Genomic DNA, 62,133 nt, shown 5'->3' on the forward strand with positions numbered 1-62,133 from the left:
TTTGCTGTCAAGCTTGTGATTTAGGTGTGTAAGACAAACAGCTTAGTATTTATTAGATTAAGCAAGACACAAAGTCAGTTGCAGTAGACAAGAGAAATCAAAACTATCTGTCAAGAAAACAAGGGCTGTTTATTTGCTCGTTTCCTAAAATTATTTGTTTCCAAAAGAGATTAACAGTACTAGGAGCTTATAATCAGGGGACAAAGACACACACATAAAACACAGTTGCGTGTGTCTGACAAAGAATATACTAAAAATAAAAAATAAAAATCCTTAATACAAGGTAGTCACAAAAAATAATTATTTTTGCTTTGTTAATGTACTTACTAGTTAAATTACAGAGATCATCGATCACTTCCTCAACAGCAAAACTACATTCTAAGTATGGAATCTGGCTTGCTTTCAGCAAAGACTCATAATCAGCTTGGAAAATAAGACTTCGAATCATGAAGAACTTGAAATAATTTCTTTACCTGTTTCTGCAGGCCATTTGACAACATGAAGTGATGGGTTATCTTCAAAGAAAGATCTGCATTTGTCTCCACATGCATTTTTGAGTGTTCCTGGCTGCAATGTAATTATGAGGAACTACAGAAAAAGAATGGTTTTCAACAGCAACAAAGGAATGAGAGGACATCAGACAAATAAGTAGTTTCCTCCCCCATTACCTATCACAATGGGTATCATCAGATGTTCCAGATAAAGAATAGTTATGGACACTTTACTATCTAACAAGTTTTTTCCTGTTCCTAGTTAATAGGACATGAACAAAGAAGTAAATATGGAAAAAAATACCTGTGAATTCATAGGGAGCAGGTGAGATAGGATGAAGAATTAAAATATTATAGGACTTTAGGGGCTAGAAACCAAATATCAATATGGTGAGAAATTGCCATGAAAGATCTTTTTTCCAAAGGAAAGGAGAATTTAGTATGAATCAACCTCTCCTACAGCTACTACAGTACACAAACACAGTGAAGAAATCTGAAGACACAATTTCTGGTTACATCTGAGAGACAGAAATCTACAGTGGGGCAATTCTCCTCAACAATGAAGACTTTTTCCCATATTCACACAGAAATTTCCCCAATACAATGTGCCTCCTGTAATGGTACATCCTTGTGTACTGAAGACTCCTCTTCTGTAGTATCATCACTGTACCAAAACAGAAGATGCAACATATGCTCAAGTGTATCTGTAATCTTATTTTTTCTAGGATTCCATGGTTAAAAGGGAATCTTCTTTACATAATAGATTTTTTTTAAGATAATTTGCACAAGTTACAAGAGATTTGGAGGAAAAAAATCAGTGGATACATTTTAAAAATTCAGAAATCATCTTAAACTTTCAGGATTTATGGCATTCTGCTTTTCAAACTTCTGAGGGAGATATTACAAGAAATGAATACAAAGTTATAAATCATATTAAACAAATAATTCTGTGAACAGCTGAACTAATAATGCCTGATTTCTTATAGATTTGCATGTCATGATTGATTGACTTTAGAGTCTGGGATGGAATCTTTGTCTTCTCCACAGCTGGGTCTTTCTAAGTTGTGGCTTCCATGACTGTGATGCCTGTTAAGATTCATTAACTCATATAACATTCCTTTCCTCTGTTGGGGGCACTTATAGCATCTCTCTCTTCTTTGTTCACCTATTTTTATGAAACTTGCAGAAATCCAATTATTTCTTTGATCTCAGCTCTTCGTACAGTTCACTTAAACCAGCCTGTAAGCTCCAAAGGTATCCATGAGCGGACACCCATTATCCTACAAGTTTTAAAAGAAGTCAATTAAAAATCCCACAGAAATTCTTGTAAAGCTGAAATATGACCATTTTTATAAACTTTGTCCAACTTAGGAATATAAGGATTGCTAAGAGCACATGCATCATTTCAATTCTATTAATAATATCTTTAATTTAAACAGAATACTGAAGATGAAGGGACACTGTGCAGCTATGTTATAGAGAGTACGTGCTGCCACTTCACTTAAATTTATTAAATCAAATAATAACTCAGGTTTTCATGTTAAAAACAAGCACTGTCATCATGTGTTTTTTTACATTAGCTGTTAGGTTTTGTTAGGATGTAATAGTACAATATCCCCTTTTCAATTTTGTTGCATTTCTGATGCTGATTCATTTTCTCAAAATGCAGCAGAGATTGTAAGAAAAGAGAACAAAATCTAAATCCAAAGAAAACTGGTTAACAATTTGACAAAAGACTGTTCTTTTATTATTGCATAGACTGGCTTATTTTTATTTTTGTCATTTTTTTTTTCCTACTAAAAAGGGACCCTAGACTTTGCAAACATTTCTTTGCTACCGAAAAAGAGTTATTGTTATTTTTATTATTCATACTATCCATACTATATTATTCTGCTATATTCAATGCGGGGGGTTACCTCAGTCTTTAATAATACTGATAGACCTTGGACTGCTTGAGCCCTTGAGTCAGACAACCATGAGTGTGGGAATGGTGACTTTCCATTTGTGGACACTGAAATTGTAAGGGACCAGCTGTATCAGCTGAATGTTCACAAGTCCATGACTGATGGGATTCATCCCAGAGTTCTGAAGAAACCGGCAGATGTTACGGCAGGATCACTCTCTATCATTTGCCACAGATCTTGGGAGTCTGGGGAGGTCTCTGCTGACTGAATGCTAGCCAGTGTTATTCCCATCTATAAAAAGGATATGAGGAAAGATGCAGGAAACTACAGACCTGTTGGTCTAATCTCAGTTCCTGGAAAAATTATGGAGATCATCATACTAGGTGATACTGAAAGATATTTAAAGAATAACGCAATCATCAGACACAGTCAATGTGAGTTCACAAAGTCCTGTTTAACCAGTTTGATATCCCTCTATGATAAGATCACCTGCCTAGTGGATGATGGGGAGACAGTGGATATAGTTTTACTGGATTTTGATAAGGCTTTTGATATTGCCCCTCACAGCTTCCTTCTAAACAAGTTGTCCAACTGTGGGATGAGCAGTTTCATGGTGTACTGGGTGAAGAAGAGGTTGAAGGGCAAAGCTCAAAGGGTTGTAGTGAATGAGGCTACATCTCGCTGGTGACTGGTCGCCAGTGCTGTGCCTCAGGGTTCAATTCTGGGGCCAGTTCTGTTCAATATATTTATCAATGATCTGGATGCAGGAACACACCATTAGCAGGTTTGCTGATGACACCAAACTGCGAGGTGCTGTTGGTTCTCTTGAGGAACAGGAGACGTTGCAGGGGGACCTATATTGGAGCTTTGGACAATGACTACTGGGATGAAATTTAACAGGTCAAAATGACAAATTCTGCACTAGGACAGAGTAATGCCAGGCATAAGTACAGATTGGGAAAGGAGTGGCTGTAAAGCAGCCCTGCAGAAAGGGATCTGAGAATGCTGGTGGGCAGCAGCTCAGTGTGAGTCAGCCGTGTGCCCGGGCAGCCAGGAGGGTGTACCACGTCCTGGGGTGCATCAAACACAGTATAACCAGCCAGTCAGAACAGGTGATTATCCCACTGTATACAGTTTTGGTGTGGCCTCACCTTGAGTATTGTGTGCAGTTCTAAGCCCCACAGTTCAGAAGGATGTGGAGGTCCTTGAATGTGTCCAGAGGAGGTCAAAAAAGCTGGAAGGAATGTCCTGCAAGGAGCAGCCAAGGACTTCAGGCTCGTCTAGTTTGGAGAAAAAGCGGCTGAGGGATGATCTCGTTGGTCTCTACAGCTTCCTGAGGAGGAGAAGTGGAGAGGGAGGTGCTGACCTCTTCTCCCTGCGATCCAGTGACAGGACATGGGAATCATTCAAAGCTCCATCGGAGAGGTTTAGACTGGCCATTACGAAGCAATTCTTTACCAAGGGGGTGATCAAACCCTGCAACAGGCTTCCTAGAGAGTTGACCAATGCCTCAAGCCCGTCAGTTGGGGGCTTGAAAAGCATTTGGCCAAAGCTCTTAACAATATGCTTTACCTTTTGGTCAGCCCTGAACTGGTCAGGCATTTGGAGTAGATGAACAATGTAAGTCCCTTCCAAGTGAAATATTCTATGTTACTGATAAAAGTAAAACAACAGGTTTTCATTCTATCAGCATATGTCATGGATTACACTTTAAATAGAAGATGCAGTTTATTTTACAAAAAAAATTTTTTGTTCTTAACTCTGGACAAAAATCTACTTTTAATAATATGCATGCTCTGAAAGAGCTTAAGGAACAATTTTCTCTTCGGGGTAGAGGTTCAGCTTTGGATAAAAAAGAAAAAGAATTGTTGTCATCTAATGGCTGTTTAATAGGTTATTTGAAATGAGTTTGGTTGGGTCAGTCTTTTCTCCAATTTCTATCATCCAATGCAATTAAAAAATAATCAGCATCTGTGTAGGTAGTCCCTGTAAAGAGATCACCAAACTGAATAAATATAAGATATTGCTAAAATAACTGATTCATATTTGAGGCATGTTGGCAGGTGCACTGCTATTACCACAGATGTTATTCATAAAAAAAAAAAAAAATCTTTGATGTCTATTTTATAGCTGCCACATTCTAATTGTATCACCAGGAATGCATTATGGCAACTGACCACAAGCATATCCCTATTCTATGGCAATGGAAAATAAAAAGGATTCGTGTGAAATAAGAATCGTCTATGTTAAAACAATTTGCTCTTCACCTCAAGGTGAAGAGCAATGACAGAAGACAGGAGTGGTAACCAGGAAGTTGGAACCAGTGGCTTACTTAAATTTTGTAACATAATTGTAAATACTTGTTTGGACATATTCTCAAAAATAGAAAAAGTACAAATTCTTTAATTTAAATATAAATTTAAATTAATAACTTAAAATATTTACATTTTTATTTCATGTAGTAATTTTTCACAAACTAGAAAAATATATTTTGAACTATTTAGAAGGAGTAAATGTGTGGGGGGCACACATTGTTATTGTATAACACTCGCATGATAGGTTTGGCTTTCAAACCTGTGACAATTCATATCTCTGCTTATGCCAAATTATTTATGAGTCCCTTTCTCTTCAGAAAAAGTGATATGCAAAAAGTTCAGATTTTTTAATGAATTTTCTGTAGGATTGGGAAAACAGATAGACTTGGGTCATATCTGCTAGAAACTCCATTTAAAATTTTTGTTAGGATGATTTGCTGTCAGATTTATTTATAGTGAAAGATCTATGCTTTCACTGGATACGACATAGATGTATAATGGCTTGCTGCTTCATAGGAACAGTATGCCCAGGTCCTGCAGGATTAAGCTAGTGATGTTTTTTACTAGACAAGTATTAGAATGAACGAATAATTTGAATTTACAGTAGTATACTGGCCTGACTGGGATGGATTTATTTTCTTCACAGTAGCATGAATGGTTCTGTGCTTTGGTTCTGTGACTAGAACAGTATTTATAACACACCAGTGTTTTTACTGCTGAGCAGTGCTTGCACATCCTCCAAGTTTTAATTTTTTCCACTCTGTTCCCCGAGTGAGTAGGCTGGAGGTGGGTAACAAGTTTGGAAGGGACAGAGCTAGGACAGCTTACTCAAACTGACCAAAGGGATGTTCCCTACCGTATGAAATTTGTTGCTCATGCTGTAAAGTGACTTATACTATCACCTATTATTGCAATAAAAGACAGGGTGAGAGAGTTGGGGCCATTTAGCCTGCAGAAGAAAAGGCTCCAGGGAGAGCGTTTTGCAGCCTTGCAATATATAAATGGGGCTTATAAGAAAGACGGACATTTTCACCAAGGCCTGTAGTGAAAAGGGGCAATACTTTCAAAAAAAAAAAAAAAGATTTAGTTGGGTTGTAAGGAAGAATTTTTACAGTGAGGGTTGTGAGACACTGGAACAGGTTGCCCAGAGAACTTGTGGATGTCCCTTCCCTGGCAATGTTCAAGGCTCTGATCAACCTGGTCTAGTGAAAGGTGCCCCTGACTGCGGCAGGGGGGTAGGACTAGATGATCTTTAAAGATCCCTTCCAACCCCAACTGTTCTTTGACATCATGCTTAGCAATAAAACCTTGGGGAAAGGACAAGGAAGGAGGGGATGTTTGTGGTTATGGTGTCTATCGTCTCAAGTAACCATTAGGTGTGCTGCTTTCAGAAGCGGCTACATATCTGCCTGCTGATGAGAAGCAGTGAATAAAGTCCATATTCTGCTTTGCTTGCAAGTGTAGCTTTGCCCTCACTCATTAAAATGCACTTATATCAACCCATGAGCCTTCTTGCTCTTGCTCTTCTGATTCTCTCCCCCACCCCGTTGTCAGTGAGTCACTGGCCACGGTCAACCCCCACAAATAGCAAAGTATGTTGTTAAGTAATTTGATTACAAAATTGGTAATAGTTATAGATAGGAAAAGCAAAACAAAACTCATTATTAATACTAGCCAAAAGATACATCTATCTTGAGGAATTAACTCATGTTTTCTTGCAAAGTATCACCCCACTTAGGCAGAACCTGGGACACATACACCCTTCATTATGTGTCATTTCCCTGTGCAATGAATCATGAAAAAGGTACTGCCTTGAGAAAGAACTTGTGTTAGGATACAGCTTCTCAACATAAAAAACAGTCAATTTGACTCTTGCTCCCCTCAACACCCCTAGTATTTTTTTAATTAATTATAAAGATCACCTTTTTCTTCCTAAATAAAGATGCTGAGTCAGGTCCTTTACACTAATGTTCAGTCTGGTTTGCAATCGTCTTTTACCAACTCTAGAGCAATGGTATATTATTTGTGTGCATGGGACAAGCTTTTAACCCAGGACTGAAAACAAACAAACAAAAAAAGTGCATACACTGATATGCATGGGTAGACAAAAAAAATGCATCTTTTCTATTGGACATGGTTCTCAAGAGATAAGGAAAAAGACTTGTATAGGTGATGAAGTGTGATAATATGAAAGGCTGCAAGACAGTTGCTTAAGAAACAAGCACAACAAAGGAATAAACTACTGCAGGCATCACCAGAGCTGGAATGACATTGTACTGTGTACTATGTTTCCATAGCAACTAGACATAGGAAGATGAATGTCTCATATTCACTGTGCTCTGCAGTACATGTCTATAAATCAAACTTGCATAAAAGAGCATAAGATTTCTTCCACGGGGTGGCTCTGAAAAACAGGTTATTTTCTCATTACTAGATAATTATATGAAAGAAATATGAGACAATTAGGTAATTTTTTGTATGGAAAGTACCAATACATACAAAAGTACTAATATACCTCTAGTGTGTGATTCTATCAATCTAAAGGCCCAGTAGCATAAAAAGCAGATTTTGAAAGCCTTCTTTTCTTCCTTATGATCTGATTTACACTTGCTAGCTTTAAAAACTGAATGAGACTTTTCTGTCCACTTTTGGTTTGTAAGACATTTTTCATCATCTATATGTTCACTCACATTCACATGTGATTGATTTTCAGCTTATTTCTGTCACTGTTTGCATTATCATGCTCTGAGGTTTTAGCATACAAATAAATTATTTTTCAAGAAAACGTTATAGCTGAGACATATATTTTCTCAGCATCTGTAATTAATAGTATTGTATACTTTCAATATGACATTCATACTCACAACAAAAAAGGAAAACAGTACTTGAAAAATTTTTTTTTAAGAATTTGAATCCAACTTTAAAAGATATATCTGTTCTATATCTGTTCATTTATAGACAGCCATTTATCACAAATTATTGTTGCAAAGGGCTTGACACGCTTCATATCCATGTAGCCACATGCAGATCAGCGCTTTAGTATAAGGAAATTCTTGTGTGTGCTACCCCCTACAGAGAACCCCATCATGAAAGAACATACCACCACACCATTGACCTTAGCAGAGACTTCTGCTACTCCTGTGTCAAGAGTGTTGTTTTTAGAGTACAGTGGCATTTTAATCAGGTGCACGATAAGCCCTTGATCATTTTGTTCGATGTGACTGCAATATTAGCTCAGAAACAATAAACGTTACTCTACTGTTCAGGCAAGACTACGGTCAGTTAATACAATCAAATATAAACTGACAGCTCGCCCACATTCTCCAAACTTTAGCAACAGTTGTATGCAGTATATTACTGACATTCATAAGAAAACAACTTCCCAGGAAAAAGAACATCTACATTAAGCAGTATTTTATCAGTATGAGATTAAAATAATTCCCAAAGAATTAAAAAAAACACAAACCCAAACTGACTCTTTACTATACTTAGACTACTTAATGAGGTATCCTATTTCTTTCATAAAGTAGAGCATTTAACACCACCACTCCATCCTAAGCTCTATTACCAAATTTATTAAGTATATCTTTACACATTTATAAAAGTGTATCAAACATTAATGTAAAGCAGAGATATTAGCTGTATGTTTCATGTCCCTGTATTCTAGCAAATTCAGTACAGCCATTGCTAATAACAGGCAACAAACTCTGTACTGAGTTTGCAGGTCTGAGCACTGAGACTTTGTCTGAACTTGTTTGACCTTCCTTGGAGATTTTACTTGCTTTATGTGTAACAGTAGTTCTTTCAAGGACCAGGTGGCTATATCTAATCTGTTCTTAACTTCATACAGGACAAACACAGCTTTATAAAGACAGTAGTAACAAGAATTTCTTCTATGTAAAAGGAAATATTTACAAGTTTAAGGCAATGATGTAGAGAAATATAGACCTGGCCTGACGACAGAGGCCTTCAGATGTAAAGACACGGCATAGAGTAGAGGAGCATAGGCACAGGATATTAAGATACAGGGCAGAAGCTAACACTGGAGGACCAAGACTATAAACAACTCTCTAATGATCAGTTAAAGAAATGCAGACACAGGAGCTAGACAAAAGTGGTTTTACAGATGATGGATATCTGAAGTCTGTAATATGTGCAATATATAGTAAACAGGGATGCAATGTGGGCTTGCAGACCAATGAAGAAAAAACGCGGCATAAAGTGTGTTGGAAAACATATTTAAATGACTTAAAGTAGATGCTAGAGTGAAAGAGAAGAAAACATTAATAGGAATATTATGCTCCGTGAAGAAGTCAGGATAAAGGTAATTGACTCTACCATGCCTGCCTTGAACCTGTCAGCCTCAGGACTGAGAGGGACAGTGGAAGACTGAATAGGGGTAGAAGAACAGAATAAGGGTAGATGTTAGGAGGTGCATAACACATTTAACTGCATTGAGACATTTTGCAGCATAGTATTCTTTATCTTTCTTTGGGTTTTTTGCAATTGTTAAATAATAATACTAATAATACTGCTAATAATTCTTTGATTAGACTGCTGAGATTCTAGTATATAGTTAAAACAAATATTGGCTTTAGGTACCAGGTGGGTCTCCTTTGCAGCATATAATCCATTATTCTTTAGGTTCCTGTTACATTACGTTAAACATTTTAACATTATTTTGATATTAATAATGAGAAATACAAGAATTCCATTTTCGAGCCTCAAATTTGTTAAAATCAGTTCAACATGTAATGCCTCATTATGAGCACTTTGCATGCTTACAAATAAAGTCTACTTTATCCGAAAGCTAAATGATTCTGGTGGGGTCCTTCATTCTTCATATAAAGCAATTCCTTCCCTGTGTTCTGCTAGCTTGAATACACTTGTTTTCAATGTTATGTCTAAGAATATGTTGAGCAAAAAACAATTCCCTGCTCTGTATGGCAAGCAGAGAAGCTAAGTATTATGTATGTGCCTTTAACTTTTTCCCTACTTCCCTTTCCTTCCTTTTCTTTAAGCCTTTGTGACACTAACCACAGACTTAATTTATTCTGCTACATTTTACTTTAAAATTTAAAGTATAAGACAATAATGCATGCAATAAAGCATTCCAAATTAAAGCAATGAGTACCTGACATGGTTTGGAGACAGCATTTCCAGCAAAGCGAAAATTTTATAAATAAACATAAAAAGCCCTTTTCATACAACAGTATCACAGAGCTCTGAAATATACAAATAAGGCTTTTTCTCCCCTTGTCTCAAAATGTCATTATGTTTTACTTTTGGATTTGGAATGCTCTCTTGAGCTGAATCTCCCAGTCTTTGCCACTGACTGTACTATGGGGAACAGTGATCACAGCAGGCAAACTACATTTCTTCCAATAAAATTAAACTGAAGGATGTGTACTTGGCATGCACCCAAAGGACTCCAACTTCTAGTGATCATTCAGTCTATTGATCAGACTAGATTAGTCCAAGTAATCCTCTCAATGAATATAGATACTGGGTCCCCAGTATAAACTTCTTGCTCGACAAGAGCACAATTAATGGGCTCATTAATTGTTAATGCAGACATAGTTTTAAAACTCACATTTTATCAGTCATTGCATCTAAAAATACTAAACATCTTATGTGCATATGTACTGTAAATTATTTTACTTAACATAAAAGAAATACTTTAAAATTACATTCAGTCCCAAAATTTAGTTTTGATCTCTGTGCTAAAAAGAGGGAAGAACAAGTAACACATCTACAAATAAGAAATTATATATGCTCTGTTTATTTCAGCAATCTATTGTAATACAGGTTTTGTGTCACAAATACATGAAGCTTCTGACAAATATCTATGTCCAAAACATTTCCTCTGGCTTTGTTTTTATACAGTTTTAATCCAGTTGCACAGCTCAATTTAGGACAAAATTCTTACCTGTGTCTCCCTACAAAAAGTTCAACATCCACACTTCTAAGCCAGTCTCATCTTGCAAGAGATCTCACCACTACTGCTTTGCAATACTGAGTTTTCTCAAGAGAGCTCTTGAATGCAGATTTCCTGATTACAGGATGAAAATGTAAAAGTAAAAAGCTTTAAGTTTCTTAAGACACAGTACAGGCAACAAATTACTTTCTGTATCTGGTGATATTTATTATTTACAGTTATTATTTTTATAAATACCATCTATACAGCTTATATTAATTATTATATTATTAACACCTATTACTTGTGTTCATAATCTTTATTAATAAAGGCACTGAAACAGCAATAATGGTGCTGAAGCTCGCATCTTCAGCTGCATTACAGAATTTTCAATTAACTGAAAAACATAGAGCAAAAAGACTGCTATCCAGGAATAAGGATCAATTTGTTAATCTTACCTGAAGGCTTCAACTACGATTTTTTTCAGATAACTTAGGAGAAATAGAATTGAAGGCTCTCTTGAAGTCTTTGAAAGTCAAAAATCCCCTATCTTTTAAATCAAGATTAGGAATGGAAAAAAATATAAATTAAGGATATTTTTTTTAATCTACTTAATACAATTATGTTTGCATGTAAGCTGATCAATTCCTAGTTCTCAAATAATTATACACTCTAAGTTACTGCATTAGCAAAATATTTTAGAAAGGCTACAACAGACAGATGAACAGTATAAAACAGTACAAAACAGATCTTTTTAGCCAATGTGAACCCTGTTCAAAACTAATATGCCTACAACTTCTAAAACTCTCTTATTTAAGTTTCAATTTTAAAAGCAGACACTTTGATTTGAAAATTTCAGTTTTGCAAAACTTTGAAAATACTCTAAAATTTGAAAAATTACATTTCAAATCTACCCTTTCCATTGCCAACTTAGTTACTTCTAGCATTGTGATTCAAAATTTTTTTTCATAAAAAAATTTCTCCTTCAGTTTAATCCTGCTGAATGCATCATATCAGAGCATATCCACTGATCAGTCACTTAGGTTATGAATTAACTTCCAGATCCAACTGGAAAATAAAGCATCTCAAACAGGGCTATCGCAAACTGTGTGCAGCAGACAGCAAAACAAACAAAAGCACAGTCCTTGAAACAGTTACTTTGAAGTAACTCACTAAAAATAACACTTCAAAAGCTACTTTTAGTTCACGGTAAAAAGCTGAATGTGTGCTTATCAGATTCCCAACATCTGATCTGCCATATGTTTCACTTTCCTTCTTTTCAAGGACCATAGTCCTTTCTGAGACCAGGAAGAAAAAGGCTAAGGATCAAGTGGAAGTCCATCATCTCAGAGGTTTCCGATGGGAAATCCTCTGCTGTTTAATAGGAAAGTATCACCACATCTACCTCCCAACATGAACAAGAAAAAATCCTTGTTGCTTTGGTTTCCCTTCTTTGGTCTATCAAGAGAAGTAAAAATGATCTATGGTCAAAACCAAGGACAGAAATTGGTAAAACCTGTGACATAAATGAGTGGACAAATATGAGTCACAGAGATGTAATGAGAGGTAGTAACAGCTCATAGGTAGGGTGAATGGCTAGAGATTAACAGCTGGAGGAGCTCCTACTACAACAGGCAGAGCTACAGTCTAGAACGCTGCAGCCACTGACCCTGACTTTATTTATAATATCATCACCACATGTGTTAGTCTAATACTGCTTCCCTTAAGTTTGCAGTATCCAGGACATCATCTTTTTATTTCCTTCAGGTGTTCTATTTTGCTTAATTGTTTCTGAATTAAAATAATATTCCAAATATTTAGGAGAAAAAACCTTATGTTGCATACAGCGACAGCAAGAGCTGTAAACATTTGACTTGTTTCATTACTGTATAACTGTGCAGTCTTCATTGCACTCATGAGATTTAAAAAACTTCTCAAATAATGGACCTAGAAAAATGTAAAACAGAAATAAATTTCCCTCCAAACCCAGCTAGTTTCATTTTTCCACCTTAAAAATATGGTTTACTAATTATGAATTACTTTAATTATATAAATAAAAATTAAAACTGAAATAACAGCCTTCAAAATTAGATCACGATCATGCAAACATTTCAGTATAGTTTAATTTTTCTCACATATTTTCTACACTTGAGTATAATGCTTCTGTTTACTTCTACTTTCTCCTTCTTGTTACCTGCTATCTCATGTTTCTTTGCACTGGAGAAAACATGGACTTTTTTAAGTCAATGGCATTTGTATGCTATGGATAAATATACATGCTGCATAAACAATCTATCTGGCATCATTCCCAAAAGTGAATTCTGAAACAATGCACAACCTCAGCTATAGATTCCTGCAAAATTCATAATAAAATTGAGTGTAAAACTGGATTGGTTATTCCTCCTGTATACTGTATGGAAGTCTTTACTTGTACATTTATTTTATCTTTCTAATTAACTGAAAATGAAAGAAATTGAAACACAAATCTGGTTTGTAAGCTCTTAATTGACCTTTTCCTCTAAAATCAAAGTAAAACATAAAAATTAAGAAACAAAAATCTGACCCTCAAAAGTTCAGGCCTCTCCATAAAATACGCAAGAATCTTGAAATAAAAATTCTGCAGACACATAGCTTTTTGGGAAAAAATTCCCACTTCAGCTCAATATTTAAACACAGATGAATACTCTTTTCTCATAACTTTCTAATATATGCCTTATGATCATGTTAAACAAATTTGTTTTCCTGAGAAGGCAACATGACTGCATCATGCAGGAATTTTTCCTTTATCTAATAACATAACAAAAGCTCTGCACTTCTCTTTCTTTTGATTCATTCATATCCTATTCTTTCTGCAGTGGTTCAAAAGCACAACTCCTTCAGCTCCACCTGCTGTCTCAATTCGAATCTTAAACTCCAAGTGTACAGATTTCCAATGCTTTGCTTATTTCTTCTCGGAAAATCATATATTAAGAACCATTACAGTCTCAGTTTCCAGGATTACACAGTCTTGCTGCTTTCAACTGCTGGGTTCTGTACATGCACCATTTCTATAATAACAGAGGTTGCCCAAACACACTGAACTTATCTGCATGAACAGTTTTCCATTCAATTGGATAACAACAGAAGTGAAATGATAAAAAGCAGTATAAGCTTTCTATCCTTTTATTTCTCCTCTTTCAGAGCAACATAAGAGCCCAGAAAATTATAGTATACAATTCTCCTTCTATAGAATGACTCCTGTAATAGAGTCCCGCCTATTCATTGATCTTGAGAGTTGGCAATTCATGTGCAGCTAGAACAGGATGTTAAGTTATGTCAACAAACAACATGTCATCTTAAAAACTGTTAAAGCCAATTAGGTATTAATCTATCTTCATATCTTAGTTCACTATTTTTGGTTCACATCAAATACCGCATTCATGTGGTATTTCTGTTGAAAAAAAAAACCCTGAGTAAAATCTTTATTTTGTATTTGTTGCCTAAATTAAAGATTTACAAGTAAGGGTGTGGTTTTATGAGCACGGGTTTTGGCATCAACGCTAGAATAAACAGAACCAGCCTCCACAATGCCTTTCCAATATATTGATACAAATACTTGTAGAGCCATGTGGCAAAAGGGAAGAGGAAACATTGATAAAAACAAAACCAGTTTTTTGCCACTTCACTTTTTATATGAATCATTTCTCCAGTAAGACTTGCCACATGACCCCACATACAGAAGTTTAGGGGCAATTGGTAAGGTCAAGGACAACAAAACCCAAGCAGAATTATATAAATGGGAAGCTTGTTTCAGAAAGAGATATTTATTGAACTGTGGTGTAAGACTGCAATATTTTTTCAAGATAATAGTGGATCAGTATAAAAAAAATGATAGAAACTTTCATCACTTGTCAAGTTGAACACTAAAAATTACTAACTACTTTTCTCATTAATCAATATAATCTTGCTTTTAAGAAATGCCACTTTGAGTGGCAAGAATAAGTTTAAGCTAAATGTAACACAGAAGCACTAAAGATACTACCAACCTAAATGAAATCTATTTCATAGCCATGGTCAGCTCACTTATAGAATCACAGTATCATTTAAGTTGGAAAAGATCCTTAAGATCATTTAGTCCAACCATTAACCCAGCACTGCCATGCACACCACTAAACCATGTTCCTAAGTAAAACATCTACGGGTCTGTTAAGTGCCTCCAGGGATGCTGACTCCACCACTTCCATGGGCAGCCTGTTCCAATGCTTGACAGCCCTTCTGGTGAAGAAATTTTTCCAAATATCCAATCTGAAAATCCCCTGGCACAACTTGAGGCCATTTCCTCTTGGCTTATCACTTGTTATTTGGGAGAAGAGACCGACCGCCACCTCATTACAAACTCCTTCCAAGTAGTTGTTGAGAGCAATAAAGTTTCCCCTGAGCCTCCTTTCCTCCAGGCTAAACACCCCAGTCCCCACAGCCACTCCTCACAGGACTTATTCTCCAGACCCTACACACCAGCTTCATGATTCATATATATTACACAACAGTAGTATCTATGGCATTTAAGTAATAAAATACTTTATTCTAATTAAAATAAAACCATCCCTTTTTAATTCAGTAAATTAAGTATATATGTAGTCCTAATAGAGTCCAAATCAATACCCAAATTTTAAATTCAGTATGCTTAAACAAACACACTTTAGACAGATTGGAGTTCCCTATACACAAAGGAACTGTAATATTCAAATCTAACTTTTGGAGCATCAGCCCCCAAATTCGTTATTTCCTTTAAACAATTAAAGAAATTTCTGTTTCAGTATTCAGATTGGAGGTCAGTTTTTTACTGAAGCCATGTTGGATCAAAATTAATTTGGTAAATCTGTCTAAAATAAAAACTTCAACAAAAAAATAGAGAATAAAAAATGAGAAAGAAATTAAAAAAACATATTTGCATCATTTATCCTTCTACAGCTATTCTGAAACAAATTTCATCCTATGTCCTCTGTATTTCCTTTACTATCTTTCAATAGGTTCTTACCTCACAACTTTACCTCATAAGCATACTTGGAGTGACACATGTTGATTAGTGCATTTCCAAGATTCATTAATACTAATATTACTGTGTTACCAAGATTAATAGTAGAAATGCAATAAGCTAAATTACATGATGAGAACAAATTTTTAAAAAATTGGCTTTTCACAACTGAATTAGGTGGTGACCAAGAGATCCCTGTAAAACATCTTCAAACAATGTAAGGGATAGAAAGGGAGTGCATAGCCAAGAAAGCACACTTTGAGCTATATTTACATAGTTTTTTGACATGACTGAGTGCTCGTGAGTCTAAACTCTTGCACTTGCATTATCAGAATACAGGAGTGCACATAGTTGCAGAACTGGGACAACTCACATGAGAGGAGGCCACATGTGAGCAGCTTCTAGTGCAACCTAAGCATACTCCACCCTGGAGAATGCACAAGCCAAACACGCTGTGACCAGTTAACCTAAGGCTACATGTTCCACTTGGTCTGCATCATTTTTCCCATGATGGTGTCAGGTGCATAAACAGACTAGGGAGCCCTGTTTAGAAAGCTTTGGTGAGATGTGCCAGTAGAGCAGCTGGAAGCTGTAGGCAGCCTTGAGTTCAGACTGCCCTCTGTACTCTGTATGTCAAGGTGCACTTCTGTTGGTGCTTTCTTCATCAGCAGGTGCCGACCTACTCGTGAACCTCCTATTGTACCTCTGCACCTCAAGTGAAGGTACAGAGTTGGGTCAAGAAAAACACTGGACACCAGGGGCCTGACCTCCTAGGCACAGGGTAGAGAATGCTTTTAGTTAGATCTAAATGTAACAGTATGGGAAATGAAACTTCAGCTGGGGAAATGACATATTTTCATGACCACTGTTCCTGCAGTCCCCATTTCATTTGAAAACACTTAACACCTGAATGTGCAGTTAGTTAGCTAAATGGCTGCTGAAACATGAGAGTATTTTAGATCATTTCAAATAATTTGGGGGAAAAGAGGATCACTAAACCAAACAGTCAGAGGGGAAAAAAAAGTTCCACAGACTTGATTCCCATAATGTTGATAGTTCCAGAAATGGTAATTATATGCTAACAAATACATCAAATATACATACAGTATCAGTCCAACAATCAGGTTAATCTCTGTTTTCATTCTTTTCCAGTTATTTGCTTCAGAAGCCTTAATTTTGAACAGTAATGTTCAGTAAAGTTCAAAATCTCTATGAGTAACCACACTAAAATAATATTTTATAAATCATACAGAATTGTTTTAACAAAGTTATTTTGAAAAATGAAGTGAAGTACGAATGTGATTCAAATTCTTAGGGCCCACGTTTTCCAGTAAGGAGTTCGTTCATGACATCTAGTGGATAAAGTTAGTATTACTTTTAGTTTACGGAATAAATACAAGTATGACCAAAAAAAATATGTAGCAACAATTTACTAACAGTTCAGTGGCAATATTGCAGTTGATGATGCTAAGTTACTGCCGTTTCTACTGACAAAATTATGTTAGTATGGAGTATAGCTGAGGAAATAGCTCCACCTTAAGAAGTAATGTGCGCACACTATTCTCTATTTCTTGCAAAAGCAATTGAAAGCACCCTTCTTTCCAGGGCTGTTCTTAGTAGCTTCCAAAAAAAATACAAGGGCTGTTAATATAATCCAGGATTTTAATAATTTTGACAATGTAGTAATATGCACAATAACATGCTCAAGAACTGGATCCTAACAATCAACTTTTAGGATTGCAAAATCTGTATTTGGTTCCTCTCTGCTGCACAGACGGTTGTGTTTCTCAGAACTAGATTTAAAAACCACACAAATGTTGAAATGGATACATACAGGGCCTAATCTCCAGTAAAAGCAAAACCTGTGGCTGTGCCATAAACCATAGCTAATGCACGTTAGCAAAAGCCACAAAAAAAAGTATCTGCCTCCCCAGGGATCTTTTAGGGATCTTCACAATGAGCAGTCATTGGGTAAAGAGCAACAGTTCCTGGAATTGGGCCCACATAAGAAGCCAGCAAAACCATGAGATGACAGAATCAGTCCTAGGACAAATGTTTAATTAATTTTTGTGCAGCTGCATAGACAAAATGGTCTAACAGCCAGGTGGTCACGGCAGTGCCTAGAGACACAGCAGGTGTGACTTGGCACTTTTTCAGGAAGAAATAACTAAACCTGCAGCTCCTTTTCTCCCAGGAGTCCTCTACTTCTATTCTCTTTCCAAAGAGGTGCCATAAGTGACTTATGCACAGAACCTGCTCCTGTTTAAATGCCTTAAGCATGTTTTGAGCACTCCTGCTAGAAGAAACATCCAGGGAATTTGACAGAACAGTTAATTTTTAGATGAAGGTAAAAATAAGTAGAAGAAGAGAGATAATGGGAAGCTGAGTATTTTCAGATTCATAATTCAGCAGTTAAGACTCATGTTAGAAGTCTTTATCATTTTTAGATCTGGCCATAATTAATTGAGAAAATGTTTACCCACAGCTGAAATGTATCAAGTTCATTAAAGTTCATTAAAACATTTCTGTGAGTTTTACTTTAAATTGTCATAGATGTAACTTTGTTTATGACCTTGTTAAGATAATTTTTGTAAAATATGTATTTAAGTAAAAAAAAAATAATAATTAGTCCCAAGTGGTCCTTGGTGAAGAAGATTCTCAAGCTGAAAAAGAAAGATGAATGATCATTTCTACTTTATATATACTTTATTTATATAATATAGTTTTTATCAACATGCCATCAGAAAGATAAACTCACAATCATAATGTATTTATTCTGAAATCTTGTATGTGTGTTCTTCGCACTCTTTTTCAATTCACTTGAGTAGAAACATAACTTCCAAAACTACATCAAGCCATACAATTTATCCAGTATTTTCCTGTATGTAAACACACTATTTCTCTCAATTAACCTTTCTCTTGTTAACATTTTTGTAGAGCCGGAGGTTTACATTTGAGAAGTTAAGGCAAAAAATGCCCAACTGTTACTTGAAACTCAAACCAGATATATTATTGAGAGTACATTATTATTATCAGAACATGTGTCAGTTTCACATCTACTGAAACTACTGAGTGAAGAAATTGAGGGTACCACTATTACAAACCAAAAATCGATCAATAACAAGCTCAGTGAGTCATTTATTTCATATGTCTTGTACATCCTTCTCCTCATCACCCTCTGCAGCAGGAGAAGCAGGGGTTTGATTATTTTCTTCTGAAATAAATATCTGCAGATAAGAAAATTACTTTAGAATCTGTAGGTATTCCGTGAGACATCTGGATCTTCAGAACACAGACGAAAAAGTATATACCTTTGAGGGTTTCTAACAAAAAAACATTACTAGAGCAACTTTAACGTCTCCTCTGTTTAAATAGCCTTTGCTACGTTCCTCACATGCTTTAAAAAGCTAAAAAAAGAAAGGGATTTGCTTTAAAAACAATAAAGGCAAACTAATATTTTTTTACTTTGCGTAACTGTTATAGGAAAAATAAAATACTCACCTGCTGAGTAAATTATGCTATAAATAAACTATTGAAGATTAGTCACATCTCTGTCAGAACTCTATTTATCTACTATGCTCCAGAAGATGAAAGTGGACCAAGTCCATTCAATTTCAAAGTTAAAATAAAGTTTATCCTACTTCTATGTTTTACATGCTTATAATAAAAAGGCTTTTTGCAAACTTAGAATGCATAGTACAGACTCCTAGAAAACAAATTACATTAAATTTGTCTCTGCAAGCTCTTAAACCATTTCTTTAAAAATGCCAGGCAGCTTTAATTCTCAGCACTGTGTAGACAGGTACCATGAAGAGAGTGTGGAGTGCCAGCAGAGTCAGAGGCCATTCAACTTTCTTAAGTACTTCTAGAAAACAAATACCGTTTCCAGAGTCTATATTTAGAGACTGTGCACATTACATACAAACACATGCAACTCTCCTAAGAGATTTTCCCACAGAAGACCTTCACCAAGGGTTCATAATACAGTATTTAATCTTACAGTAGTGAAGAGTACATCTTCGGAGGGTTTCAGGAAGAAGCATTACATACCATTCTGCAGAAAAGCACCAAGAAAATTACACAGAGCAGTTGAAATTTCATTGAACGCTTTTTTCAGTGTAGCTTGCCGATTTTACTGCTGGCACTTACATAATTTGTTAAATTAGAGTAACGCGAAGCAAACGCTCCCACAGCTCGCTCCGGCAGCCAGAGCGCGCTTTGATGCAGGCCGCGCTCCTCTGATTAATGTCACACCTGCTCCCTCCCGCTCCCTCCCCAACTCCTCGCGCAGTTGTCTCATTAGCGGGGCACTTCAGATACACTGATTAACGCCGCGCTGAATGAACCATTATGCAAATATCGCACCTGCCCTGAGCTAATATTTAAGCCAAATAAAGTCTCATTAGATTAATTCAGGTCACTGAGACGTTCCCGTTCTGCCGCTGTAGCCTCTTCGCGCAGCCTGACCGCCCCCAGCTCCCGTGCGGCACCGGCCCAGAGGCGGGGCGGGGCTGCGCGGGGGAAGGCGGGCCGGGGCCTGCTCTCGCTCCCCATCGCGGGCTGCGGGCGCTGCCGGGGCGCCGGGCGGGCGGTGAGTGGCGGTGCCGGCGGAGCGCGGCGGGCAGGGCGGGCGGTGAGCCGGGAGGGGCCGACGGGGCCCTTTGGCGCCGTGTCCCGCCCGTCCCCTCAGCCGGCGGCGGCGGCGGGCGCTGCCGTGCTCGGGGAGCGGTGGTGGGAGCGGCGGCCGCGCGGCCCTGGGCGGTGGGGGCGGCTGGGGCCGGGTGGTGTCGCCCGGGGCACGGCGGTGGCGGAGGGAGGCCACTGTCCCGGGCTCCGCTCCCGAAATGTTTTCCCGCGGAGGCAGCCGGAAAGGGCGGCCCCGGCCCGGCCCCGTGTCCTCCCAGCAGAGCGGGCGGGATGGCTCAGCCTTAGGTTTGGTATGAGAAATGCCTGCGTCGTGAAAATCACTGCTCTGACTTATGGAGTGCTTTCCCATAGGTTGCCCTATGCTAGCCCGCCTTCCGTGTACAGACTTTTCGCGTTAGCTGCGTCCCATTTCATGGTCGCTCCCATTGCACGTGCTTCTTTGTTTCCTGGAAACAGAAACAAGTAAGCCTTGTACACTGTGAAATCTTTCCGAGTCAGAAGTTGCACGGAGTTTCTGCTAAATACAGAAGCACGCTTCCCTTCCTGGGAAGGGAAGTGGATTTGAGCATAGCAAAACTGCACTATTTTTGATTAGTGTTTTGTTTTCTAATCCATAGAAACATGCTTCAGGAAGGCGCACATGGTAAATGGACAGTATCCAGCAGTGATGAAAGTGCAGAGGAAGATTCCGATAGTGAAAAACCATCTACGTCTTCGCTATCGGATGCTGCACGTGGTAGAACAAGTGAGCCGCAATATCCATGCTCTGAAGCTAGGAAAGCTGCTCACAAGAGAAAAGCTTCTCCCCTGAAGCTCACTGATGAAAGTCTTTCTACAGAAATACCTCCGGCAGCAAAACAGAGAACTAGCCAAGAAGGCTTAGGCTGGTGTCTTTCTAGTAGTGATGAAGAGCCTGAAGATCAGCAAAAGCATGCCCCCAAAGAAACAGTGAAAGAAGAAAAATATGATGTGCCCAAAGAGCAGCCTCTGAATCTTTGCAAAGATGACAAAGTCTCAGAGAATTTGAAAGCAGAGGAATATTATGAAACACCCAGTGAAGCTCAAGATACCTGGGATTTGTTAAATGGAGGGAATCCCTTCAGGTTTTTTCTCACTAAAGTCAGTGGAATTGAACAGAGTTATAATTCTGGAGCCCTGCACATAAAAGGTGAACAAGTGGCTTGTACAGAAGTGGGCTTTTGGGAGAAAGCAAGAGCATGCTTAATTTTAGTTTGTGGGTATTTTTAAATACGTGTATTTCTTGATATAGCTGAAGTTTCGTATTCTAAATATGCAGATTTATAGGAATTGGTTCTCTTATCGGGACTTTTCTAGAAGTATAATAAAGCATTATTTGCTTACATGTGGTTGTAACTTCTGAGTTATGCTGCACAAATCTAATGTGTATTTAGCCAAGGTAATTCAAATGTGCTTTATTGCTGCTTTCCCTATGAGTTAATATGGGGAAAACCACTTGTCTTCGTGGCAGTTATAGGGATGCTTCTCTAGGATGCCTAACTCCCTGAGTAGTTGTTTGCACTTGCCTTTGTGCTGCTGAGGGATTTGGATCTAGTAATTTGCTATTACTTGATGCAGTACTTCTGAACATCCATGTCTGGGATTTATGGGTCTGTTTGAATTCAATTGGGAGTGAACATAAGTCAAGATGGAGCAAGGTGTTTGGTGTTACAATACTGATGCTTCAGGATTGCTCTGTAGTTGTAGTTTGATTTAGGGGGGAAGAGCCTTGTACACCTGTAAGGATCCCCTTATTCAGAAATGAAATCTCATCTATCGCAAGACAGAATCAGAAGCAGGCATTAATAAGAGAGTTATGCACAGAAAAGCAATAAAATGGGGCAGAAAAAAAAATTGTAGTTCTTTGAAGGAGAAGAAATCACCAAAGACCTGTAAAATAAGGTTGTAACTTTTCCTCAATCTCATGTGCTCCCTATGAACACTGATTATTGATGCAAGCTGGTATCAGAGACCAAAGTTGCTTTACTGCTGTATGTTTTATGTGCTTTATGAATGTATTGGGGCTTTTGGCTAGTCCTCTCTTAGGAGTTCTGATAAGTGATTAGTTGAGGTGGTAGGCAGTATTTTTTGTTTAACCTGAAAACTAGATTTCTGTAGAGCTAGGCCATGAAATATTTTACCCATCCTAGAAAGTATTTATAGGGTATGTTTTCAAGTTGGTGCTGTGCTTCAGTTGTTGAGGTTATGAATCCTCGGTTGGATTAGTTTCCTGTGTTACCATGAATGAACAATGGATACACATATCCTATAATCAGTCTGCAACAGACAAATAAGCATTAACTATGCCATTATTGCTGCTACCTTGCCACAGTTCTTTAAGCCTGTTCTATAGGGGAGGGAGTAGTTTGTCCCTTTCTCAATATGATCCTGGACTTTCTCCTAATCAATTTTTAAAACTTGTTTTCTGCTTTAAAAGTATTAATGCTTTTTATAAGCATATGACCCTAAGCGATTCACTGGAAATCAGTGACTTGAATACTCAGATAAGTAATCTCACTTGTGAGTGCCTCTGTTACACCAAGTCTTTGAACAGTCTGGCCCTTGTACTATGTTAGTTATCAAGCTGCTCAAGATGCAAAATGTTTACTTTAACTTTTTTTTTTTTTAAATTTAATTATACTTTAATATTTTTTAATAGATATTTTGTCTCCTCTTTTTGGGACTCTCATATCTTCTGCCCAGGTGAGTTTCCTGGTTGCCAAACTGATTTGACTTGCTTGTTTCACTTAATTAATCTTAAACTTGATAATCCGTGCTTGTGTCATGTAGCTGACATTAGCAGGGAACTTTGTTAAAGTACAGAGGGAATTCTAAATGTTTTCAACTGTTCAACAGTTTCTTGAAACATAAAAATCATCCCATGTTCTGCTTTAGAATTTAGGCAATTATAGGACTACTTTCTCTTTCCTGTTTTTGAGGAAGAAAAAAAACTGCCTTGCAATCTAGGAATGATTTTTTTTGTTATTGTCTAGAAGCTTTTGCTATTGTTCATGGCATAAGCACACGGCAAAGAGATAATCCTTGAACCAAAGCTTTCACATTATGTGCATAGATTCCTTTTTTCCTGCATGTTAAATATTATGACCACTAACACGTGCTTTTGATAAACTTAAGTTCATTCTTAAATTGTCAAGAGAAATAAAAGAAGCATGTGAAAGTAAAAAATACACTTGGTTTTAGCACATGCTGTATATGATGCAAACAGTATTGTGTGATGACTTTACGTAAGAGGGTTTTTTACTGTAGTTCACTGTTTTAAAAAACTGCTTTTTCTTTTTAATGAATATGTTTTCTTTTTCTTATGTGCAAGTTTAACTACTGTATAGATGTGGGGTGGCTTGTAAGACAGTATCCACAGGAATTCAGGTATGTTTATTTTATGAAGATGAAATGATGCAGTTCCCAGATCATTCGGTTCATAAAGGTTCCTGTTATAAGTGAATGATGAGCACTTGTTTGCATTTGCAAATTATTGTTACCAATTGTATATGCATAGAGTCCTGGTTTTCTTTCTACTCTCATTCCACAGTTGTAGTTCTCTATTGATTTCTTGGCTTTCTTTCAAGACTGTTAAATAGTCAGAGTTCAGTATAGCTGGTTTTTGATTTTTATTAGTTAACATTTGGGAGGTTCCATTGTGGACCACAGTGACAGTGCAGTAGATGACCTATAAAGATGGAGTTAGAAGCTTTTTGCCCTTACAGTTTACTGAGTCAAGAGCCAGATAGTGCAAGAGAAAGGAGAGACTGTAGGAAGGGCAGAAGAAAATTACGTGAAAAGTATCAGGATGATGGTGTGGTTATGACATAGTGAGTTGATGGATATTGTCATGAAAAGAGTTCTTGTGTGCTTGAAATTCCTTCCTGGTAGTTGCAATGTCCTGCAGATGAAGTGAGTGTATAATGTGCATTTTTCTATACTTTTTTTTCTTCATTTTACTGGAAATGCAGTAGAACCAGAGTTCGCAGAATGGGTAAGTTTGGAAGGGACCACAGCACCCTATTCCTTCTGGGATCCTCAATTACCTATGTCAGAAAATTGTCATCAGTATGCAGCTGGAAAACCAGTAGTGGGTGATAATCAGTGGGCCATACCAGGCTGGGAAATTTCCTGGTGATGTGTCTTAATTAACTGGGCCCCAGGGAGGCAACACTCCTTCTCTATGGACTGGATCCAACTCGCAGGATCAGAAGTTGAGTTCTAGGGAGTGAACACCAAACTACTGCCAGAATAGACCTAGCCCTCTCCTTTTCCCTATCATTCTTCCCATCTTCTCTCTAAGACAACAGTTTCTAAATTGTCTTAGATCCCCACTGCGTATATCAGTGCTTTTGAGAAATATCATTTGTCCGTTTCCAGCTATAGGGATAAGAATTCCTTTCAAGATCTTGTATTAATAGTTTCTGGTTTGGCATCTGCTTTATTCCATGCTTCCTGTTTTCCTTTTTTTTTTCCATTAAAATTTTCTAGTGTCTTTTTCTTAGAGGTTCAATTGTAGTTACTGCTATTTTGAGTTAGTTAAGGAGACATATAAATTCAGTGCCATCTTTCTGCTGGGTTATGCAATGTAGGGGCCAGAAGTCAGAGCTACGTGAAGAAATGGTTTATGCTGATTGCTAATTCACTTGATGTTTCAATGGTAATCTCCTTGTTTTTAAGGAAGAAGCCATTGCTGATAGTTCATGGTGAAAAGAGAGAATCCAAAGCTGAACTGCTTGCACAAGCACGACCTTATGAGAACATTAGCTTTTGTCAGGTAATTAACATCTGTATCATCCTTTGGTTGAAGTTAAGCCATCTGCTGCACTCAAAATCTTGTTATGAATGAAAAGAGACACACCTTATGTGGGAAGTCAAGAGTTTTTTGTTAATCTTTAAGGAATGTACTTACCAGGACTATAGGAACATGGTAACAATGATGCTGGACTTATGTATGTCCTTATGGTAGGCTGTCACCTACAAAAGTGTGCATAGAACAGCTGCCCACAAAAATGTCACAGTGTTTACAGAAGAGCTGCTCTTTTTCTCCTGTTCATCTGGATGTCTAGCAGGAACCTTGGGTCCTTTTCTGCTGGCTGTTTCTGAAAATGCTGCTGGTAAGAGACGCAGAAATTTTGCTGGAACAGTTCCAGCAAAAGTTGATTGCCATTTAAAGTCTAGCTTGTATAAAGTGGAGACTGCATTTAGAAGTACTGAGGGGGGAAATAATGTGTTTTGTGATCTGTCCACTAGAGAGCAGTGAAATGAAATAAAATTAGAAAGCAGTGCACAACAGGAATTCTTAATGATCAGCTTTTTAATTTTGTAGGCTAAACTGGATATTGCATTTGGAACTCACCACACGTAAGTAACACTATGAAGCAGAAAGGTCTGCCACAAAGCTGGGTTTCATAGAAATTGTTGAGTCTTTAAGAAAAATTTCCATAACCATTTTATGTTTAGAGATGGCAGGATTCTTCTACTTTAAGGAAACAGTTCAGCTCTTGGGTAGATATGAGATGTGCAAGTTAGACAGTTGAAGTCTAACAGGTCTAAGACAGGTGAACTGCAGGTCCTGGCTCTTGCCTTGCACCTTAATGCCAAAATTGTAATGCAGATTTGATCAGTCAGTTTTACCTCTTGGCAGGGCAGGCACAACACTGATTTACGTTGATATGTGAAGGATCTGGAAATTAGTGAATTTGGAGGGTGTTCTCAAAGAAGAAACTTGAATTTAATACTGTAGAAGTGTCACAAAGGGAATTTTATAGATTAAATCTGTTCTTATCTGTAGCTTTCAATCTTACATCTCAGCAAAGATATTTTGGGTTCAGTTTGGTTTTCAGTAAAAAATACTGCAGTATTTTTTAATCAGTTAACCTTTTGCATAACTTGTTTTAATATAATGTCATGTTTCATAAAACATCGATCTGAAATGCCAGTGTTTCTGACAGAAAGCATACTGACAAACTCATTGCCTGTTTGGAGAAAAACATGCAGATAAAAGGAAGAAATCAGCTTTTTAAAAGGGAGCCTTATTTCTCTCAGGTTTAGTGGGGGACATAGAATGAATTGAAGTTGTCTTTCAGATAGATAATTTTTAAAGCTTTAGCTTATTTTCACTTAAGCAGTATAAGCAGCAACTCTCATTCTTTGTGTGTTCAACTTTAGATTTTTTTTTTCTTCAGTTACACTTTGGCATAAATAAGTGATAAGGATACTAAATGCTGCAGTTCTTTAACCCTGTATTTTAAAGGGTTATTCTGGGTAGTGTGTTTCTGAATGTATGTTCCGCTGCAGGTGGAAAACAAGTGATTAGCAGAGTAGTAAATTGAATCCTGGTGGGTAATAAAACAGCTTTTTTAAGGGAGACACTTAACAGATTTCACCCCATCGAATATAAAATAAAATATTCATGTAATTCTGGTTGTATGATGTTAAACTTATATTACATTTCAGTGACTTTTTTTGAGATTAGTGGTGTTTCAGTCAGTTATCACTTTTATATACCTTAATCTTGCACTTTATTTTGCTGTAAAATACTTATTTTACTGTCAACTCCAACTGTGCTTAGATCAAGGCATAAGACAGATGTGGGGAACTATTTTACGGTTACAGGGTCTTGCATATTGTGCAGACTGCATAGGAAAGCGTGTGCAGGTAACTTGAAAAGCAGAATTTACTGAATAAATACTTGCTTAAGTTCAAACCTGATACAATTTGCATCTTGTCATGGGGCAACAATGAAAATAAAAGTGTTTTTCCTTATGGCTTCTATTCTGGGGCACAGGTTTCTGTGGAAACCATTTCGTCCCTTGGGACCATATGGATATGCTGTCTACACAACTATTGAAAACTTGTATATGAAAATTTGAGCACTTATGTTACCAAAAAATACAGATGTTTATTTTCAACTCAGTTACTAGTTTTAAAACTTCTTTAATGCAGTAGCTTGAGTTTAGAGTTATGGTAGATAAACAGCTTTTTTTGACATCCCAGTGATTAGCTACCTACGCACCTTCTTTTAAAATAAAAGTTCTCAGTTTAAGAGTACGGAACTAGGTTTCAGTTAATTCAGCTATAAGTAAAGGTCTTTTAGTGTTCCTACATTCTCTTTCTAACTATCTGCAAAGGGATACATTTATCTGAAGAACTTTGCAAATATAGGAAGTGTTCTGCAAGTATTGATTTTGCTGTGGATGTTGCATGAAATGTTAAGCTGTATTCTAGAATAAAATATATCAGGATGTTCTAATGACTGCCATTTGAGCTTGGCCTGTGCATGGATTGAAGTCTAAGTGCTTGCATGGCATAGAACAAATTTTTCAAAAAACATTATCTTGAAGCTTTTTAGTGAGTTGTTAATTTATCTCCTATTCTGTGTACTTAAAATAGATGAAGAGTTCTGTATCTTTTTTTAAAGGAAAATGATGTTGTTGTTATATGAAGAAGGTCTTCGAGTTGTGATTCATACATCCAATCTTATTGCTGAAGATTGGCACCAGAAAACTCAGGGGTAAGCAACAATCTAGCAGGTGTATGTTTACTACTTCCAGTAGGTATTTGCTACTGCTGAAGATGGGATACTAGGTCAGATGATCTAGTGCTAAAGTCTTACGCTCCTAAGATAGAACTGTTCTAAAGAAAAAAATAAGAAATTGAACCTAGAGTGCTGGTGGCTGTCTGAACCTGAACTCTTCTTGCTTCCTGTTGTAAACAAAATTACGTACCCAGTTGGCTGTTAGCTTAAACCTGGTCTGACTGATATAAAATTTTATTATGCCATGCTGTTTTTTCATGAAAAAACTTCTTAACTGTAAAGTACTCTTTATATAGATCTGAAGCAGCTATTTAAAAGTTATCTTAATACTTCAAGAATTCTATGAATGTGCAAATGTTCTGCAGAATGTAACCTGATAAATATTGGGCACTACTGGTTCCATAATATAGTAGATAACCTAGTATCTATGCAATATTCTTTCCTTGGAAGGAATTTTCTTCCTGCTTTATTTTCTTTGTAGAAGTTTTTAAACTTACTGACCAGCCTGGGACATAGTTCTGTTTAGAGCACTACAAATAGGACTAATAAATAAATATACACATTAATATAAATATATAGTAATATAAAGCTCCTCAGCCTCTTTTTTTGAATGGTTTTGTGGGAGCATTTTTTTAGTTAGATCACCTCAGTAAATCAGGGTATAAAATTTCTTCAAACTAATTGAAAATGGCTTTTCAGAAGTTACCGTTGCTTTGGCATCCATTTTGATGCCATTAAATATGGCAGGGTTTTTGAGGCTTTTTGCTTGTCTGAGGCAAACTCTGATGGAGGTTTTGAGTGGCAAAAATAGCCACTGATTTTTTTTTTGTTTTTGCCTTAGAATCTTAGAGGCAACTTTAGTATCTTGTAGCAGTTAGCTTCTTAGAAAGCTAAGAAAGCATGAAAATACCTGCTTGGGATACTTAACAAGTTCCCCTACTTGTCAAACATGAAAAATATTTTTCTTTTTAGCTTTTGCATACTGCAGTATTGTGCAGTATCACCTATATATGGTGGTTCACTGCCTTCTCTGTTTTATCAATTTCTGAATTTCAAAGGATAGTGCCAACACATTGTAAAGTTGATAATGCAGAACCTTTGGTTTCCATGGCTCCAATAGTGTGTGACTGGAAAGAAATGCTAAATGTTTTCCCTGTGTAGTGCCCATTTTATTTTATTCTGATGGAAGTTCTAGAGAGCCACCTTATCGTTGTGGGCTGCTCTTCAAACTATGCAAAACTTTCACATGCTTTAATTGGTGATTTTCTTTATAATTGCACGAACCAGGAGTTTAACACAATGCACTGCAGTGTTCTATTCCTACAGAAAATGTTGATAAAAGGACTGTTGGTTGCTAAGTCTGATCCTGGCCTGTTTAGCAGAGGTGAAAACTGTGGATAAATGTTGAGATGGTTGTTTTCATTTGAAAGTATCGGTTTTCTGGTTTTGAGTATCAGATGGTGATTCTGTAGCTGTAAAGGCAAGTCATCTATAGTAAATATCACAGTAAATCTCTCTAGTATTTGTTTAGGACCTTCAGATGTATTTTAATCACTTACTAAAACCATATGTTAATGTGTGGTGTCTTTGTTTATGTGGCTTTTTTTTTTTTTTTTTTTTTTTTTTTTTTTTTTTTTAGAATATGGATAAGCCCTTTATATCCAAGGCTGCCTAAGGGAGCAACAGGTTCTTCTGGTGAATCTGAAACTAATTTTAAATCTGACCTTATAAGTTACTTGATGGCTTACAATTCTCCTATACTCAAGGAATGGATAGATCTGATTCAAGAACATGACTTATCAGAGACAAGGTATATATTGTGTTCTTAGTAACTTGCATGTGTGGGGGTTTTTTTTCCTAAAAATTGACTATCTCTGTTAGGATCTATTAGACCTTGTGTTTGTGTTTATTGCTAACATTGTCTGTCTTCTGCATTTTTATACAAAGAAATAGGTGTAGTTGTTGTCTATGCTGTTAACATCCTGGTGGTGCATGACAGCCACACAGGATGCTAATAATAATTACACAGCTGAAAATATACTTTTCTTTGTATTGTAAATTCTGTCAGAAAGATTAAATATTTCTGGTTGCACTTCTATGTTCAATCTTGCTGATGGGTTTCACTGTAATACCTTGCTACTTCACCAAAGCAAAACACTCCAGATCTACAAATAACTTGTGGATTTTTTTCTTTCTTTCTGTAGAGTGTATCTTCTTGGTTCTACCCCTGGACGGTATCAAGGCAGTGATAAAGAGAAATGGGGTCATCTTAGGCTCAGAAAGGTACCAAAACTGTAACCTTTTTTGTTAATATCCTTTAAAATGTAAATAGAATTTTGGAGATCACACTTGAGTTCCTTTCCAGCTGTCATCTTCAGTCTTTTAATACATTGTTACGGTTTAAGTTAGCAATAACATACATAAACTTGCAACTTGTGACAATGTAGACTTTGCACACTGTGTTCCTGGGAGTTATTTCCTGGTCAGCTTGTGGTCTTGTGGTGTGCTTACAGGTACCTGAGGAGTCGTGTAACTCAAATGACTTCCTGTCAGCTGTTAGTGTTTCTAGCAAAAGTGACACTGTCAAAATCCAGTCTTCCGTGACTGGGATCCAAATGTAGCCTTTTTCAAAAGCACCAACTGAGGAAAGATTTGTTGACATAGAGACTTGTCTGCGCATAGGGAGTAAGCATGTTTTATTACTTGAATGTTAAGGTTTATTGCAGTTTCTTTTTCTCTAATGAGCTGGCAATAAACCAATCAAATAAAAAACCAGTTTATACATAGCGAATGTCATCAGTTCAGTCAAGATTTTAGTTATGTTCCAATACACTGCTGAGATCTTGATTTTTTTTTTTTCCCATTGCATTTTTATGTCAACTAAATAATTAGAAATGTGGACTTTTTTTTTTCTACACCCATTCTGTCCCCTATTTCGATTTTTTGCTGGATTTGGGGTTTTTTGGGGGTTTTTTGGTAATGTCGGTCTACGTGACATCAAGCCTGTTGGCAACAGACAGGGTGGATATACTTGTCTCAAAAGGTAAAAAGGACCTATGCTCAGGACTTAGCAGGGCTCACTGAAAGAACTTTAAACTAGATTTGAATGGGTGAAAGGATAAAACCAGGCTCACTAAAAATAAGCCTGGAGCAGCACACCAGTGTTTGAGGGACACTGTGCTAACAAGGTCCTTCAGTCTGCTGTCTCAGTGGAGGTAGGGGATGGACATCCGTTTAGCAGCAAAGACACAGGACTTACTAGTGTGTCAGAAATCATGAAAGTGCCTGAGAATGGTCATGTAGGAATCAGGGCTTCTCTCTCCAAAAAGGTGGCAGGATCAATAGCCCAACTGAAGTGCATTTGCACCAATGCACACAGCATGGGCAACAAACAGGAGGGAAAGGAAGCCATTGTGCAGCAGGAAAACTATGACATAGTTGCTATCACAGAAGCATGGTGAGATGGCTCATACAGTTGGAGTGCTACAATGGATGGCTATAAACCCTTCAGAAAGGGTAGGCAAGGAAGGAGAGGCTATCAGGTCATCACAGGTAACCCTGTATGTTAGAGTTTTGGTTGTCTAGAGGTTCAACAAGGTCAAGTTCCGGGTCCTGCACTTGAGTCACAACAACCCCATGCAGTGCTGCAGGCTTGGAGCAGAGGCTGGAAAGCTGCCTGGTGGAAAAGGACCTGGGGTTGCTGGTCAACAGCCAGCTGAACATGAGCCAGCAGTGTGCCCAGGTGGCCAAGAAGGCCTCTACCAGAAACAGTGTGGTCAGTGCAGCCAGGGTAGTGATAGTCCCTCTGTGCTTGGCACTGAAGTCACACCTCAAATCCTGTGTTCAGTTCTGGGCCCCTCACTACAAGAGGGGTCATTGAGATGCTGGAGTGTGTCCAGAGAAGGGCAGTGGAGCTGGTGAAAGGTCTGGAGCACGGTTCTGATGAGGAGCAGCTGGGGGGGTTTAGCCTTGAGAGAAGGAAGCTCAGGGAAGACCTTACTGCTCTCCACAACTACTTGGAAGGAGGTTGTAGCAAGGTGGGGGTCATATCTTATCCCAAATAACAAGCAATAGGACAAGAGGAAATAGCCTCAAGTTGCACCAGGTGAGGTTTAGATTAGATATTTGGAAAAGTTTTTTCACCAAAAGGGCTGGCATTGGAACAGGCTGCCTAGGGAAGTGGTGGTGTCACCCCTTGGAGTTATTTAACAGACATGTCGATGTGGCACTCAGGGGTATGGTTTAGTGATGGACTTGACAGTGTTGTGTTAATGGTTGGACTCTACTGTCTTAGAGGTCTGTACCAACCTAAATAATTCTGTGATTATTTAGATAAGCCATAATGGTAAATCTTCATACAAGATTGCATATCTCTTGTAGGGACCCTTCTTGTTTGTTGTGGTTTGGTTTTCTTTATTGTTGTGTTTTTTGGTTGTTTTTGTGGTTTAGAATTAGATGATGTATTTCACGTCATCTGTTAAAGGCCTCTGATAATTGGAGAGTTTTCAACCTGCACCTCCTGCTAAAGTGGCATTATTTCAAATACTGTCATGACTTTTACATGGAGCTCTAATCCTGTCCATGGCAAACTTCTGTGGCATACAAAATGTTTGTGTATCACATGGCTTTTGACGCTAAGTTAGTCTTTTAGACTTCCCATTGCTTGTTAAGAGCTTGTCCTTTCTAATACATGTTGTCTTCCATGTTTTTTACCTAGTTAAACACAGAATGAGAACAAAATAAAACAGATAAAGCCTGTAAAGGTGGTCTTGTGGCAAATGTTTCTGTGATTTAAAAAGGTTGATATTTTAAGTACCAATGCAGACAGACCTGATGATACTACACTCATGGCTGAAGCCATTTAGTTACGTGTTCTCTCTAGAGGGGTCAAGGTAGCCACTACATACAATTTAATATGTGCTATATCCATCTGGTATTAATGTGACTTTAAATTCCATTCTCAGCTAAAGAACTCTACTAAAAGGATTATTTCAATTTTGTCTTCAATTGTTCTTTTTTCTCTTCTTATTGTAGGCTTCTATTGTAGCTGGGGCTACAACATGAGAGGAATTTTATGGCCAACAAGCACCAAGTATAAAAAATATTTAGTTAAGTTGTGACTTCTGAAACTAATGTTTCATGTTTCTAGAAAGAGTTTCTAATATTATTTTCACCTGTTATTTAATGATTGGCTTTGGTGCTTTTAGATAAAACTTGTGATGTTTAGTCTTTTCTTGAAGTGGGTTATTTGGAAAGCCTGATAATTTTTTTTACTGCAAAGTTAAATGTGTAGTATGAATGTTAATCTCTTTCATTATCAGAAGTGAATTATAGAGGATTTATTATATCAGAAGTGATATCATATCAGAAGTGATATCAAACCAATAAAGGTATTCTTTGCCTGTTGAAGTCTAACAGTATTTTGATTCCCCTCACTAGCTTTTGAAGGAGCATGCTTTGTCAATACCAGCACAGGAATCCTGGCCTCTCGTTGGACAGTTCTCAAGCATTGGTTCCATGGGAGCTGATGGATCCAAATGGCTGTGCTCTGAGTTCCAGGAGAGTCTGGTGGCTGCAGGCAGCGGTGTGACACCTTTCCTTAAATGTGATGTCCCAATACATTTGGTATGTCCTTTAGATGCTGGTGACCTTTATTTAACACTTATTTGGTTTTGAAATCTTAGTCATTGGGGGTTTTTTAACTTTTGAAAGACAGTAATGGGGTTTTCATCCTGAAATCCTAAGCGTGCCACTTGCTGATGCTTAATTGTGTGTGGTATACTATAAAAATGTACTGCGACTTCCATCTGCATGACACTAGAGTACATATAATCTAATCAAAACTGTCTTCTTACTCTATAACTTGTCTTCTGTTAGGTTTTGTAGATGCACCTATTTCTGCTACTGAGATGTAACTGAACCCTTAGTCATTAATACCTTTGGTTATTAGCTCAGTTAAATGGAGGAGCAGAAAGAAGTTTGTGGCCTTTACCATGTGCTAGTTGCTCCTGGGTACTCATATTTGAGATATGAGACTAAAATCTCATAAAATAATGTTAAGGCTAGCTTTGACCACTTAAAAGTGGTTGAAGCAGTGTTGAGTCTTGCTAGCTAATTTTGGTTAGCTCTGTAAGAGCAGTAAAAATATTAGACTTTGTTACTGGCACGCGTGTAGTTTTAAGCTTGTCATGGTTTGAGATAGCCCCAAAATCCAATTCCCTAGCTCCGTTCCTCCTCCCACATCTCAACCCAATGTGAGATGGGTTTTTCCAGACAAAACGCAACCAGACTCAGAATGGGGGAAAGGGAATATATTACAATGACTGTACAAATAAATACTATAACACATTATACACACAATCACAACTATCTCTACCATGACATATAGTATTTACAATGGATCAGATCTCTTCTCCCCTCCAAATAAAAGTCCAGGAGGGAAAGAAGGACAGATCCCTTCCAGTCTCTCAGGGCAGCAGCTTCTTCTAAGGCAGCAGGTTCTCCTCATCTCATGCATGCAGCTGATAGCTGGATCTCTGCCAGCACACACGAGGGGATATCCCCCTTGGCCACTCGTCTCTCCAAATGAGGGGTCTTTACTCCATCTAGGACTTCTAATCAGTAAGAGTCCACCCCCTCCATCTTGGAGGGATCTCAAAGAAAGTTTAGGGGAGTTTTGCAGTTCTTACCCCCAAGCTTTCTCTCTGTAGAAACTTAGTTCTGTTCTCTGCTGCCGTTCTTTCTCTCTCAGGTTTGCAGAAGTTCTACCTGCTTTGCTGCATGGTTGTTTTGCTGTTCTCTTATCTTTTGGCTCTGCGCCACCGCTTTTCCTCCGGTCAGTGCTGGCTACCGTGGCTTTCAGTATCTCTGGTTGCTGCTCACAGTGGAAAAGCATCTCCCTGCTTAACTACAGACACTTAGTCCAGCTTAACACTGTTCCAAGTCTCTGCAGTCCCCAGCTGGGGCTGGAGGGGGGCAGAGGCCCCCCCCAGAGGGCTCCTACCCTCTCCTCGTGGCTTTCACAACATGGCCACTTCTTCTAACCCAGAACTACAACTCTTCTCTTCCGATCTGGTTGTGATATGTTTACATTTTTGCAGGAGCGCCTATTGGGCAGAATTTCAAAACTTCCAGGGGTTTCCACCCCTTGGGGGCTACCACTTTCTTAGCCTCTGGGGGAAAACAAAATCCAAACCACTACAAAGCTGCAGTGTAATTTTATTCATTTTGACAAGTGAAGCTTTTAATGTGTTTTTTCCTCAGGTTTTCTTTCAAGTGTCCTTTGTTTGAAAATTGACAGCTTGCATATTTAGAGCTGTTATTAAAGTTACTTTTTTTCCCATGAAGGTTTATCCTACTGTGAACAATGTGAGACAGAGTCTGGAAGGGTATCCTGGTAAGCAGATGAATCCCCATTTATTAGCTTTTTGTGGTCATAACGTCCTGCAAAATCACTTTAGTGGTTGATGTTGAATGAACACGAAGTTGTCACCTTGCTGAGAACATGGTAGAATACGTGGCAGTACAATCCTTTAAATTTCTTTTACTGGAGTTCTAGCTCCAGCTCTCTTGTTGTGATTGAATAGAAGAGGCTTTGTGGGCATTGGTAGGTAATGTTTAAGTCTGTCTAGCCATGTTCGTACATCACTGTGTATGAAAACAACAGCTCTTGCCCACTGTTCTTACTCCAATCATGCTTTCATTTTGGCAGAAAATTCAGGTTTGAGTGTGCCAATTTCTTCTGTTTTGTTTGCAGTGTCCTGCACATCAAATACAACAGAGGCTAAGATGTTTCACTACTCATTGGTCATTTTTTTAATATTGTAATATACAGCTGTTCTGTTCAGTCTTCCCATGTTTATATTCACGAAGTCAGTATATTTGTGAAAGCATAGCCCCAGCAAACTGGAAACAGGAACTGGTACTGTAGTATTCTGATGCAGTGAAGCTTCTTTTACTCAAAACCCAAAATATATACCATTTTATACTAATGGAGCATTTAAGGACTTTCTGAAAGTAACTCATGAGGGTAGTACAGATAGCTTGTTCCCCAACATGCTTACTGCTTTTAGAATGTCTTTCAAAAAATAAATGTACATGTTCTGTTTTGTTCCTTAAGCTGGTGGCTCACTTCCATACAGTATACAGACAGCACAGAAACAGCTGTGGTTGCATTCCTATTTTCAGTAAGTAGAACTCAATTCTTTTTTTTTTTTTTTTTAGACTGTATGTTTAAACTGACAATGCTGTAATGTTTGAATATTAAAAGCAAATTAAGTGGAAGTGGTTACAAACATGATATTTTTAAATTCCTTAAAATAAAAACCTTTAGTTCCTTATCTACTGGGTCTTATCTCCAAAACATAGTAGAAAACATGCTATTTACCTACAAAAAATTATACAGAATACTGTTGCTAATGCATTTAGGATTTTGTAAACTTTTATTTAAGTTTTTCTTCTTTGAACTGGAATAAAATACTTCTCTCTTTTATTTTTTAATTTACAGTTGTATTTCACTTTCCCCACTTGTGCCTCTGTATTAATAGAATTTCAGCTGAGCCACAGCAGGGTTAGGAAGGCTTTTTTTGTTGTTATTGGGGGTTTTTAATCTTCCATGTGCAGCAGTCCTGCTGCAAAAATTCTCATTACCTTCTGGTAATATCTTTTGTTAAAGGTGCCTGACATTTTCTATTAAGAACTTCTTTCCATGTGCTGCTAGTTTTGCCAAATTCTAACAGTCTGACATTCCATGCCAGATGTCTCCCTCAGCCTGAATCTTTAATAACTTAAACATGTTTTGAGAACAATGGGGAAAAGTTGTTTTGCAAAGATGAAAAAAATATTAATACATCTTGTAACCTCTTACAAGACCACAACATCCCATTCCTTTCATCAGAAACTTTTAACTCTTCCAGGTGGAAGTTGCTCTGGTAAGATAATTTACTAAGAAAGAGTATGCTAAGATGCAATATATTCAGGGGACTGAAATAGAATTGCTGGTTGCAGAAGGCATCCCTAATTCTGGAGTGAATGTGATTGTTGCTGTGAGCTTTGCTGGTTAATGTCCAAGGAATGGAACTCAAGACAAAAAGCATGTGAGGCTTTGTCTCCTGCTTTTAAAGTGTTACCTCTGAGCACATTCAGCAAAGGAAGACAACTACAATCACCTTCAAATTTTCAAGCTTGTTCAGTCATGATTCAAAAGGTGAGGAAATCATAAGTCTGGAGGTGTTTGTGCAGTCTTAATTTAGTTTCTGTAGTCATATACCTCATGAGAATCTTACTGGAAGAAAGATGTAACCTTTTTTTGATTAGTCTCTTATTTAGTGTGCAGAATGCTACTTTAGTAATGAGATTATTAATTGATTAATTCCTGTTCAGTGAGAAAATGCCCACATACCTGTCACATTGGACATACCAGGGTCCTGCTCTGGCAGCAAAAGGGCAAAAGTGATGAGCAACAGATGAAGCCAAGTTTTTGTTGAATTGGTTGCAGATGACAAGTGACCCTGCATAACTGCTCTGTAGTGACTACCCTGATGCAGACCCTTACCAGTAATATAGGAGAGCCTGCATGTGAGCTCTTACCATAGAACGGGTGACATACAGCAGCTTCTTACCCATGGAATCTGGGACATATGGAAAATAGTAGGTTTTCAATAGTATTAAATAGAAGACAAGATATTTTAAAGACTTGCCATAGTATAAAACTTTGAGCAGTAAAGGGATTAGAGAAATTTCTCTTTACTTCACTGGAAAATAGTACAAAACCAACAGGAAACTAGGGATTCTACCAGAGCAGAAAGGAAAAAAATACTTTCATACTTACAGGTTAGGGGAAGAAATAGCTCTGCTTTACAAGGAGGGAGAGATTAATGGAGTTGGAAAATAGTGTTCTATAGTCCCACCTGAAGAGGCAGAACCTCTGTCCCAGGCATGCAATTTTTGTCTGTGGGCTGCTTTTCTCTCTCCTGCCAGTTGAGTGTATTTAACTAACCTATAGTGCAACTCGAATTGTAATTTCTCAGAAGAATAATGTGACTAAACTTAATATTGATTTCACTTTTCTGATCATAGCAAATAATTGCTAGACTGCTTTATAAATTAGCTACTGTGTAAATGGTGTAATTTAGAGTTTTTTCTCTTGTATGGTTGCTGTTTTTTCCTTTCAGTATTACTAATTGGTAAGGAGAGATTTGCAATGCTTAATGATTTTTGTTAATTGCTGCTTTTAAAACAATTGATCAGCTTTAACAGATGAAGTTTTCTATTCTAATGCTAATTTTAATTGACTTTTAATATCACATGCCTTCTATTTGTGCAGTTACCTTGTCAAATTTTTATTTTCAAAGAATGGAAGTTGGTTTGACAAGGGTTTGTTTAACTTACTGTTGACAAGTCCATAATGATTGTTGTATTGGAGTTTCTGTGTTCTTTAGGCCCATAGTTTTGAGAAACATCATCTCAGTTCAAAGAACTCCAGTGTTGTTCCCCTAACATCATAAAAGTTGAGAGAGCACTTACACAGAGGACCTACTGTTCTCTTATGGTTGAGACTAATGGTGTGAGTTGTTTTAACTCTGCCCAAACCTTGTTGCCAGACTCTTGAGATGGAAAACCGTTTCAGTACTTGAAGTAAAAACTAAATGATGGAAGAGGTGGTGGTGTAGAAAATCAGTTATTCCTGGCTCTGCTTATGAGTTGTGTATGTCTGCACACATTAATTTTCAGGACTTTGTCATGATTTAACCGTGGCCAGCGGCTCAGCACCACACAACCACTTGTGCTCTTCCACTGTCCTCCCAACCCCCACAGTGGAAAGGGGGAGAGAATTGGAAGAGTCAAATGGGAGAACTTGTGGGTTGAAATAAAGACAGCTTAACAATAAAGCAAAATTCAAGCAAAGCAAAATGTTCATTCACCATACTTCACGGGCAGGCAGGTGTTCGGTCATCTCTATCATGCCTAATGGTTACTTGGGAAGACAAATATCAGCATTCTGAATGTCCACTCCTTCCTTCTTCCTTCAGCTTTAGATGCTGAGCATGACAGTGTATGGTATGGAATATGCCCTCGGTCAGTTGGAGTCAGCTGTGTCTCCTCCTAGCATCTTGTGCACCTCCAGCCTATTTGCTGGTGGGGTCTTGTGAGAGGCAGAAAAGCACTGCTCAGCAATAGCTAAAACATCTGTGTTAACAACTGTTTCCAGCTCAAATCCAAACAAACCCCCTTACTAGCTAGTATGAAGAAAATTAACTACTACAGCACTTTCCCCTTTTTCTCCTTACATGTTTGTGCTGTCCTGCTAAAGAAAACATGATCAAAATGGATGTTCCACTTTTGATATTGAGTTTCCAAAATACCGTTTTCAATCAGTTGTGATTAAAACAAACTGCAATTAGATTATTGTAGTTAGTAAATAGAAGTGGTAGTACTCTTGCTAAGACACACTACTTACCTGTATCTGTCAAAGATGATAAGGAGGCAAAAAGGCAGTAGATTGAGAGAGTATCTCAGAATTACTGCAGTTAGTATTGAGGGGAAAAGTTTGTCCTGGAGTAAGGCAATGAGGTAAATCTAGAGAAAATCTGTCTTAAATTCCCAGTTCTACTGTTTTTCCTATTTTTCATTTCTGCAATGTTACCAGAGGTACCTAATTTTTTGTTCCTTAATGTTTGCCTAAACTGTCAGTTGGGAGAGAAAAGCTATTATCAAGGGTGGTTGAGTTATGATACAGCCTTACAATCTGTATGTATGGAAAGTGTGGAGTTCCATAGGGGAAGAGAAGTTTAGTTAGCTGGTTCTGTATCATATATCATATCTTAGTTTGTTCTTCAGAAACAGACTTCAGTGTGGCTTGCATCAAAATATAAAGATTTCTAGTTAGTGTCAAATGTGTGGAGTGTGTCAGTTCTTGCCCTTTACGAATACAGGACCAGTTCTTAGAAAGGGTTTTCTTTCTTTCATCAGGGGAGATAGGATTGTTAAAGTTCATGGTCTTGACCCATGGTCTTGACCCATGAACTATAAAACTTCTTGACTTGAGCTTCACTAACTGTAAATGTTAGTCCTGAAAGTTGGCTTAGGTAAATAATTCCAGCCCTTCCAAGTTAATCTTCTCAGGCTTTTAGATGAACACAGTGCACTTAAGAGGTTTATCAGAGCTGATTGATTCTTTTTGATTTCCATTTTAGAAGAGAATGATAAATTAGGCAAAGAGGATTGTGATAACCAAAACTAGAGCCTATTATATTCTAAACTGAGGAAAGAAAAGTCTCTGGGTGAAAGATGGTGTATTAGAAGCCTTCTTCCTGAGTTTGAGTGAGGACTAACAGCTGTTAGTGGAAAGTGCTTCTAAATGCTGTGATTACATACCTTCAGTTATATACATTTATTTACTGCTTGTTTACCATTTAGTTCTGTAATACTGATGCTGAATTAATCCAGCAATGGCTTGTTGTTTTAAACTAGTTTTTATATATACACGTAGATATGATCTCTACTTTCTTAAGCTTTCAAATTTCTCAGCATCTTAGGGGTACAGAAAAGGGAAGAGGAAGAGTAGTGCCATCTGTCTGTCAGTTGCTCCCTGCCTCTATGTCATGGATAATAAATTGTAATAAACTTGGAGAATTTTATGAGGTTTAGTTTGGTGCCAAACTCGTGTGCTCAAAGTTATAACCATTGATAGCCTTCAAAGAAGAAATATTGGCCAGAAGTTTGGACTTACTTTCTTAAGTGCGAGATGGAATGGAGGAATGGAAAAAGTTGTTAGGAGAATCTGGCACACTGAGGAGAATATCTGTCTGGGTTGGTTGTAAGGGAAAAAAAAAAATCCTGCCCTTCTGACTACTAGTAAAATTGGAATTCAGGATTAACAATTCTGTTAAATAAGGTATTTTCAACTTTTGTCTGGTGGAATAAGTATTGAATGTGAGAAATATAGGTAGTGTTACTGGAAACATGACACTGTAGTATGGTATTTTTTAAACCTTAAAATAAAACCGTACATGAAAAGAATTCCTATTGTTTTTCTAGCAAATGGTCAGCAGAAGTCTCGGGTCGAACTCGTGCTATACCTCACATTAAGACATACATGAGACTCTCTCCTGACTTCCAGAAGATTGCATGGTTCTTAGTAACAAGGTAAACAACTAATCAATACACCTCTCACTTAAGAACTTTATATATGACTTTTTTTGTCAACTGCAAGCCCAGGTGAGTTAACTGCCGTAATCTCATAATACTTCAAATAGCGATATGAATTTTTGTCCATATTTAATAGAGTTTTTTAATGACAACAGAATTACATATATTTTTTGACTCTCAACTTGATCTACTTCATAGCAGATACTAATGAAGGATTAAGTGCAGCATAGTGCTGAATAACAAATTCAAACAAAAATACTTCTTTGATAAATACTTGTTTTCGTAAGTATATCAAAGAACAAAATGCCAGGAGCAAAAGATACTGTTTAACACTCTGTACTAGAATGTAAAATGCAAAGCCACACTGTACTAAGTGTAACTAGTAATAACTGAGCTAGCCTTTAATCTTCCTGAGTCAAATTGAAGCTATTTACCAATACGAAATTCCTTTCTGAAATGTGCAGAGAAGATTCAAAAAGCTGAATTTGTCTTGTAGATCTGTATGACACAAATAGGCTTGTATAATTATTCACATGTGTTGTATGAATGCTCTTTTACATATTGTCTCTGCTGCTCCCACTGTGCTGTAAAAATAGCAATAAGGAATAACACCCAAGTCACTTTTTGTGAAAAGACTATTCTGATGGAATTTAAGTTCCGCTAGAAGAGCGTTGCTACAGATATTATTTAAACATTTTCTGCTTCACTGATATGCTTTGTTTCTCTTCATAGTGCCAATCTATCTAAAGCAGCTTGGGGAGCTCTGGAGAAAAATGGCAGCCAACTGATGATCCGTTCTTATGAACTTGGAGTTCTTTTCTTGCCTTCAGCATTTGTAAGTTCATAGTTCAAGTACAAATCCTGGAATATGACAAAAATCTGCAAATATTTATGAATACAAGCGTGACTGAGTAATCTAATCAGTGGGTTCTGTGTTTCTAGGTTAGAAAGCTAATAGGAAATGGAGTTTATATGAGGCATTTATAGTCTGTTTTTCTACACAGCAGATAAGGATCTCGTGTTGCTGTGACTTTTGTCATGATACTGAAAGGCAATAATGTTTATAAATTGTAACATATACCCTAAATGTTGCTGGAAAGGATGATCAAACCTTTTTCATACTTTTTTAAAATAGGCTGTGCGTGCATATTCACACTGAAGTGAGGTCGTGACTTGAAAAACAATTCCTAATGTTGCACTGATTACTGTTGTTGCTTATTCCTGAAATGCATTTCCAAAGTCATATGACTGTCTCTTAAAACATCAGGTTCCTTATTGAACTATACTTGCTGTTTTTTAACCCTCCACAAAATCCTGTGGTAATGAGTCCTGTGAGTTAGTTGTACATTATATTTAAGATAAAAAACTTCCATTTTATGCTTAGGTTGAGTTTTGTCTTGCTTAGATCCACTACCTGATAGTGAGATGTGAGATTTTGCTTCCTGTGGCTGATTCCTCCTTCTCTCTGGTGAACCTGTTAGTACCAACATGTTATCATCAACAGTTAATCTGTGATCAGAAACCACTCAAACTCCTTCCTGTGTGAAATTTCTTTCCCAGAGAAAAGATTGCAAGTTTCTCTGAAACAACGTTTGTTTGCTAAAAGTTCTTAGAAATATTTTTCTGATGAAGAATGTATCTTTCCTAGATAATGTTTGCGGATGATCACGTAATGTTCTGTCATTTCTGCTGATTAGTAGTGTACTCCCAAATGAATATTTACTAATGTTATGACATTGTAAAAATGTTTGCTTACCATAACTGGATAATTGTAATCTCCTAAAATTGCAATATTAAGATTGATAGTTTCTGACTGCAGCTAAAGAACTCCTTTATCTCACTCTTGACACTTATGATGAGTTTGCATAGTACTGAGGTTTCTGATATTATGAACCTTAGAGACATTATTTTCCAGCATGGTTTATGTGGAAGACAACTTTTAGAGAAAAGGAGTTTATCAGAGTGAAACGAGAAAAATTCTATAGCTTCTTATAGTAGGAAGCATTGGGTTTTATATCTCTGAGCTCTAAAAAAAGCAAACATCACTTGCATAAACAACTAGTAATAACAGAAAAATAAAACATTGAAGCAGTTAGTTACTTACTATTAAGTTAATATAATTAATCCAATTTCTATACATACAGTGGATCAAAACAACAATAAAAGTTATTTACACAAACCTGGCCAAGATCTTGATCTCACCGAGTAGTTGTAGGGTGAGTTCAGATTTGCAGAAAGGATGCTGACACACTTGCGGTTGTGATAATCATTTTTGTTTGTTCAAGGCCTCTCTTCCTAAAACCTACAACTGCTACAGGCTTAGGCTCTCAGGCTGGAGAGAATAATATATGGTGAAGCTTTGCTGCAACTCAAGATCATGTTTTGGTGACAAGTAAGTTGCTCTACTTCTGTGACTCAGAAGATAAGTGTATTAGATAATTAACTGCCCGATAAGATAGGTTGGAATCTGGCATTTCAAACATGTCAAAGCACCTTAACACGTGAAACTACATCATTTGGCCCTACCACAAGAGTAGCCTGTCCATGGCTGTCTTTACTCTCTTAATTGTACTGGCATCAGTGCTTAGTGGACACCTTGTGCTTTAAACCAGCTCAGACTGGCCAAAACCAAATTGCACAAGTTTCTGTGAACCAGCTCAACATGACCAGATGAGTGCTAATGCAAGGAAGAAGTAGGAAAGGCAAGTTCAAGGGGGCAGAGTGCAGGAAGGTGAGCGTGAGATCATATTGAGATAGCCTTCATTTGGCCTGGTTTTGGAACCATGCCTAGGGTGAAAGCTGATCAGTGAAGTTTTGGATGGAAAATATGCATAAATGGCTAGGATCTGAATGAGGATGTATTGTGCTCTATAAATGGTGAAGCCAAGCCCCCAGATCTCTCCCTTTTTGTCACACTGGTTACTTTAAAGTAGCCATTGTTGGGGAAGAAGAAGGATTTTTTTTTTTTTATCATATCAAAGGAACATCTCAAAACATTGTGATCAAAAGCAGATACTGCTTGTGGAAAAGTATAATGGTCGGGCATGTATGTAGTAGTTTATCCCTGAAGATTTCTTGACTTCTGTTCTGTGAGCATCTTTTGTCTTCTCTTAGAAGTCTGTAAGCTTTTAGCATTGACAGTCTGTTCTGGCTGAGTTCCACAACTTGACAATGTCACGAAGCAGTGTTCTGAAAATTACTCATTTGATGGTTTTCTTTTCCTGCATTGAAAGAGAAAATAACTGTGTGATCCCTAATCACCTTTTCCATGCCTCTCTTTCCATAGACCTTTATCTGTTTCTAGACTAAAAGGTTGTTAGCCTGCTCAGCTGTTCTTAGGGTGGAGATGATTTGATCATTTTTGCTGCTGTTCTCTATTTTTTTCCTCTGTATCACTTGGGTTGAAGGGTACTGAGTGGAGGGACAAAGGTTGCACTTAAGATGGAAATATAATTATGGAGAAACAGATGCAGGTATAAATCTGTTCTCAAGGTTCTCTTCACTGGGTCTGTTGGCCTGCTGTATTTTTTGCAAAGTGATGTGTAATTAGTTAACTTCTGATGGTTTTTCAGCAAGTGAACGAGAGAGTTGTTCATGTAGAATTGACAGAAGCATGACATCATTCTGATATATTGCACGTCCTGAAAAGGTTTTATTTGTTGTCAAATAAATTAATTAAAATGTATGCAATGTAAAGATGCATTGTTGAAGTATAATGGTTTCTCTGTACAGCCGTCACAATTTTTGTTTTTGTGAATTATAGAAAACTCCTATGCAGGTAACTGTAGTAAAATCTGCAAGTGTGCATGAGATAGTCTTATGTTTGAATCTCAGACCTCAGAATAACAGCACATACTTTAGAAGAGAATAGTTAATTCTTTTCATCCCAGTTTCCTACATATTGGTACTTAATTGTAAAGACTGGCAGCCAGAAGAGAAGTTGTCACCTGTCAGTAGTCCCATTATATGGTGCATTTGGGAGCAAAGCAGGGAGGGAAACTGCAGCTGATTTCCTTTCTTCATTGAGAAGTGCCTGCAGAGACACACAAGGAAGTAGTCAGAGAGACAAATACAAATGCTTGGCTGATGTACATGCAGGTGTCTGATATTCAAGTTGCACTGTGTAGCTTGCGAATCTGTCCTATGTATGTGCCCCGCAGTTAACTCTGCATAAAAAGTGCTTCTTCGATGACTTGGTCTGGTTGTCACACTGGTTCACTGTGGTTTTAGCATACTATGTGGCTGAGTAGTCTTAGGTGAAGATAACAGAGAACTAGGAATAGACTAAAATTTTTAGAAACAGAAGAGTTTGTTTGCAACTAAAGTTATACAAAATACAAACTAGATGAAGTGCTTTGAATAATAACTGAGCATTCCTAGGCCTTGAGAGACTCACCATGCTCTTGGAATGCTGATTTAACACTGCCAATTTTTGGTAGTTCTGTTTCTTCAAGTTGTTTTATCTTCAAGTTAATGACACTTATTCTGGTAGAGGTTCAGACTTAGCATCATAGCATCACACAATCACTTAGATTGGAAAAAGTCCTTTAAGATCATAGAGTCCAACCATTAAAATATCCCTGGCAGTGATGGGAATTGAACCTGTGTCCCAGAATAGAGTGGAGCCTTAATCCTGCACCTTGGTGTGTTTGGCCATGCTACCCTGGTGTACTTGTGTAGCACATACTTAATGTTACTCATCTTAAGAACTCCTCTAGCATTGTGGCTTGTGCCTTCTATTTTCTGTTGAATACAAATTTGGAAGTGGATCATTCCTCACCTGCTATCAGCTGACTGCCAGTTTTTGTCTTTTTTTTTTTTTTTTTAAGATGCTTCCAAAATTATGCTTTTAGATTGGGTCTTGGCCTGGTGTGCTAATACAGACTCTCAGAAATATGCTGAATGGTTGTTCTTAACATAGCAACAGCTGTTATCATTTACCATTCTAGTGTTTAGGGAAAAATCAGCTGATGCTGACATTTTGATCAATAGAAGCTTGTGATCCAAACTGTTTATAGAATTCATGTCCTGTGTTTGAACTACATTTTCCTTTCTATCTCCATTTCTATTTTGTACTTCCTACATCTACACTCCCTCTCCTTTTCAACTTGCTGTTTCAGCTGCTGGGGGATTCCTTTCCAGAGGCTGAAATAAAGTACATCTTTGACAGGTAAAACATGTTGAGAGAATTCCATCATCTAAAAGCATAGAGTTCTGGGAAGCATGTTCCAGTAACTACTTTGTTTGAAAAATCTTGAAAGTGACTAATGGAAAGCTTGTTAAGTAAATAGCTCCTCCTCATAGCTTCTGTGTCTGATAAGATTGTAAGGTAAACTGAGTTTGAATATAAAAGTTGGTGGAATACTTAAATCTTCTTAAAGATTAGTTGAATATGGTACTAGCCGCTCAGCTTTTGCAAATATAAGCTCAGAAAAACAAAACAGTTGCTATTAAACTGAAAACTTACCCATAATTGCCTACCTAGGGCTATAAAATGCTAGATAATCAATCCCAGACAACTAACAACAGTATTTCAGATTCTGAAATGCTGTATTTGATGGTAAGTACTCACTGGTAATGAGTTGACTGTGATAATTATAGTTGACTGTGGAGCTGGGCATATGAACTGAGTCTGGATTAGAGAGCAGGCAGGCATGGTCAGTGAGATCATCAGAACTGAACTGCTTAAATTTTTGCTGAGTTCACATAACTGAACCAGGCACCTTCCATCATAGCTCAACCAAAATTAAGCAGGTTAAGCTCTTTGACTGTAACATTAGCTTCTAAGGTAATGTAGTACCCCTTTCTTGGATTTCTCTGGTTTCCCAACCAGGAAATGTTGGGGAAATATTAACGTTTCAAAATATATTCTTTGAGCAGCAGTTGCAAAGCAAAATAAAGCTGTGGAGGGAAAAATTCTGAAAGAATAGAATATGGCTGAGGAAAACTTACAAGGCAGGCAGAATTATTTTAGGCAAGATCCTGCTGCTTGGTTTTTGGAAACAGCAGTGAGAGCTGTCAACATTCAGGAAATGCTCAAAACAGACAAAGTGTGTGAATTAGTTCAATTTCTGTGTGAAGACAGACACATGAGTTATTTTTAAAAACATGTGAATCTCCTCAGAGAGCCTTGGTAAAGAATGTATTCCATAAACTAGACTCTTACTCCAGGGTGTTTTGAGGAAAACTAAATATCTTTTCTTAGATTAGTATTTCCTTAATGGAAGGTCTCTATAGGTTAGATTCTGACAGACGAATAAAACAATTTAGAGATCAACTGATGAAGTCAAACAGCATTGGAGGATAGCATCAGAGAAGAAATAAGGCTTTCAGAGGAGAGGAAAATATAACTGCTGACTACTGAGGAAGAACAGACAGAGGAAAGCAAAGTGTGGAACAAGAGAAGGAAACAAAATGCTTGAAAAGAAAGATGCTGAAGTAATAACAAGGCATGGAGTGTAGAAGATACTAAGCAGAAACAAAAATTATTACTAGATTGAAAAAAAAGAATGTATAACAGGGGTAAAAAAATGAAAAATGTCCTACAATTGGTGCTTTTTTTCCTTTCATGTTGTGTGAAAACACTTCTATGAACTCTAGAGTGAATACATGCAACATAGTTTGTGATACTTGAATTAAACTGCCATTACTTTGTATGTAGAGGCTGAAATAGGTGTTGTCCTGCACTCTGTGCTTTGATCACAAGGGTTATGCAAGTTTCAAACTCAGATGGTGCCAGGCAGCAGCTTTGTAATTTTGGTGCTCTTGTTCAGGCAGGCGTATGAAGTTCATTGTAGAATAAGAACCATCTCACAGTATAGCAGAGAAACCTTCTGTGCCATTCCACACTTATCCCATAGCTGCATGTAGAAGACAGAGAGAAGCTCACAGGCTCTTGGGGCAATCAAACCTCATACATGCCATTTTAGCTGACAATTTCAATGTCACCTTGTGAGGGGTATCTAGGACTGCACACTACCCAGACCCTCCACCAACTGAAGCCTGACTACTCCGAGTTCTGAAAAAAGCTCTTGGCACCACCACCACTTACACAGTTCCTGTAGTTTGTGAGCTATAGAATCGCTGCCATATTTCATGTTCTTTCCACTACAGACAGAAGTATGGTTATTTGCATTTTACATGGAATTTCTGCCAACCTCTGAATGATTCCAGTTCATTGGAAGTAAAGCTATACAACTTGATTGTTGTATTTTTTATAAATAATTATGATTTTTCGCTGTCAATTTCAAACCCTTAGATGTTTGTGAGCTTTTAAAAGTAATCTTGTTATATTTACATTGGTTTGTTTTGAACCTATTGCTTGTTACTTATAGACTAAGATCCACAAAATGCTGTGTCCTGGTTTTAATGAAGTTTTATGAAAATTCACCTGAGTTTAATGGTAAAAGAAGGGGAAGTTCAAAATGGATTTTCATTCACACAGTCTAAAGTAACATGGATCGTGTGTTTGTTTCCCCTGTTCTTTTACTTAAAAGTCAGTGGCTTTTGCCTAGTCCTTGAAATAATATGTAATGTTTCTTACATAATAACTAGTGGTTTGCTGTTACTTTATGTCATGAGACAAAAGAAACATCTATATTCTAAAGCAGATTCTTGAACTGACTTGCTAGAACTGCTGTAATACAGCTTGACATTGTCTTTGGCAGCTTTCCTTTTTCTCTGTTACTATGCTTCTTGAAAATGAAAGGAAAAAGTATAAAGCTGCATTGATTCCCATGCTTTGTGTGGTCTTGCAAATGTTGGTTTCTCCAACTTAAAATGATAGCATTTGATGATGTAATACTTCATTGAAGAAAAACTTGCAGTATTGTATATAGACAGGAATCTCAATTCAGCCAGCATGTATGTTGGAATACAATGGGATTTTCTAGTGGTAATTAAGATGCTTCCTTGTGCTATCACAAAACAGTAATGCAGTAAAACTCGGACTGATGGACCATGGAGCTTGGGTAAAGTGTAAGTTCATATTTGGACATGACCTGGCAAGGTATGGTTGCAGCCCAGAAAGCCAGCTCTATCCTGGGCTGCATCGAAAGCAGCATGGGCAGCAGGTCAAGGGAGGGGATTCTGCCCCTCTGCTCTGCTCTTGAGGATCCCACCTGAAGTACTGCAGCCAGATCTGGGACCCTCAGCACAGGAAAGACCTGTTGGAGCGGATCCAGAGGAGGGCCACAGAAGTGGTCAGAGAGGTGGAGCACCTCTCCTATCAGAAAAGGCTGGGAGAGCTGGGATTGTTCAACTTGGAGAAGAGAAGGCTCCAAGGAAATCTTATTGTGGCCTTTACTAGCTGAAGAGGGCTCGTAGGAAAGGTGGGGACAGACTTTTAATAAGACCTGTAGGGACAGGACAAGGGGTAATGGTTTTAAATTAAAAGAGGGTAGATTTAGATGAGATACAAAGAAGAAATTCTTGACTGTGAGCATGGTAAAACACTGGCATAGGTTTCCCTGAGAGGTGGTAGGTGCCCCATCCCAGGGAATGTTCAAGGTCAGGTTGGATGGTGCTCTGAGCAAGCTGATCTAGTGAAAGATGTCTTGCTCAGTGCAGAGGGATGGACTCAGATGACCTTTGAAGGTCCCTTCCAACCCAAACTATTCTATGATTTTAGACAGAAAAATAAAGCTGTTAGTTATATCTTAAAAATAAATAATAAAAACTTGATAGCCTTTAAACTTCTGTTCTAATCAATTTGTACTTGATTAACAATAGGCTATTTGAAATCTCAGACTTGCATTTGTATAACTCATTACAGTTGATGAATGGGATCCAACTTTTCTGCAGAAGTGGCTAAGCAATATCTGCCCAAGTTATTTGAATCACTTTAAATCTCTCTTCCCTTGTATTGCATTATAGCTTTTTTTTTTTCTTTTTGTAGTCCTTAAACTTGTTTGACAGTAATGCTGTCATTCTGAGTGTATTCTTTGGAGCTCTTATGCAAGCAGTTTCAAATCTTCATTACATTTTTTAAGGTCTAGGGATGATGTTACCCAAGGTATCTGAAAAGCACAGATTTGAAGACTTGTTTCTATAAGAGGGTGAATTCTAGTGCAGTTCATGAAACACTGATTAACTAACTAATGTGATCAGGGTGAAACTAAGCAGCAAAGAGAATTTTTAAAGCTTTTTGCTTTAGTTAAGTATTAAACACCAAAGGTACTCACCTAGTGAATATGGAAATCGATATATGTGTAATGGTCTGAGAAGACAGAGTATATCCATGTGTGAGGCCAAGCCAATGAATGTACTAGAGAAGAGCCTGAAATAGTAGAAGTAAGGGAAGCTGAAGACAGGAAGGTGCTTCAGGAATTATCTAATCTCAGTAATGAAGGCAAAACATTTTGTTTATTAAAATAATTTATTGAGAAAGCATCTATTCTCGATTTAGGTTTTCTTTTCCTCATAAACTAATAAGTCTTTCTTCTGTATGTTTCCCTACCTTCATAGGGACTGGACAAAGGTTACTTTCACGTAGGAGGAAGAAAGCTTCCAGAAAGAAAAGATTCAGCAACATATTTTCCTGTACCTTATGACCTGCCACTAGAACAGTATGGAAGCAAAGGTAAGGTGTGTCTTCAGAAGAAAAGTGGGTGTATTATACATGAAGCAATTTGAATAATTCTGAGTCAGTTGAATACTGCTGTGTTCTAAAGCTTTATTTTAACATTTTTGTGGCATGACTGTATTTGATATGGTATCAGTCCACGTTCTGCTAGTGACTTCAAAGAAAGCAACTATAGAGTTCTTTAGTTTCAATTTTTTTCTTTATTGTTGTTTAACTTTTGGATTAACAACTTCAACACTATTTCTTATTCCTCCTCTGGGGTTCTTATGTGCATTAGGAAAGTAGATACTCTTTATGTCATCAAAATGTTTTTCTGCAGAAATAACGGAGGAAGGAGTGTTGAAAGGGGAATGTTTGGAAGAGAGCAGACATGAGTTAAAAACAATCCTCTGGAAGTGGAGTACTAAGAAAATACTATAGAGCAAATGTGAAAGAATTGCTGCAAATCAGAAGAAGAGTTACTTTTGATCCATTCTATACTTAATAGGCTATATTTCATAACACTTAAAGTGGTTTACAAATTCTCAACTTTCTCAGTTTCTGAGACTATCTCTAGAATATACAAATCAGGAAAGTGATAAAGTGCAGCTATGTGGTGATGATGGCTCAAAAATCTAAAAATATATTGAGGATAATAGTGTTGATGCACAACTTGAAATACTTGGTAAGAGTCAATTTCTGTATTTTTCCAATTAGAATTTGTGTGTATTCTTAAATGTGTTTCATGTACTGTCTTCCTTGTGCAAAAATGTACTTGTATAGTTAATATTATTCTTTGTTTAGTTCTAGCATTTAACCTACTGTGTCAGTGAGCTTTATGCGTATTTCAACTTAATGTGAAATTTTTTTTTTTCAGTGAACTTTTTTCACATTGTGCATGGAAAACTTACTTCTGTAGAGGACTCATTTGACTGTAGTTCAGGTTTTATGTTCCAGCTTTCTCTGGTGATATGAACAGATATCAGAATTCAGGTTATCTAGGCTTTGGCAGTGGAAGGAAAGTCAGTTGCCTGTGCCCTTTCACATCTCTTTCCTGAATATTCTATTTCAGTTCCTTGGCCTCATTGTGGAAAAGATGTTTAAAGAATTCCCATGTTGTGGGATGGACTCATAAAATAATCTGCCCTTAACAATACAGTTGTCAACTCACAAACTCTCTGGAGAGTGATATAAATAGATTTATTTTAATAAAGTCTTGAGAAGCAGAAATGCGAGTAATTATCCTTTCCCTAAAGAAACCATATTGACTGATCCCTGTAATTGAAGGAGAAAAGGCTTTGGGGGATTTTCCATTAACTCAGATTCTCTAACCATGGGAAAACGAAGTACACATCACTTTCATATAATCAGAAAATTCCTATTAGGAGCAGGAGGGAGGAGAAGCAGGTGAAATAATGAAGAGATGGTCAGGAAGAAGGCTTTGTATTTGCTATGTAAAGTTCTAAGTAGAATATAGGTATTCCAAAGTGCATTGTTTTTTCCTGTGCAAATTCTAGTCATGGATCAAATATACTTGGAGAATTCTATTATATAGTGTAACAAAGGGAAAGAAAAGCAATTTCATATTTTGTGGAACTAATTTAATTGCAGAGATTTTGTCATTCTGTCACAAAGGCTTTCTGTCATACTAATTGGTGTTTACCATATTGGACGGGACTTGAGCATGAAAACTGTTACAGTGAAGTTAATGCATCTTGAGAAGCAATAAAATAGATCTCAGTACATACACTAATAAACTTATCAGTAAATTATGTAAATAATCTGCCTAAATTCAGCCATAATAATTCATGAGGTTGATCTATGGCCTTTTAACGTCCATTAAGTTCAATAATAATGAGATAATTTGGTCCTTGTCCTACTTTTCTCTCACCCATATAGTAGGAGGAAAAAGATATAGAAGTCTTGCCCACCTGGTTTGCCTCATTAGTCAATAGGTTTCATTCTAAAAATCAATTTTAGGCAAAACAGGAAAATAGGATCTCTTGGAGAAACAATCATGAAGACTTTCTTCCTCTGCTTCTCCCAAAGATTTCTAGAATATAAATTGAGATCATTGTGAGACAGATAATTTCTTGGTTTTGCCTGTTTTTCTCTCCCAGAGAGATAGATTATCCATCACTGAAATGTAATCATAAGCTAAGCTGTAACCACAGAAGGATGTATTGATGTGCTTTAAGATGTCACCAGTAGAGAAATTATGATATATTATCTCTGTGACACATAACAGAGTTAAAATTTTCTTATTTCTTTCATTAAAGTTTTCAGCTGTGTTTCAGACTTGCACAGAGACATGTTGGACAATATGTGGACAGGTAAACTCTACCTGCTGCTACCAACCCGAGTCATTTGACCTTCCTGAAGGGAACAAAGAATAAAATTTAACTGAGTCTCAAACCATAGCTCGTAGCAGCATTGTCGCTTCAAGCTGAGATGAGGAGTTGGTAACATTTTTTCTGTGAGAGGAATCATACCAGAAATATTTTCATGTCAGGTAGCTCATTGTAACTATATATGATGATTTAAATAAAACCCAAAAAACAAATAAACCGACCCATCAAAGCTACTAGCAAACACTAAAGTGCTTGAAAAAAATATTTGTGAATCAAAAAATTGTCAGAAAATAATGATTATATGATTAATTAGCTCAATGAGTCACTGAATCTATGTAAAACATACTGTTGTTTTATTAAACCTTCAGTATTTTGGGCTACTTCATCTGGGCTTTTTTCCTATTGACTTGCACTTAGCCTTCTAGTTACCTTTAAGTAAAATTAGATTTCTGCTTAATTGGCTGTTTTGTACTCTTTTAGGGAAACCTCGCCAAGTGATACATTTCTGAAACATTTCTGTGATGTCATTCTGCCAGATTTTAGGTTTATTTATCTCATTTACTTGTTGCAGAACTCTCTTTACACCACTGCTGAAAAGGGGATGAACTAAAAATAGATTTATCAGGAAAAACTATTGAGTTGACTGGGTTGCAAGGTAGGAATTTATATAAGCTTTTTCTGAGCTCTTAGTTCAAAATGCTTTGGAACTTCTTAAACCCTTTGGAGGAGAAACCTATAAAATAGGGGGTAAGTGCATTCTGATAAGTTATTTCTCATTAATTTTCTTTTAAGTGTATATATTTAAATCAAGGAAAGAAACAGATTGTTTAGTTGATTAATAGTATAGAGAAAACATATGTGTATACAATAAAATAAGACAGGTTCCAACTCAGTCAAGATTAATCTGAAGTTAGTGTGAAGCTACATATTAGTCTCTCTACATGCCAATTATATGAATTACATTAGCCTTTGGTTATTTTGCTCTGTGGTGAGGATTTTTCCTGAATGATTCTAACAACTTGTAAAAATGTACTAAAATGTATTTCATTATTTTCCAGTGGAAAATCTATTTTACCCTTGGTAACTAGGGACTAAAATGTGAGTAAAATTTCATGCTATGAGAGGCTGGAAGAATGGGGGGGAAATGAGATGGAAATAAGCTTTAATGCAAGTTGAAGCGTTGAGGAGAAATTAACAGCCCACTTAACAATTAATTAGTTCTCTAGCTGAAGTTTTCAACCTCTGACAGCCGTGATTTCATGTTCTTAAGGATGCACAAAAGGATCTGTAACATGTCACACAGGAACAGCTCTCTCCCTTATGAAGGGCCCTGCTCACTGTTCAGTGTTCCATAGCCACGCTTACGTGGAAGAGCAAATTGACCTTTTCCTTGTAACTTCAGATATTCAGTGTTTGATATTTTGTCTAGTTTTCAATGAGTGGGAACTGGGAGTATGGCAAATTACATTCGGTAAATATTTATAGTGATTTCAGTGAACTAGTAACACTGCATCTCATTTGTTACATATAAACTGTTGTGTTGGGAAAAAGAAAAGAAATTAGTGGCGTATTTGCCTCCAGCTCTGGTAGGTTTAGGTATTTATGTTTATCCTGTTATTTAAGAGTTGGTATAATTTTCATTTATCCTGCCTTGTCCTAGTAACACAGTGCTTAAAAGAAGAGATGGGTGTTTTGTCCAGCTAAGTTAGAGGAATTCTTCATTACTCTGAGCTCCCTCACAAGGACCTGGTGTATCCTCAGGAGGTCAAATAAGTTCTGGGAAAACGTTACTGTATGTGGTCTCTACCTTTTTCCCACCTTTTGTTTCTTGTCCAAAGTTCTAGAATTCTTCACTTTCTCTGTTTAGTAATTCAGATATTTTTTTAAGACATTAAGAAAGAAGACTTCTGGGAAAGTCATTCATATTTTTCAATAACCCCCTTTTTCTAATTAATATTGCATAGCTACATGAAACCTGTGTACTTCCTAGAGTTTGAAAGAACTAGACTAGTAGCATCCTGTATGCTTAATATGGTACAAAGTCTAAGAGAATACCCTTTGTTCTGAGAAGATAACAACTAGGAGCTAGTCCTGTTTCTAGTGATAGTAATACATTGAATAGAAAATGTTTCACTTATTTAACACTCAGAGCAATGGTGAACATAAATCTGAGTGTGTTTACAAGTTTAGTTTTCAATTTTTCAAGCAGCAAGTATATTCTGTTATTGTAATTCATTGCAAGGGGCAGGGAGTTGGGTTTGGAACCAGTCTCATCTGTGTTGGCATCCATTTCCTTCCTCAGCAGAACCAAAAGCATTGTTATTGACTGGTAAATCTGCAGTTTGAGACTGAAGCTCTCTTAAAGCAGCTTGACATCAGATAGCCTCCCAGAGTCCAAGTGTAACATCTGGGGAGATGGGAAAACCTGTTTGCCTGGAAGCTGTTTATAATGATTGTGAAGAAATTAACACTTTGTGTGAGAGGAAACTTAAGTTAGATGGTCACCATTTAGTTTGACCACTTCTATATAATGTTTTGATAGGGTTGCAGACTTGAAGACCAGAAGAGCCACTAGATTGTCTGATCTGTTTTGCATGTGTTACTAGCCAATTTCTTTGAGCTCAAAGCTTGGGTTTGACTAATGGAGATGTTCCAAAACATTCTTCAGAGCACTGTTACAAGATGGCAGATTCACCAGGTGGTTGATATTTTGCTTCAGTAGTTGGCCAATTCAAGAATTTTAAAAAGCAGCTTAGTTTGGTTATTCTTTCTCAGGATAGATGTATGATGCCCAGTCTAGTTATAGAACTTAAATGTGATTTAAGCCGTCTTGTGTAGAGTGCAAAATTTGTAGGTGAAGTCTGAGGAGATGTAAGAGTATGACATCCTGACAGGTCATAGTCAAGGTTGCTCAGAGGACTTTGGGCATTTTTCCTTCAGAGTATTTCTTCCCAGCTGCTTTAAATTACCAACACAAAACAATTATATTATGCATGATATACATAGTTTGCATCTTTCATTGCTGCAGAGAATAACATGAGTATTTTACATCTGGCAGTTTTAAAATTAAGATCATTCTTACTCTGACATGACAAAGGACCTCAATAATTTTTAGCAGATAACATTTGTTGTGTGTAACATGTATGTTATTAACTCTTTGCACATTGCTGTTTTGAGCAATCCCAGTTGATCACCTCCAAAAGTCAGCTGAACAGCAGAATGTCATTTGTGGGCAGCAGATGCATCTTTAGGGCAAAACATTTAAAGAATTTTTTAAAATTAACAGTATCTGGTAGCTAACAGTACTAAATTTTATCTTGACAGATAAACTGTCTAGATACAACAGTCTCTTCAATGCCTCTGTTGTTAACCAACAGATTCAGACAGCATCAATGATACTAACATAAATGAAACCTGTAGACTAGCAGTATAATTGTAGAGTGCCTTAGAAGGAAAGCTGAAAATTATCCCATCTGATATTTGGGAAACACAACAACCTATCTTACTTGGCAAGATATCTTTATAAGTAAAATTTTGTGTCTTTTGATAGTACTCAGATCTTTATTTCCCTCTAGAATCTTTCAGATGAATACTGCAATTTTGTTGTATAACATTATCTTCTCTTTGAGCTCCAGCATCACATCTCAGTTGTAATATTGCTGTTCTTTCTTACCAATACCAGTTGACCTGTTCCTCTCATGGAAGAAAGCACAGCATTTCATTTAGAGTGCTTGGGGGCTGATTCCCCTCTTACTTTTGTTTCACCCTGTTGAGAAGTTTCTTACAGCAGATTACATTACACAAAGGAATACAGCCCCAGGGTTTCTTTGTAACTTTGCATGGAAAAAGGTACAAACTGCTTGGTGTAGTCAAGGAATATCACTTAATTTGTGATTTAGATATTACACAGTTTACTGACTGAGGAAATCATCTGTGGTATGGGGGCAACTTGAAACTTTAATACGTAAGTATATCAAGGTGTTTTTATAACAACTTGGGAGAGGCCTCAGAAAAGTGCAAAGGACTTTTTTTTTTTTCTCATCACATCAACACTTTTTGAAATACAAAACAAATCATGTGTTAAAACTTAAGTACTGGATTGTGCTTTATCCTCCCACCACAAGTGGTCATTGTCCTGGCCCTCAGGAATCATTGCCTTGTTTGTGAATATTATTATAGATTCCACATCAATTCCCCATCTGCCTTTCCTTCTTAAGATCTCACAGGTATGATTTTTGCATTGAGAGGAACAAGATTAATTCAGTTTTAAATGTCATGCTCGTCCAAAGGGAGGGGGAAAGAGAGACTGAAGTGTAGTGTGCACCTTCTGCAAATTCTAAAGGGGGAACTTTGCAGCTTCATGCAGGAGGGAGTGAGTTTGCCGTGTTAGAATGTATATGCAGAATGACTTGAAGAACTCTGGTTTTTTGTAACCTCTCTATATATGTGAGTACTTACTACTTTGAAGCTACATTTTTCAATTAAGTTGATACAAGAATCCATTCTCTGGGTTTAGAAATCAACCAAGAATTCTCTCACTCAGGTCTCCACTCACAGTGCAAAAGACCCCTGTATTTTACACTGTAGGAAGAGAATCACGAAGGTGCTCTAATTGTATTCTGTACTTTACTATGCAACTGCATGTTCCTGGTTTTGACTGTACTGCCATCTGTCACATTTATGAGAATATGAAGTTTTGAGATGGCCTGCCAGCATGGATTCTTTGAGTGATTAATCAGGTGCTGCTCAAAAAAAAACCCTTGCCTTGTGCTCCAGGGCCTCTCTATCTTTAAATAAAATATGATAGTCTATTCAGTTGTGAGAGGATGTTCAAAAGTTTGCCTGAGTACAACTGAAGTAGTGCTTTGCCTGAGCTTTCAGATAACCTGAAAGTAGCAGTGGGGTTGGAATGGCCTGGTTCATTTTACTGGATGCTAACTTCAGTGCTGGAGTTCTGCTGCATATACCTGAGGCCAGAGGGAAGAAGTGGTACAGGCCCACTGCTGTGAGGTGTGGGTGAGACAAAAAAAACACTGAAATGTGTGGAAGGTAGATATGTTGAAGACACTTAAAAAAATTATTTAATGGAGCTTTTTCTTTTTTTCCCCCAGAAGATCAAAGGAATTAACTTTTAGAAATTGGGCAATCATTTTAGTGTGCAACAGTAAGCAGCTAGAGTCATACAGTATTTTTACACAGTCATTGTCTCTTTCTCCTGCTGATATAGTTCCTATTAAAAGTGATAAATAATTTTAAATTTGACTTGATATTTTAAAAATAACTGAATTATAATTTATTTGAGCAATAGTTCTACACATGACTTATTAAAATATTATCAGGTGGCTTATAAAAGCAACAACATTCCACTAATGGAACAAAGTTCCAAGTACATTAATAGCTACCTTGAGAAAACTTTTAGATAGCCACAATTAGAAAGAACTAAATTAGGTACTGAGGCCTCTGAGAGTGCTTTAAGGGGATGGCTGAAGTTATTTCTGTGCATCTAAGCCTTCCTTTACCTGCATGTTTTGCTGAATTAACAGAGTAACTGCAGATGGTAGCGAAAATCGATAGGTCCAAGTTACATAATATTCTCTGAGTGATAAATTCCAGTGCTTGAGTGGGACTGGATTTATTCTGATGTCATAGCCAGAGGTCAGTGTTCAAATCTGAATGTACATTTGAAATGCTCAGTGCTTTTCCCAACATTTGCATACCTGTTTTTATAACTGTTAATGTTTACTATGTGGTAGGGTATTCATCTGAAATACAGAAGGTACACATGGCTCTTCAGCAATAGACTGATAAAAGCTAAGGGAAATAATGGTGCTACTTTTTTTTAATCTTTTTAAGAGATCACTTGAAGTCTAGATATCCTGTAATTGAGCCAGAATCCTAGGAGCTCTTTTGGCCATGCACTGTGAATAAAGTGCTATTGTTTCTTCCAGTTTCTCATGCCTTTTTTTTTTTTAATACTTGGAAATCACCTGTCCACTGTAACCAAAAGGAACTAATTACCCTATCACCCTCTTCCTGCTGTAAACAGACACTTTGGTAAACCATTTGCATTGCTTGGATATGTTTTGCTGCAATATACGGAACTACAGTGCTAGAATTAAGGACACTGTAGTAGCAAATAATAATAATAATGAGTACTTAGTAGCAATGCTCCCCCTGCCCCATGTTTTAGTGGTGTGATATTTGTCACAGTGTGCTGTTGTGTAATTTACACAGCCCTTCATTACTGTTTCTGTCACTTCCTTACTCTCCATTCCTTGCTACAGTAATTCTCACTTCTGATGTTCTGAGAGCTGGCATTGGATCCTGTAAACTTAAAACTGGACAACAGTAATCATAATCAATAGCTACTGCCATCATCTTTGGTACAATTCAGTTTAATTTATGCATTCTACAGATTAATGTCACTGTCTTCCTTCAGGGCTCATTTTGTAGATGGAGAAAATAAGCAGGCTAGACTTAAAATTTCTTAATTGAGAAAACTTACTGAAAGGTTTGAAGGATTTTTCTCTGTATTTCAGTAGGAGTAGCCTGAGAGAAATAGAATAATAACTTGGCTTTGTAGAGCAGCTGCATTTCTATAACATGTAGGAAGAAGAGCCTAGAGCAGGTTGCAGAGCTAGCAGTTGGCTCCTGCTGTGTTGCCTTTTCTCCTCCCAAGAGTGGGAATAGCTTCAGTATTCTGAGAAGTGGGAGGGAGGGAACTGTATGTTGAGAACTGTTGCTCATCTAAAGATGCAATGTTTGAAGAAGTGAGGGGTGAACATGAACTTTTCAAAGGTCAGACAATGTCATTCGTTAGGTACTGAATTCTTACCGTCCATGTGAAAAATATTAATATATTACAGCACTTACTTATAATCCCATGGGTTAAGAGATATGCAGTACAACAGTTGCTGCTACTGGGCCAAACCAGGTTTATTGTATATTGTCTGAAATAAAATTCTTATACAGCTGGTAAAGAGCATGTTGGGTTATGGTAACTATACTTAAAAATTATATTTTGGGAGAAAAGCAAAGCCTTTTGAAAACTTTAAATCTTATCATTTTAAAAAATAGCTGAACAAAAATTTCCAGTAAACTGAAATTGCACATGAAGTTATCTGAAAATCAGTGAGAATTTTGACCTTCCTCTTCCTCCAAAGGGAAAGGACAAAGAAGATCAAAATTTTGCACTTAATAAATGAATTTGTCATAAGTATATTTTTGTTTTGGTTTACAGATCAACCCTGGATTTGGAATATTCCTTACACTGATGCCCCTGATACACATGGAAATATGTGGGTTCCATCATGAATGTTTCTAGTACTTCGTGATATTTCACATGCTGACACTGAGCCTGCCATGCTACTTGCAAGATTGTTTATTTCTGTTCTGTAAGCTATAACGTTTGTCATAATGGCTAATTTGTAGTTGAAATAAAAATTAAAATGTTGATAATGGAGAGACTCTTGGAGGATCTGTAACCATATTATTGTAAAGGGACCTGCATTTTTTAATACCTTTTTATATGTTTTTTCCTTACTGTGGTTCCTAATATGCTTTTCCAGATTAGAACTGTTTTCAGAGATTCCCTCTGCATTTTTAGCTGTAAGGAATTTAAAAATTACTGTTTTGTGAGACTGTTCAGTTGACCCCACTACCTGGAATAAATGTATGTATGTAAGATTTAAATAAAAATAAAGTCAATCTTGTTTACATATCCTTGTTCCATCTTCTAAGTGTATGCATTTTAGATTGGATTGGAATTTTGCTTTGCAGTGATCACTTCTAATGCAAGCACTAATATTCACTGGTTTGTTTCTTGCATTATTTGGTGGCTTCTCAGTTATTTCCTAATCTTCTTTTTTCCCCCTTTCAGACACTCAGACACTGTCCAAACACTAAATTACGCTGGATGGGCTTGAGAGCTGCAGAGCAGTCTTAAACAGTGTTGTGGGATGTATGAACAACTGGTCCTGCAGCCTGGCAATCCTGTCGTATAGTGTGGTACTTAATTCAGTGTTTTACTCTGGATCCCAAATAATCTAACTGGGTAGCTGTTCCATTGCTACCGCATTCATTTTGCAGTGTCATCCCCAAGATGGTTTGGGGTACACTGGGAGAGCACTACTTCCTAATATTTGTCTAATATCTGTTTCTGATTTATTCAAAAATTACCACAGAAAAGGTGCATGTTTAGGAAACTGTCGTGGCGTCTGCCTAGCAAGGCAAAGTTGTCTTTTGTTTTCCTATACCATCCCAGACCAATCCATAGAGAAACTCTTTGAAGTACTGCTTCTTTTCCATCTTTCAGATCCTTTCCCTGTTCTTCTACCTTCTCTAGTTACACTCAGGTTCTCTCAGAAAGGTTATGGCTTTGACTCATTGTTGGGGAAATTATTGTACAGTCTCATATTCAAGGGGTAAATGGATCTAAATAGGGAAATAGGCTTGCCTGTATCAGAGAGGAATTTTACACATTGTTTACAGTAAATACCGGAAATGTGGGTATTTAGGTTGCTCATTTCTTAACTCATGTTGGCAATATAGAGGCTCAGTAGTCATTCTTATTGCTTTATCTGGTTTTGAGAACTTTGCAAATAATGTGAGTTGAGTGAGGATCAGAGTGCTGCTGGGATGTCCATGGAACAGATAGGAAGATTGCTTTTGCTTTCACCTTTCTTCATTTCTGTATGCCGACTCTTTATGCTCATGCTACATGCAGAAGCTGTTTGATTCTGTCCCTGATGAGCCTGAAAAGACAGAGATCAGGGAAGGCAACTTGGAAATGGAGTGCTGTGCTCTAAAAACAGAGATAGCAACTTCATTGTTGGACTTTCTTTTTAACAGTGTTACTATTTTAATAATTTTCATCCTGTGAGAATTAGAGAAGTTCTCTAAGTAGGAAGATGTCTTTACATGAGGAAAGCTTTAAGGGCTCTAGAAGGTTGGCTAACAAGGGGTGGGCATTTTTCCTGAATTTGTGAAGGATGTGATTTATTAACATTACATACATGAGTATTTCTGGTTTTGTCATAGAATGGTTTGACCACCTCTGAGGCATTCCTGGTAAATTCCAGCTGGAATCTGTCAGTGTCCAGGAACTTGGTGTGATTTAACTTTAGCTCTTCAAGGCTCAGATTAATGAAAGTGTCAGAAGATCATTCCAAAGTCTGCCTTTGGGGACAAATAAACCAAGTGATCAGTTCCAGTAGGAAAACACTC

The 62,133-nt window shown here is 37.3% G+C and overlaps 1 protein-coding gene across 3 annotated transcripts; it reads left to right on the top strand.

Annotated features, from left to right (window-relative positions):
- Positions 1-20,150: 20,150 nt before the first annotated feature.
- TDP1 (tyrosyl-DNA phosphodiesterase 1) lies at positions 20,151-60,626 on the top strand. 3 transcript variants are annotated; one of them, XM_032691258.1, is made up of 17 exons: positions 20,165-20,232; positions 20,640-20,750; positions 20,906-21,456; positions 22,966-23,009; positions 23,638-23,693; positions 24,987-25,083; positions 25,636-25,670; positions 27,730-27,822; positions 29,486-29,656; positions 30,051-30,129; positions 33,286-33,471; positions 35,194-35,242; positions 35,966-36,032; positions 40,885-40,992; positions 41,728-41,830; positions 50,461-50,575; positions 60,149-60,626. In XM_032691258.1, exons 2-17 carry the CDS (start codon positions 20,701-20,703, stop codon positions 60,220-60,222), a joined length of 1,878 nt encoding a protein of 625 aa, XP_032547149.1. In that variant the 5' UTR covers positions 20,165-20,232; positions 20,640-20,700; the 3' UTR covers positions 60,223-60,626. The 3 variants fall into 3 exon arrangements, with proteins under 3 accessions (XP_032547150.1, XP_032547151.1, XP_032547149.1); XM_032691259.1 differs by lacking the exon at positions 20,640-20,750 and having other exon boundaries at positions 20,151-20,232; XM_032691260.1 differs by lacking the exons at positions 50,461-50,575; positions 60,149-60,626 and adding an exon at positions 43,281-43,521 and having other exon boundaries at positions 20,162-20,232.
- The last annotated feature ends 1,507 nt before the right edge of the window (positions 60,627-62,133 follow it).

Source organism: Chiroxiphia lanceolata, chromosome 6 (assembly GCF_009829145.1).
Source record: "Chiroxiphia lanceolata isolate bChiLan1 chromosome 6, bChiLan1.pri, whole genome shotgun sequence".
Lineage (NCBI taxonomy): Eukaryota > Metazoa > Chordata > Aves > Passeriformes > Pipridae > Chiroxiphia > Chiroxiphia lanceolata.

What these genes read in the sequence shown, in the direction of transcription:
- TDP1 (XM_032691258.1), top strand. Translation starts at nt 20,701, where the DNA reads ATGGTCGCTCCCATTGCACGTGCTTCTTTGTTTCCTGGAAACAGAAAC. An exon ending in TTTCCTGGAAACAGAAACAA is followed by an intron (nt 20,751 to 20,905) that starts GTAAGCCTTGTA and finishes TCTAATCCATAG; the next exon opens with AAACATGCTTCAGGAAGGCG. An exon ending in CATGACTTATCAGAGACAAG is followed by an intron (nt 29,657 to 30,050) that starts GTATATATTGTG and finishes TTCTTTCTGTAG; the next exon opens with AGTGTATCTTCTTGGTTCTA.